Source organism: Ammospiza caudacuta, chromosome 14 (genome assembly GCF_027887145.1).
Source record: "Ammospiza caudacuta isolate bAmmCau1 chromosome 14, bAmmCau1.pri, whole genome shotgun sequence".
NCBI lineage: Eukaryota > Metazoa > Chordata > Aves > Passeriformes > Passerellidae > Ammospiza > Ammospiza caudacuta.
Genome location: NC_080606.1, coordinates 18082982 through 18155070, shown reverse-complemented (window position 1 = coordinate 18155070; position 72089 = coordinate 18082982).

Sequence of the window (72089 nt, the reverse complement as noted above, 5' to 3'; positions counted from 1 at the left end):
TGTAATATCCTGGCCTGGCTTCATCAGTGAATATTTCTATGAATTCTGTAATATTCTGGCCTGGCTTCATCAGTGGGTATTTCTGTAAATTCTGTAATATCCTGGCCTGGCTTCATCAGTGAATATTTCTATGAATTCTGTGCTATCCTGGCCTGGGTTCATTAGTGGGTATTTCTGTAAATTCTGTAATATCCTGGCCTGGCTTCATCAGTGAATATTTCTATGAATTCTGTAATATCTTGGCCTGGGTTCATTAGTGGGTATTTCTATAAATTCTGTGCTATCCTGGCCCGGGTTCATCAGTGAATATTTCTATAAATTCTGTGCTATCCTGGCCCGGGTTCATCAGTGAATATTTCTATAAATTCTGTGCTATCCTGGCCCGGGTTCATCAGTGAATGTGTGCAGGCAGAGGCAGGTGGAGGTGCCCCAGTGCTCCCTCTGCCTGTCCAGCATTTTGGGGATGTATTCTCCTTTCTGGAGAGGTTTCTTTGAGCCTCATCCTGCTGCTGTTCCCAGGTTTCCTCTGCTCTGATGTGGGTGGGTTTGAGGTTTGTGTTTTACCAGTGAATGGGTTACATATTGACCTAAACTTTCACTGAACTGCAAAAAACCCTGTTAATATTACATTGTTATGGGGCAGATATGAAAGCTGCTGTTGGGATTAAAATCCATGGCATTCAATGATTCTGCACGTTGATTAATTCTGTTTATCTGATAATGCCTCTGAATTTCAGAGAGAATTATGTCTTCATTTAAATTTGTCTGAAATACTGAGACTTTATGAATGTTCTAACAGATAATTAATGGCAAGAGTTGCTCATTGTTTTCTTGCTGCTTGCAAGCTTCACTGTACCAATTGCTATTTTACCAGACTTCTACAAATATTAAAAGGTTGTTCTTTTTTTCCCCTGAAAACACATTTTTTTGATTACATTAATTTCTGGGTATATTGTCAAATCCTCTGCTACTTTGGTGGTGATTATTAGCAAATGTGTGACTTTTTAGGTGGCAGACAATGCTTTTCTGGCTGCCTCCTGTTGCTCTGAATTAACTTCAAATTTTTAAATCAAGGACTTTAGGAAGGCTGCCCTTACATAAAGTAATCACTGATGAAACTACCATTGATTAACTGTTGGGCTTTCATTGATTGCACATTTTCAGTTCCACGGGAAGATTTCAAACTTTATTTGTGTAGTATTTCTAAGCCATAAAAGAGCATTTTGTGTATTGTATGCATTATGGCATTATTGTCACATGTAAATCAGGAAGAGGGGAGAAATTTTCTTCCCTTGAAGTGCCAGGAATTTCTATATACTTTGCTCCAGATTTACTGAAGGAAATAAGGAGTAAGAATTTTATGCCATTCTCCTGAAATGGATGCATTCAGCCCAGGTCCCAGCTGGGTGCTGTTGGTCTCTGCATTCTGGAAGGCATCAAAGAAGTTTAAATAAGTGCAGTGGAATATTAAGTATATTGAGTATATTGTGTTTAATTATATTATATTATATTATATTTTTTATTTATATATATATAAATATTTAATTATATTATATATTATAAGTATAATATATTTAATATTGTATATTGTATAATATTATTTTGATTTATTATTAAATATAATACTATTGTAATTGATTATATTAATTAAATTATAATATTATATTTAATAATTGCAAGTTGCTAAATATTTTTATTAAGTATATAATATTAAATAAGTGCAGGGGAATATCTGAACTCGTGTTTCCTTTTCAGGTGAAGGTACAGGTCACATAGAGACCTTCCAGTTCCTCTTGCCCAGCTCCAGCCCATCCCAGAGCCACATCCAGGGTCTCCTCTGCAGCCCCTCCTGGCGGAGCTGCTTCTCTGAACCTCCTCCTGTCCAAAATGACTTCACGTGGATGCCAGCTTGTCCTTTTGGAATCCTCAGCCCTGCTGTGTGGAGAGGAGCGAGCAGCTGACCTTTCCTGCCATCATTTCACAATTACCCAACCAAGGTTAGGGCAAGGAGTCCCCTTCAGCTCACACCTCCCACATCTGGAGTGCACCTGCCGCCTTCTGCACTTTTGGGCATCATTTTCCCCAGCTCTTTGACTCAGATAATTATTTTGCAGCCTCCCAGCCATATCCTTGGCTCTTTGCAGACTCTTGCTCCAACAGAAGGCCAAGATTATTCTTTTCATAGGAGCAAAACAGGTTGTGTCACTAATAAATGCAGAATTCATACTAATGCTGAGAAATGAATGGGGTCTTGTGTTCCACCCGGGACTTGCAGAACTGAGCTTGGTTTGTGCCACCTCATGTTCTTCACTTTGGTTACAGAAATTCTGCTGGCTTTTTTGAGATTATTCTTGTCCTGTGATTTATGGGTGTGAGCAGAGCTCTCAGTGTGCCCATTGCTTGGAATTGGGTCTTGCAGCCAGGCTGCCTCACTAGTACTGGTTGAAATTCCACCTCGTGTACCACCATCTACAAATATTCCAGTATATTTTTTACTGTTTAAAAATATTTATTTATTTTTATTTTCATACATATTTATTTATTTATTTATTTTCCATCTGCTTCACCTTTCTGCTTTTCCTTTTCAGAAGCTGGGCTGCTTTCACAGCAGACCAGGAGCCGTAATGAGGTGCCTGCAGCTGGAGAACATTCCAGCATCTTCTGGAATGCAGTGGGAGGGTTCTGTGACAGTTTGGATGTGCAGGATGCACTGTGTGTGTATTTCTGAAGAAAATTCAGAAAGAGTGGCTTTGACCAGCACTTGATCATGTTTCTGCTTTTTGTGGGGATTTTGTTCCGCTGTGGCTTTCTTTGGACGTGGTTTTTGTTTTTCCTCTCAGGCAGGGACATACCACCAGTTTTCAGAAAGGTAATTAATGCGAATTAACAAATGAAAACTCCAAGTAATTCACACTATTGTCATACTGAGATCACATTTAGGTGGTTTGGCGATCTCAGATGGGTGATTTCAGATAGGTGATTTTTGGTGGTGGTGGCGATAGAGACGTGTTCATTGGGCTGTTATGGGATGCTCACCTGAGCTGACAAAGGGTGACAAAATGGGGTGGCAGAGGTGGATCAGCCCAGGGAACAGTGCCACACACAGCACTGAGAGGGTACAGCTACAGCCTGTTTGGGTTTTGTGCTTTTTCCCCTAAGAAAAGCAAGGAAAACAGTGAAGTTACACGGAAACAAATAGAGGTGTTGGTTTGCAGAAGCTAAATAAATAATGAGCAGCTCCCAGCTGCGCAGATTTTATTATTGAAAGAACAGATTTTGTATTATTGGGTTGGCCTAAACCCTTTTGTTTCATAATTTATGATAGAACTTTATAGTTAACACTTGTATAAGGGAAAGAGTGGCAGAGATTTATGACTTTCAAAACCACTTAACGTATTTTGGCAAATAGTGTGGAACAACTATCATTTCAAATAATGAAGATACTTAAATAAGGTAATAGATTATTCCTGTTATCACGTTACTGCATATATTCTGCCCAGCAAAGTTGACATGAAATGACAATTTTATTGTAATCTTCTTCACAAAATTTTATTGCTGTAATTTGTAGCACGGTTATAAACTTGTGTCTGTGATAGAAAAAAAGATGCTGGGAGAAACTTTTAAAATCAAATAGAACTGAGCCTGTTTGCATATATAAAATTGTGGTCATATTTTACAACTTTTCTTTATTTGAACATATTGGCTTTGGCAGATTGTTAATTTTGCTTTTAGAGTGTGCAATCAAAGTTTAAAAAATGCTTTTATTGAGGCTGTTAGAACCAGAATCTGTTCCATGGGGCCGGTAAGTCACGTTTTCTCTGCTCAAAGTAGTTACAGTCCAGAGCTGAATTGCTAAATAATATGAGAGGTTTCTAAATAGAGTAATGATTTTATTATTCAAAGGTATGTGGGAGAAAGCTTAAAATGGAGAGATTATACCTTGCCAAGTGCACTTACAGAAGAGAGACATTAATTATCTCTCATAAAATGTCTCTGATTTCTCAAATCCAGCAACTTTAAAACAAAGTCTGACATAAGCAGTGATTGTGCAGCATTTAATTGTTAGTTTCATAAAAAATGTGGGAGGCAAAGGAAAAATTGGGCAGAAATACATAGAGAGGACATGGCCTTGAATACCTGAATCCTTTGTTTCACTTATTTCAAAGTATATTTATAGCACAGTCTGCAGTCAGTAACAACAAATGTACTGTGTGAGAGAGCATTTGGAATTAATTGCATTAAATAATTACTGTTATATTCTGAATCATGAATTCTTAACCAAGTAACCTGCTCGTATGCAATGATGCTCAAGGACTTAGCATATATATATTCTTAGTTCTCTCAATCTACAGAATTCTTTAGCGTTCTGCTGTACTTAGCGAAGCCCTTTCAGAGTGATGGCTATTAAAAATAAATGTTAATGTTTCAGGAAAGTGTAGATGTTTAAAGGTGATTCATGGTTTCTTTTATAAAAATGAGAATTGTGTACTGCAGGATGAGTTCAGGAAGTATGAAAGCACTTTACAAAGGAAAGAGATTGAGTTTGGTGTAAAATATTAAAGCTTTCTACTGACAGATCTGTTTTTATTTAAATTTTTATTGAATTTTTTCTTTGAAGTAACAACAAGAGACACATACTGTTGGCAGATAAACGATGCTGTGCTGAATGAGCGGCTACTTAACCCTAGAACTGTCAGGCACCATTATTCTCAATGTCAAGGAGCTGGAAAGCTTTATGCAATGTTTTCTGTTCTTCAGATTAAACTGGTCAAATTTCTGTTCTTTTATACATTTCCATGCCACGGCTACATGTGATATCTAGACTGGCTCAGCAGGGAGTGCTGAGTTTGGCTCTAGACTTGCTTACAACACAAAGCCAAATTATGCTTCAGGTAATCTTGAAAGCTCAAGCAGCAGAGCCTGAAGCACTGATGTTGTTGTTCTCCTTCTGCTCTGGGCTTTAAAATCCCCTGATATCTGAAGCAGCCATGCTGTTGTCCTAATTAGAGAATTTAACAATGGGAACTTGTCTCAGGAGCACAGAGTGTGATTCTGTGAGTCCAAGGCTTTGCAATATGTGAGATTTTACTTCCAGGATTGAGATTTACCCATTAAAATTGGGGACATATCCATGTTTTGAATTAGGGGTGGGCATTATGTACATTTCTGATGATTGCTGTCGCAAAAAGCTGGTGTATTCCTTTATTACTGACAAATATTTCAGTGCTGGCATTCAGGTGTGTATCATGGGGAACCCTCATGAGGATTACCCACTTAAAAATCATTTAGTATATTCTTGGATCATGGTTGTGATAGTTCACTCCAGCAATCATTCTCTTTTCCTTTATTTGCTTTTCCCTCACACTTGGCAGGCATTCCACTCATGTTTTGAGGTCCAAGAACACAGTTCTTTCACCCTGAAGTTCTGTGGTTATCTTCTAATCTGTCCTTAAACAGATCTGATCAAAAGCCCTGCATAAATCCTTGCGACAGATTCTAACGTGTTCTCTTCATTTGCTCACATCCTTCATTTACTTCTCAAGAAGAAAATTATGAAAATAGGTGGAATTATGAAAGAGGGCGAGTTTGAAGACCTCGAGGAATGAAGACAGATGTGGGAACTGCCATTGGAGCAATCCCTGTTGGTTTCATCACCAATTTCCATTCCAGTGGCACTGGGTGATGATGACTGAATTCCTTGGTTGCAAACCAAGTTGGTTGAGTTTAATCTGAGAATTATTTCACAAGGAATCGAGCTCAGGTAACAGGTGTGATGGGATGGTCAGAGCACCAGTGTGTTTATGGCGCGGAAATTGGTGACAATGACCACAAAGACGTTCCAAAACTGATGAGGAGAGGCTCCTGCTCCAAGTCAGTCCCTTCTCATTCTCCATACCTGATTTGCTCTTTTTTTAATATGATTATAAAACTGCTAGGGAAAGAGTAATTAACGACAAGTAATTACTCTAACCATTTTACCACTCTAAGCGGGGACAGAATTTTCCCTGCTCTTTTCGAAAGATCTGATTTACCCTGCAAATGGTGAAATTCTGTGCAAAGGCAGAGTTGTGGTAGTTGAATGTTGTTCCCGAACAGCAGGAAAGGAGAAAACAGGTGCTAAACAGCAACAATTAGCATATGTGTACCGAGTGATGAGGTGTTAAACAGAGCCTCATGCAGAGATGTCAAAACCCCGGCCAAGGGATCTGTTAGAACCAGTTATGTGAAATAATGCAGATGATATAAACCACAATGGAGCATAAAGGGCTTCAAACACCAAATGTCCTGGTCACAATCACAGCAACTCGTTTAGCTGGACATGTGTTTTCAGGAGATTTGCAGCGTGTGTGCATTCAGAACCAGTGCTTTTCTCCTGAAATGAGAAATGAGTGGTAAATTATCAGATAATTTTGTAATTATTTCAAAACAAATGATTGCTTCATTTCTGCTGTGCCAGTGTAGCCTTAAAATTCGATGTCATATTTTCTTTTGTCACTTCTGTCATTTACTTTGTGTTTCTTTTTTTCCTTTGCTTGCAGTGAAAGCTGGAATGTAAGATTTAGTGTTCTTAGTTTAAATTGTTGTCATGGTCTGCTGCTTTCCCCGCTCTGAAATTATCGGGTTCTATTAGAGACTGATCTTCCCTTTCATTTTTATGCCATATATTCTTTATGATCATTTAATGAATGCACTTAACAGCAATACCTGGGAATCTGATAGTCATGCATCTTTCATGATTTTTTCCTTCAACTTTTGCTCTGCATTTCATGCCCCAGGCATGGCTTGAACCTTTTTTCCTTCCTGTTATCAATATAACCTTCATTGCCTCAGTTTTCACGTTGTTGTCTTCAGGGAAACTGAAGGATACAGTCCCCAATGGAAGGGCTTGCTACTTCTGACTGGTAGTATTTATTCTTTGGAATATCCAAGTATTTTCAGTGACAACAGAGTAAAAAAGTATTATTAAAATGAGACACTGCTTTCATTTTTTGCCTCTCTTCCTTTCCCTATTTTTTTTTTTTTTTTTGGTAGTTTTTCGAAAAGTGGAAGAGTTAGGAACTGCCAGTCACCCAGAAGATGACTCTGGGTGTTATTATGAGAACTGTTCTCACAACGAGACACTGCATTAAACCCTTCTTCTTCCCAACCCTTCACTTGACAGTAGCCCCTTGCATGAAAGCCAATCACCCTTAATCACCCAATTTTTTATTAGTTACAAAAACAAACGTTCATAAAAAACTGTTCTGGAATTATTTTGTGAGTTTCTCTTGAAAAATTATTAAATGTCTAAATGTGAAGACCAGTCTCTAAAATGGCCTCATCCCATCTGATCTTGCCTGACCTTGCTTTGTGAAGCCCAAGCGGATTCTGGTGATAATCTCAGTGTTTTCCTGCCCCGTGCTGGTTTTTTCTGCCAGTTTGACCTCTCCGCATTTTGAAGATGTTCCCAAAGTTGGATAGCACAAGGTAGGCTGAGGAATGGAGGATTCCCTGTGAGAACTGTGGGATTCAAGCCAGCATTCTACTTTAGATCATCTATGAATCAAATGCATTATCCAGCACTGCCAGTTACACTCTAATCTCATGATAAAGTATTGCAGTTATGACTGTAGTAAATGAGAGTATAATAAAGTTTAGAAGTAGGAATGCTACACTGCTCAGCATAGTTCTTCTCCACCCTGAATGGCAAGCAAATGTTCTTTATTAACTTCTTAATTTTCATTGTATTTTGTGTGTTTCAATCAGCTCATTGCAGAGATTCTGGTGGTGCTGGTCCCACCTGTATCTCACTGATTTTTACAGTGACTGAGGCAATGAAACCTCTGTTATTTTTCAGTGACTGATTATTCCCAGTAGGCAGAACCAGAAACTTTTCAGCATCACCTTCTGCCCATTTGCTCAGCCGCAGCAAGAAGGGATTTTTCAGATGCAGCTCCTCAGATCTTGCCACCCTTGAGGCTCACGGTGAGTCAGCTTAACCTGCACAGAAAGTGGAATTTTATTGGACTTTACACTGAGCTACACCCTTAATGCAAAACTCATCCCTTAGAAAAAGGGATCTGTATTTACAGGGCAGGATGTGAACTGGTATATATGCAGACTTTTTTTTTTTCTTAGTTTTTTCAATCTTTTTAAGATTTTTGCATTTGATGATGAATAGCTCATTCATTGCCAGAAGTTTGCCATGTTCCTGGCTGATTTTCCAGGTGCTGAAAATTTCAGAACTGAAAGCGTATCAGGTTACAGACCCTTTATATAAATCAATTCTTATAAAATTGTGTCAGAAATCTACTTTCCTGTAGATTCAAAATTAATTAACACTTTCCAATTAATTAGATTTCTGAAAATATGGTTAGGTGGGCAAATTGTATTATCAGTTGTATTATGTGGGCTGCACTGTATTATCTGAAGGCTAAGTGATTTAACTGTTGTCATGTGAAAGAGAAAACTGAAAAGCAGGAAAGTTATATGCTACTTTTCTACAGTAACTTATTTTTTATTAGTTGATTATTGATTCTTATCATCTCTGAAGCATTACAGTGGTTAGTATTTCAAAAAGTAGACAATAATTTTATTCTGTGCTATGTTCCTCTTTTTTGTTGGCATTGTTAGTAAATAATGTTGACACAGATCAGATTTAGCACGTTTCCAACACGGCATTGAAACCTTCCTTTGAGATGGGGCTGGGATTTTGGGAAGGGAATGAGCACCAGATGGTGTTCATTAGTGTCCACTCAGATAATAGCAGAGCCACTCACCGCCAGGAGGCCTTGAGACATTAAATAATAAATCCTCCTTGTTACTGTGTAATTAACTGTTAAGATGTTAACTGAGGTCTCGTTGGATGCTGTACATGGGATTTAGAATAAGGGTAATGGAGTTTGGATGTTTTCCCCCAGTTACTGCGTGAAATCTTGACTAGTGGATGGCTGAAGAGTTGAGGTATTTTACAGAGGGTGGAGAGGATTAAATAAATTAATTGCCCTGCGCTGTGCCATTGGTGTCTTGGGATACTTTCCCTGCAGTTGGGATGGCCTTAAACCCTCATGTGAGGGAATTTCTCAGCAAGGGCTTCTTCAGCACAGCTTCTCTGTATCACTGCAAGGTTTAGTATCTCATTTTCCCAATAATAGGTCACTTTGTTCCCACACATGTTAACCACAAAGTTCATTTTCTCCTCTCTGGTTGCGTTAGAGACGCGAGGCAAACTTCCCAACAAATGGAACTGACTAATGTTCAAAATCTGGTGTGAGGGAGTTGAATTTTCATAGCTTAATTAGTGTCAGCAGGTTGCCAATTAATTAATGGAATTCTTTTGTGCTATCTCCAGCTGTATTTAATTAGACTGGTTAGAGAGGAGAGAAGGCTACTGTATGAATTCAGCGAGGTGATGAAGCTTCCTTCGGAAATTGTGCTTTACACCTTGTTAAAGGCCTTTGGTTTCCTTTCAAATTCTAAATTCTTCACGTTCTGCAAATGAGGACAGTGTGTTCTGTCAGCAAGTAAGTGGCTGGTGAGGTTATTAGCTTTATGATATGACATGGAAGTATTTCTGGATTGCTGTGTTTTAGACAAACTGTTGAAGTTCACAAGGAAAAAAAACCAAAAAAACAGTGTGATTAATTAAAAATGTATTTGTTAAGATCCAAGCTAGATGCTGGTATAATCCAAACTAAAGATATGACATTTTAGAAGAGATCTGTATTAAATTACAGCAAGGAAGACTGGATGTATCTTCTTTTTTTGTTAATTTAAAATACTTAAAAAAATATAATCTAAAAGTGACAGGCTATGAGTTAAAGTTCTGCACAAGTCAAAACTTATTAGAAACATCAGAATATCTATATTGGTGGATTTAAAGAATTAACAGAATTTTTATCTTAGGGTAAAATGAACTTTTAGTATTTCTCCATAGTTCATAGTTGGCTTTCCAATTACTCCCAGTATACCCATATTAAATATAATGATTACTGACAACTTTGTTTAAAATGTAAAATAGATTTAAAAGAAACTACAATTAAAAACCAAAGCACAAAGCAAAACCAAAACCAAAATTACAGATAATTAACTAACCAACCAAAAAATTATAGAAGAAAATTAAATGTAGGAACTATTTCTTTTTGGTAATAAATTAACGATGGTTGTCACAGACATATTTCTTTTAAAATTTTCTAACAAATTTGAGTACCAATTTACTGAATTTTTCTCTTTCATACCTAAGGACACTTCATTGCTATTTCTGTTCACCATAAATGGAAGGGCCCACCCTCGGCTTTGATAACAAACGTGGAAGATTTCAGGATTTCAGTGGACAAAAGATTTCAAACGTTAGCAAAAGGCATCATTTGGTGCAAATTTAGTCCTTGGGAGCCATTTTTAAACACAAGAGTACTTCACTCCATTCTTTCATTGAAGAGTGATAAATCAAATAGGTGTGAGTAAAACTTACACCCCTTTGTTTACAGAAAATTAAATTTAAGGTGTAGCTTTATTTCCTTTTCCAGACTTAACTGTGCATCACCACCCTCTGAACCAGAGGTGGGATATTTATCCAGAGGCAAACCTGAGCCCATCATTTGAGCATCACAGCATGAACAGCCTCAGACCAGGGTTCAGGTGTCACATTTAGGGGGTGTGAGCACACATCTGCCTGAGCCTGCTCACACAGGCATGGAGAGATCCCGAATTAGAATGGGTTTAATGGTTCTGCTGAGCTCTTTCACCTGTATTGAGGAAAAAGAGCCATTCCATTGTAGAAAGATCCTTTCCATATTTATGTACCCATGTTGATCTCTGCAGGATCATGCCAAACCATTATTGTTTAAAGAGCTTGTGCACAGCTGGGAGCAGCTATTCACTTCCTGTGCATTTTGTGATGATCTTGTCACTTCACCACTGAGCTCCTTGGGCAGCTCCATCCAGGTGCACTCAAATTGCAGTCGCTGCAAATCACATCCTTACCTTGGCACAGCCTCCTTCCTTCTGCACCAGCACCAGAGCTCCAGCTAGCTAGAAAATTCACTCCACTGATTTTTTAAAATTAAACAATACAAGCACTGAAGGTATTATTTATATCTCCTAGCAAGGGAGAGGAATGGAAGGAACACCCTGCGTGACTGAACCCAGTCTCCTCCTGGTGCAGCCAGGCATGGGAGGGGGATTGTAAAACAAATTGATCAAGCTACATCTCAAAAGCAGTCAGGATCTGTGTGTTGGCTCTGCCGCTTCAGGATGCTGGGATGCTGCTCCAGAACAACACAGCCTGAGGAACTTTGATTTCACTTCAGTTTATTCATGTTCTCGTTGACCTTCATTTGTCTCGCTGCATTCAAGAGGATCATTGCGTGCAGTGAATCCCACATAGCTGATTCTCCCTTAAAAACTTCAAGTTTTAGGCTCTCTAATATCTCTGTGAAACTCTTTCCTCCTGTGTTGCAAGGTGTGGTGCAGCCATGTGGAAATGGCTGAGCAGAAGGATGTGTTTTTATTCCTCCCCCTTTCATTATTCACCACTACAAATACTGTCAGTATTCCCTCTCAAGTTAATACACAGAGCCTCTAAACCCCATTGTTTTCAATTAGGTGAGAAAATCTTCACTTTTGGACTAAATTCAAAAGTCGTGTGTTTGTAAAGGAAACAAAGCTTTCAGTGCTGTTCCCCAGGATTTCTGTACCTGGCATTATTTTCATTTACAGATGTGTGGTGATCACAGGTAGGCTGATGCATCTCTGCTGACTGCGACCAAATTGATCATGCTTAGGCCAGCATTTAATTTGGCTTTCTGCTGCAAAGGTCTAGGAGCAGAGTGCTAATAATGTACCCACTAAATCTCTTCTTTATAGTTCAGTGGGGAGCTGGCTGACTATTTATTGTGAGAAAGTCTTGTACTTCAAAGTTAAAGAGGCAGTGATAGCTTTTAGGCCTCCCATTTAAACAAAATCCACCTCTTGGCATTTGTTTTATGTTATAACTTTATATGCTCTAGAAATGAAGTCTTATTAATGTATACAAGTTAGAGAGAGAGAGAAGTGACTTATCTAAGCATATATTTTGTTCTCATTTTAAAATGGAGTTGAATCTGAAAAGCTGTGTGGCTTTTTAGAAACCTTGTTGGGTTTTTTGGGAAAGTTTTGGAGCACAATTGCTCAGTGCTGCCTGTGCCTGACGCTGCCTTTATTGGAGTGACTGTGAGGTTGTGTTTTCAGATATGAGTAAAGATTATGGGGGCTGTTTTATCTTTATTACTGAGTCATGGAGTGCCATTTCAGTCCCTCTGGTTGGGAATCATGCAGAAAACTGCAAATCAAGGGGGAGCCAAACTGGAGTTTTCTGTGTAAAACAAAGCTGGGTTTTTTTTGTTTTGTTTTTTTTGGGTTTTTTTCTTTTTTTTTTTTTTTTTTTTTGGTTTTTTTTTTCAAAATGAGCAAAGAGCAAAAAGTCTGTAAAGGGCAAAAATCTGCTCAGGCTCCTATTGTGAAGAGCTACTTGGGTCTATGAACATATTAAATGTCTTTCCAGATGGTCACTGCTTTGCTCTGCTGTTGGCATGTTTAGCTTTGATTGTCCTGCCCACAGCAGTGAAATAAGAGTGTGCAAAGGCCTGAGGCTGAGCATTTCCTCACCAAAGGAACCAGCTGAATAATGCAGCTCACAAAAGCAAAACAGGGGAGGGATTCACTTAAAGGGCTGTGTGTGAGAAGGCTGGGGCTGTTTATTGTGATATTTGCAGATTATTTATTTCATTTGCTGTCCTGGCTGCTGTGGCAGTGTAAAAGCTGAAAGTCCAGTGGCTTTCCCTCACCACTCCTGACCAGGACAGATGGCTCCATATTATCTCTCTATTGCCTATTTCAGTCTCTGAATCAAACATCAATGTTGCTTTTTTAGCTTCTGTGAGATTAAGTGTGCGAATTCAGATTTTTCTTCTCAATTGGGACTTTATTTTTGTGTGTGGTTGTAACAGCAGTGCTGGGTGTCCTTGTATCCTTCCTTACCATTCTAAACATTGTTATTTTAACTTCAACATTACCACTGAATGGCAACGTATACTAACAAAAAGTTGAACAGGTTATCAGTAATGTTCTTAAAGATACTTTATGAGATTTTGTCACTCAGTCAAGTAAAAAAAATGCTAATAGGATTGAAGTTGTGTTTAATAATACAAAACTGCAAATCCAATAACTTGCCTTTAAAACTAAAAAAAAACCCACCAGCCATTCCCTTTACTGTTATAAAATTCTCAGAAGCTGGATTAAACTGACATTTTATGTACATGGTTCTGATTTACAGCTTTTCCACAGGTGGCAGAATTTCAAACCAAAAATGGAAGCAAATGGTCCCTCTCTCTACAGTTTTTATCCATATTGGTGATAAACATGTGATAAATTGGATTTTTTTGTGCTAAACTGCTCTTTCCTCTGCCTGTTCTGGATGCATTCTGTGCAAAACTACAAATAATATATATTTTAAAAATTCCAAGTGCTGCCAAATAACAACTTCTGAATTTTGTGCTTGATTATGAGTGACTTCCTTCTTCCAAAATATAAAATCTCCTTCCCGAATGTCACACAGACTGTTTGGTCTTTTAGCTCCAAACCTGTCACATTTCTATTTTCTTCTACCTGCCAGATTTTGCAAATATGCTTAAACAAATGAAAAAGAAACCAGATAGAAAAGACTGCCTATTGAAGAAAGCAGCTCAGGAGAATCCCACCTCTGAACTGACTGAAAGACCCTCATGAGAGACATTTTACATTAGTGTTGAGGAACTAAACTGCCTCAAAATCCAGGAGGCTGCAGTTGTATCGCGTGCACTGAAATTTAGGTGAAAAAATGACAGTAAAAGTGTTTTCCCTATTCTAAAATGCTGTTTGGCAAACACTGCTAGTCACTGTAAAGCTGTTGAAATGCATAATTTCTTTTTTTTTTTTTTTTTTTTTTTTTTTCTTTTCAGCACAGCTAGTTCACCAGTTTTCAGTTTCCTGCTCAGTTTCTCTCTGGAGGAGAAGTGGGGGATGAATTTCTGTGATTCCCTGCAGGGAGACCTGGACCAGAACGGTGCCTCTGGTTGTTCCAGGCTGCTCCTGGTCAGGCTGTTATCCAAAATTTCATCTTTGTTATGCTCTCCCTGCTCCTCTGGGCTCTTCAGCATCCTCCTCATGTCCTCTCCGTGTTTTTCCTGCTCTTCATCCACCCTTCCTCACTGCTCCGAGCCCTGTGCAGATCAGGATCAGCTTCTCACATGGGGGTTTTTAATGGTACCTTTTCATGTGCAGGTGTTTGAGATGAAAATTCTGCTCTTGCAGTGGCCCTGAACGGAGGCACGGTGCCTTCAGCAAGTTTTGCCCGGTTGCTGTGTGTGGGATGGATGGATTGCTCCTGAGCTTCAGAAAACAGGTGCCTTTGGTTTTCTTTGGCATCTGGTCCTCCAGCTCGGAGCCAAAGTGCTGCAGACTCATCAGTGTGGGGAAAGGGAATATGTGGTGATGTAATAAATGAGGCAGTGCTCAGTCCAGCCTTGAGTTTGATGGGATTTATGCAGATGAGCACTAACCTGTGCTTCATGAGTTGTTAATATCTCAGAGATCTGCTCATGTGACTCAATTATACAAATATATATATATATATAGTCTCAATCTTGTACAGAATATAAAAAATAAGAGGTACTTATGATGTGGATAACTTTGGATCATCTGAAGTGACCCTTTAGGTTCTTGTGCACAGACCCCACCTTGCTAGGCTGGAGTAAGGGGGTGAAAAATTGAAAAATTGAGGGGCTTCACCCCTGGGAGCAGCTGCTTTTGGTGTCATTAATAAGCCCTTTCAACTTGTCTTGCAAGTTGCAATGGTTATTGAAAGAAAATGTTGGTGCTGATTTGTGGCTGCTGACTAAGTAGATTTCTATCTGTGTATTGGAGTTTCCATTAGTGTCAAATTTTTAAGTTTAAATTTTATAGCCTGCATAATTTGTCCCTGAGAGTTACAGTGGGTTCATTGTAACAAATAAAATCACAGGAAAATAGCTGCTTTTTCACAGATCAGAGATTATTCAATTGATGCTTTAACATAAAAATCCAGCATTTAAGATGCATGTTATTACTGTCACTTTGGCTTTAAAGAAGATTCTCAGAAAGTCCTTTCCCTTTCAAACTGCCTAAGTGCTTCATACTACACAGGATAAGGTAAATCTAACTCTGAACTATTGAACAGCAGGACAAAAGCTGCCCATTAATAGACCAAGGAAATGATTGGGAGAAAAATGGAGTGGCTGAGTTTAGAGAAACTTGTACTTTTTTCTTAATGAGCAGTTTAACTGCCAATTGATCGGTCATTCAGCATTACAGTAAATGGTCAATGAAATATATAATGATGCAAGACTGCTCTTTAACAAGACTAAATCTTGCAGCAATCAGGAATGCTTAAGGCAGAAAAATACAGACAGCAAATTTCTCTCAGTGCTTAATTTTAAAAAAAATGTATAAAAGGAGCAATGGCAGCCATTCAGGCAGGTAATCCATGGTATTCCTTATTGTGCTGGTGGCACACTGGCCCGTGACATTTCCATTTTGTGCTTTTGTCTTTTCATTGTTTATTTCATGCCAAGGGATTTTTTACTGTTGGATTTTAGTCAAACCTGACTGCTGGAGAATGGCTGAGTTCTGAAGGTCTTGATCTCACAAATCTCTAGGAGCTTGCTTACCTTCATATATGGGAGCTTGAGGCAGCCATGAAAAGGGATGAAACTCAAAATATTGGTATGAGTTGCAATATTTTTTCCTACATTAACATTTAGGCTAAGACTGAATGCAGGGCAGAATTTCTGTTTTTATAAATGAAAAAAAAATACTAGTTGCTGAAAGGAAAACTTAGATGTTAATCAAGTAAAAATCAGAGCTCATTGCTCTCATGTTATCTCAGCAAAACCACGTTATTGAGCTGGTGACATTTGCCAGTGTGAATGAGAAATAATGGCAGAACAAACAGGGTTTTTTCTTGTTTTTTGTGTGAAAGGTACCGTTATAGGCAGTGAATGGGTTAAAGTTTACCTAATTTATGATGTGTGGAAACAGGCACCATCCAGCTGGGATGGGAAGGGTCTCCAGGAGCAGGGCTGGGGAATGTTGGCCTCTCCTGACTCCTGCCCTGGCACTGAATGTGCTCTTTGGAGGGTTGATAAATATTTGTGTTTGAGGCTGTGACCTCCCCTTCCCAGTGAGGGGGAAACAGAAAGGTCCATCCTCAACACAGCTCTCAGGAGATGGGCTGCAGTGATGGGCACCGCATCCCCTTGGGATCCCCAGGTTACAGAAGAAACCTTTTGTCCCTGATAACCAGCATCGAGTGGAAGTGCTCTGGTCCCCAATGACCCTGGGAGGCTGAGAAAGCCATAACTTGCATTTTGAGTGACTCGGATGCATCTTCCAGTGGTGGTTTTGACTTTCAGGAAGGTTTGGACTTCTGGGCACCATCTCCTGGGTTATTTCTGGGTGTTGGAAGGATAAGTTGTGTCCCTGTTCAGACTCACATGTGGGAGCTGTACATGACCAGCCCACCTGGCTCTTGCAGCAGGTGCAAATAATGGATTTGATATTCCAGTGCTCTGCAAAATGTACAGGGGAGTTTGGAAATTGCAGTATTAAACAAACTAATTATGATGGCATTAAAAACTCCTCTGCATGCACAGCTTTAATTAAATGTGATTTTGTACCTCGCAGAGCTGTCTCTGGGCTTTGTGAAGAGCAGTAGTTCTGGCATTGATTAAGACTGAATGTGATTAACATTAATTATTGATTAAACTTCCCTATATCTTCACATAGTATCAAAGAGAGATTTATTGATGAACTCTGAAAGGTCTCACAACTGCAGTTATTACGCTGTAATTCCTTTTGGCTACGCCTAAAGTGGAGCATTCACAAGTTGTCTCTGTTCCTTAAGAAACTGAGAGTGAAGTTCACTCTCAGCATTGTCAGCTCAGGCAATTTAAATATTCCTGAAATATCCATCTTTGTTGGGGCATAATGTTGTGTTGTGAGGGGATTGGAACTTTTTAGGGGTGAGAGAAGGAGGGAAATGAAGCAATGCAGACACCAGGATCAGGACACAAACCTGAGATACAGGAGAGGCAGTTCTGATTATACTCCTGTAATAGAATTCCACAGCATTTCAGGCAGCCTTGTGGCTCTCTGTTAGTGATTGTCTTCCAATACATTATTTTCTATTTTTAACACCTTGCTGGTGTTAAAAAAAAATAAAATTGGGAAATGCTTTGTCTTTGACAAATCATCATATTGCAGCAAAAAAACAACAACAAAAAAATCAACAATTTAAGATGAATGTATGAATAAATAATGCTTGAGTGAGAAAAATACTATAAAATTGATCTTGTGAACCTTTGGGAATTGGAATGATTGTTACATTGGATTGTTAATTATGAGAGTCTGCTGTAGAATTCCACCTTCAAATAAATTTTCATCAATTGTAATTTTTCAAGGGAAACGAAACAGCAATTTACAACCTTTTCAGATTAATTGATCTGCCTATTTATCAACCACCCCCTGTGCTGGGCAAGCATTCAAGCCATGTCTGCTGGATGGAACAAAGAACAATAGTTCTGCTCAATAAAGGAGGATGCCACGGTGAGATGAAGATGTTGCTTTAGAAGGGTGATGGTGTGACCAGTGCACCAAGCTCCAGGTGGGAATTACAGACCCAACAAGAGGGGATGGATGATGTTGAGGAAAGGGAAGAATCCTCCCTTTCCTGCTGGGTAGGCAATTTTGGAGTGGTATTCATGACCTTCCCTATGCTTTCTGTAGGGAACTCATCATCCAAAATTACTGAAATTCCAGAATAAACGCGTTCTACATGTTCTCCCCAAATGGGAATAAATATAAACCTAAGAATTTTGGACTGTTTTCCAAGGGTGTTAATTTTTCTGCTCTTTAGATGGAAAAAAAGATGTTAAAGATTTTGAAGTCAGCATATTTTTGTTTTCCTAGTGAAAAGCCAGAAAAAAACAAAGAGAAAAGGTGGCTGTAGCTAACATTGTTCAAAGCAGGGTGATAACCATTTATCAATATCTAGATAATGGAATGTTTCTTTGGGAACAAGTGTATCAGCCCTGGCATAACACAATGTACTTGCTGACACCATGGAAGGTCACCAGCACTCTGCTGTAACTGCTGTAACTTGTGGTTATTAATTTAAACTGGGTTTTGCCCACTGATCTGCATGATCAATTCACAGAACATGCCAGAGAACGTGTGGCTTTGACTCTGAACCAGGCTCCCCACCCAGCACAATTAAAGTTTGCCTTAATCCTTAATAGGACACAGGATTTTGTGACAGATCATGGACAGACACAGCTGGACACCTGACCCTGGATCCTTGCAGTCAGTTTTTCTGTATTCATGTTTAAGGTACACAGAAAAGCAGAGCAGGCCTGGGTGGTTTGGCCAGGTTGGGTCATTGAGTTCAGAGCTGAGGCACTGGAAAGGTGAATTATTTGTGGGCTTTATTTTCTCCACTTTTTTGCCCGTCCCATACGAAGTGATTGATGTGCAGAACTCGCATATAAGAAGAAAAATGCTTTCCTTTGCTGTGGATTCATCTTTGGGAATGGAATAGCAGCCCCACACTCCCTTCTCCATGCCCATATCAGCCAGGCTGTTGTCATTTCCTCCTCCTGGATGTGTTTCATTTTTCTGTTGCACAGTGAAATTTCTGTGTTGTGTGCTCCTGTTTTTCTGGGGCTTCTGGTCATGTTGAGTTATTTCAGGAGGAGATGTTCAGCGGAAGTGTTGGAGGGATTGTAGTAATATTGTAGTAACATAGTAGTAATATATAAAGTGGGTTTCTGAATCTGACTTTGTAATATCAAGGGCAAGATTCTTTGCATGAAATCTCTAGAAAATTATTTTATATTTCTATAACTGGTTTTAACTTCTATAAACAGAATTGTAAAAAAAAAAAAAAGAGTGATTTTTTTTTCAGATTTTTTTCTTAAATCTGCAGCAAGCTGGCAGTAAAGAACAATGCTTTGCTTTCCAGCATTTCTGATTTTATTTTCCATGGCAGCCCTGCAGCATTAGCCATGCTTCTGCAGTTGAATCTCACTTATTTTTGAGCATTCTGTAGACTGCAGAAATAGTAATGATAGCAAATGCACCAATGTATGTATATATTAAGGGCTAAAAGTGAGTTATTTTTCTGATACATTTTCCTGTACTTTTTAAAACAAATTTTATGCTCTGGATTGAAGGCGTCTTAACAGGAAAGATGCAGGGAACATTCATCAATTCTGCTTCTGGTTTCTTTGTTTCCTGCAGCTTTCCCTTGTTAATGTGGGATGTAGCATTTTGTTCTCGATGTAATTAATGGATAAATGATGTCAAGATGAGACACTCAAAGGCAGGGTTTCTCAATAACAGGAATTTCTTAAATTATGTGGCTACTATTTATAAGTAGAGATAGAAGTGCAGATGAGAATACAGGAGAGGAATAATTCTTTGTTAGGGAATAGCTACAAATAATGAGATAACACTATCTGATGGCTTAAAGGACTACTGTGCTGATCTGAGTCCCTCTGAGATGGGTTTTTGTGTCTCCCGAGGTAAGCAGGGATCTGATCTGGACACTTTGCAGGAATACCAGGAGCAACACCTCACTCAGGCATGTTCTCAGTTCAAATGTGCAAAAAGCCGAAGCTGTGGCGCCCTGGGCAGCTGGGAAAAGCACGGGGTGAAATGTGGAAATGCCAGGGAAGGTGATGGTGATGGATCAGCTCACTGCTGAGGAGCCTCCCTGTGCTCTGTGAGCAGTTCCATGAGCCCACAGCTATTCCAGCAGGGAATTCTGGCAGTCTGCAAACCCCCCAGCACAATGTGACAGACTTTTACACAGAAATGTAAAGCATTTCCTCTTAAAAAAACCTCTCGTGTGAGGTGGAAAGTATGAAGGAATCAAATATTTTAACTGCTAAAAGCTCTAGGGAGCTGATGTTCCTAGGCAGGCTTTTTGTGTATCAATGAGTGCTTCAGACAAAGGAAAACCAGAATGGACAGGTTTAGCTTGGAGACTTGGAAATAATTGTATTCCAGCCAGTCTTAAGAAGGAACACAGCGAGTGTATTAACAATGGATCATGACATAGATTCTGGCACTTAGATGTAGCTGCTCATGTAAATTACCAGAAGCAGGTTTTGTGATCCTCTAAGTTTTGTATAGTCATTCACAGCTCATTAAACCTTCAGCAGGGCTGTCAGTCACTAAACACAAAGGTAGCTTGGGAACTGCATAATTGAAGTGTTTTAGGCAGACTGCTGTAGCTAAATTTCTAAACAGGAACCGCTTTACCTGTGGTTCTGTGGAATGAGGAGTAGTGCAGATAATGAGCGAGGTCCCAGTGCACCCCAGAAGCTTTGGCCTTTTATTGAGCCTGGTGGACCTTCCCAATGGCTGAGCCTTTGTTGTCAAAGTGTTCTGGGTACTGAAACAAACTGAGGTCCTGCTGATGCTCAGATTAATATCATAAATGCATTATCAGAGTGTGATATTGTGGTGACTTAGCAATGAAGTTAAAGCAGGTGAGTCCTGGGAGCCACTTGGTGACATACTGAAAACATCTCAGCCTGAGCTCAAACACAGTGGGGAATTTATATTAGGGAACACCCTCTCTGTCAGAACAAGAAAACAATATTTAAATTTTTTTTTTTTGTATAAAAATGTTAATTAACCAATAAAATGCTTTATGTGTGGGATTGCCTGCTCCTGTCTACCTCCCTTCATAGCTGCCAAACAGTTTGCACTGGGAGCCTCTCATCCCGAATCAGCATCAGCACCATCACTGCCTCCTTGCCAGCCCTGGTATTCTTGGGAAAGAAGAATAGATGGCAGGACATTGATCCCTAATGAGGTGAGAAGTGGCCACAGACAGCCCCAAACCTCTGGGTGTCTCTCACGTTTTGAGGGGTGTTGGCACTGCACCTTCACACTGACCTGGGAGGGCTCTAACCCACCTACCTTCAGTTTTCTCACGGGTTCTTTTGTGCTTGTCTGACAGAAAATACAGATGTGATGTGTTTAATGAAACCCTCAGAAAATACAGATGTGATGTGTTTAATGAAACCCTCAGAAAATACAGATGTGATGTGTTTAATGAAACCCTCAGAAAATACAGATGTGATGTGTTTGATGAAACCCTCAGAGCAGCTGCTTTGACTTATTCCAGGTTGCCTCACCCTCACTGTTCCCATAGTCCTTCACTACAACTCTGACAAATCCAATATGAGCAACTGTGTTTTCAAGGACTTTCTCTCCCCATCCTGTCCTATTTCCTGGTCCCTCGGTTGCCTGTGTTGCATAAATATTAATTCAGTGATAATCTCTCCTTTGGTTTGAACTAATTAGTTTTCTCTCCAAGTTCTCCTAGCACAGGTGTGTTTCTGGGAATCCCTTGCTGCAGTGGGATTCCTTCAGCATCCCTTTACAGTGGAGGAGACTGTCCCCTCCCTGGGACACCTCTGTGACAAGCTGCTTTCTCCTAGGAAAATCCTGAGCTCTGGAGCTGGCACTGTGGGGCATCAATGCCCTTGTTCAGCTGCAGCACAGCTCTCACATCCTATCAATACCCATTAAAAACCCCACAGGACCCCCCATGAGAGATGGTGTGAAGCCCAGGGACACCGTGGTGTGCAGCCCCAAGGAATCCGGGGCCACTCTGAAGGAGCTGTCTGAAATTTGGGGTTCACTCCTTGGATGGGAACAGAATTAGCACTGCACCAGAACAGGGTGAGGTTGTTACTTGCAAGGTCCCTACTAAAAATACTCTTTCTATATTAGCACTTCCTGGCTGTGACCATTCTCTGGTGGTAGATGGAATAATGGGGATTTTCCTTTTCTCAGGAAAACACACGTTTGTGTTCCTGAGCTTTTTGCCCTGACCTCCTCCCATTCCCCTTGCAGCAGGTTCTGTGTTCAGCTCCTGTTCAGTGAGGTGTCCCCAGGGTGGCTTTGTCTCCAGGTGATGACTTTGCTTGGTTTTGCCTACCGTGGTTGTGGAATTTAATCTCCTAAATTTGTGAGTTCCCTGCCTGCTTCCCTGGATCCAAGGTACTGCTGCTGCTCCAGAGATTTTTCTCTCCCTGGTAGCATCAGCCTGGGGATGATCTGGAGCAGCTTGGCAGGAAACAAACCAGATAAAAATGCTTGTAACCATGAATATTTGAGCAGTCATATCAGAAGCAGCACCAGAGGAAGGGTGGGAGGGTGCAGCAGGAGCATCAGTGCCAAAATCAAGGTTACATTTCTCAGTGACAGCCCATGGCATGGGCAGCTGCAGCTTTCTGCAGCCATGGGGGGAGGCTCTGGAAAAAACAAGTTAGAGGCTCCTGAAACAGAAATTCTTGTCCCTAAAGTGTTCCACATCAATTCAGTATTCCTCCGCTCGTGTTTTTTTGGGATATGTGTATTCCTAAATACTTCATTGTGTTTGCTAACAGCACTTTCAAAAGTTTTTTGGTGTTTGGGCAAAGCAGGGCACGCTCCAGTGGTGCTGCTCTGTGCTTTAATTCTGCATTTAGTGCTAATGATAAAATCTTTCTTTCCTAGCTCAAAGCAGGTTTTTATATGTGTGAATGTTCTTGTTTTCCATTGCTAGTCAATGCGGTGTATTGTTTGCCTAATTAATGTAATCATTGCTAATTATGTAATTACTGTAAATACGTGTAATCAGCGACTCTAATTTGTAATTATAGAATTTTGATGTTTATTTGTGCAAAAGTGCTTACAAAACTTAGAAGAAAAATTGGTCATATACAGCAGGTAATTTTTAAAAAATTTGTAGGAACTAAATTGCACATTTTTTTTTTGCTAACCGCCAAAAAGAAATTAGTTCTCTTTATTTACTAATTGGCCAAGCTTGCTTTTTTTTTATATAAAAGGTAATAATTACATTACAGAAGCCTAAAACTAATTTTCTCTCCTCTTATGTTGTAGCTTAAATGAGTTAGCAAAATATTGGATTAGTAGAGTGTAGGTGCCAAATTTAACCTGTAATTGCAGTAGCCACTTGAAGTGAAATTACAGCACAAAAATTCTAACCAAAAAAAGATGGAAATGCTTTTGCTAAACTCCCTTTCCTCCATCCCACTCCAGGAAGTAGGTTATTTACAGAGAGCTGGCTATTGCTTTCAATGCAGACATAAAGCTTCTGCTAGGGAGAGTGTAATTACCCAGTGGAAAAAAAAAAGTCAGATGGAAATTATCTTCTTACCATCTGCATATCATGAAATACTTGGCCTATTTGCATATTCTCAGTTCTCCTTCTTCCCCGTCCACGGAAAGCAGAGGAATTCCTGCAGCCTTGAAATTCAGCTTGGGTCTCTTTAAGGAGATCAGTAACTTTGGGTTCCAGTCCAAGTTTTGTTTATTTTTATTATAGCTGTTGGTTGCTGATATTTATATCTTCTTATTTTGTCGGAGAGAATCTGTTCTGGTGCTATGCAAGTTGTTTGCTTTTTTTACTTGGTTACCAAACTGGAAGTTAAAGAAACCTCATCGAATCCATCCTCACTGCGTTTTCCATTTCTAAGTAAAAAGCAAGAAAGAATTGCAAATTTCTTTTGGGGAAAATTTATTAAGGTTTGCCAGGTAGAGAAAAACCTCAGAAAGTCAGGAAGGTTTGGGACTTCAAAATGATGGAAGGTGGGAGCATTTTCCATGCAAGTTTTTCCTTCAGCGCCCACATAGAGACAGAGAGGTTGTTTCCACTGAGGGTTCTTTGATCTCACCCATTTGAGATTTTCTTCCTGCTTTTTCAGGCACTTTAGGACTGAATTTTGGGGTTTGTCTGTGGAGTTTCTGGGCCTTGGCACATGGAACCTTGTCTAATCTGCCTTCTGAGTGAGCCATGGTTTGTCATTTTGCTCCCTACCTGATGTACAAGTGGTTTTTATTACAAGGATAAATTTCCCAAGTGCATCTATTTGTGACTTTTAATGATAAAATGCACAATAGTTTAATCATGGTTTAGTGGATTAGAAACCTGAAGTCTTTTTAGTCTTGCTTTTTAAATGATGGCCCTGTTCTTTAGCTTGGAGCAGAACATTTCCTCTGGATTATATGTGAAATTTCCTGTTACCCACACTGAGTAAAACCCTCAGCCCTATAAACATCTTCATTAAATGATGCCTGGAAGCAGTGACTTCCATGTGTTAATTACGTATTATATTAAAAAAATCTGTTTTAATAATTACTTCCCAGTTTCCATTAGCTCTCAGATCATTTATGAGGAGATGGTGAATTTTGATTAACATAATTCATTATCTTATATACCTGTCACATCCTTTCTTGAATCACTGCATGGAACATGATTTTTTTTTACAACTTCTTGTGGAAAAACCGTGTAATTAGTTTGATTGATTAATTTAAAGGACAGTATTATAATCTAAAAAATGCTGCAGGACACAAGGTCTGAACCAGAACACCATTGGTGTGGGATAAGCATGGATGTGATTTCTAAATTCTTAGCATTTCAGTTTTGTGATTTGACCCAAGTGTTGAAATATTTAATATCTCTGAATACCAGAGATCAATCAAATGACCTTGTAATATACTCCAACAGATTTTTATGAGAAAGAAGTGAAGCTGAAAGTGCTGTTCAACATCTTCAGTCGATGTTTTCTGGCCAGCTCTGAGATCACCCTGAGCTGCTCATGAGGCTGAAATTGTGTGACCAAAATAACAACAAACAAAGCTGCTGCTCTGGGCTTCCCTTTCTTCTGCCCTGCTGGGGATGCTTCTACACAGAGTCACTGGCTAGAAAAGGGTTAATATCTGGATTTTTTTTTTTTTGGGCACAGAAACAGAATTGTTTCATTGTTAACAAAATTTATGTAGTGCTGTGCATTTACATAACAGCTTATAAACATTGACATTCTTCCTGCCCTGAAGAAATGAAGGAAGGAAAATAACTTAATTTTTTTGATTTTTTTTTTTTTTTAAAGTGGGTCAGTGCCAGAGGTGCACTAATTACAGAACAGCCATTGGCTAGGAGGCAGATGTATTATTTTGTAGAAATCTTAGTATCTCACATTTCTTATCTCCCATCAATATATTGCAATTGTTTTAGGGAGAATGGTAAGTCAAAAAATATTTTTCTTGAACATTTTGCCTTCATCCAATTTGCCTCTATCACAAGCTACTGTCTCTTACAGTTTTCTTGATGGTTGTGTTTGCATTTCCTCTCTCTATTACCACAGTTGAAAACTGCTCTGGAAACAATACACATTTTTGCAAAGATCAAAGCATGTAATTTTTCTTTCAGTGGTTTTGGATGAAAGCGTGATTGTAGCACAGTCTCAGAATATGGAGTGTAACGTGTTAAAGGATCTGAAGCCAGCGGGCACAGCCAATATTCATCTGTGTTTAAGCCCAAAAGGACAAAATCTGCTGTGTGTTACATTTTTATAGATGTGAGGCTTTTCTCTGCAATCAGCAGAGCAGCATCACTGCAGAGTGGCAGTGGAGGATCCAGGAGGAAATGTCTCCTGAGCTGCCCCACCAAACCCTTCAGCTTTTCCAGCCTTTCAGAGCTGTGCCTGCGACACCCAAAGGGCTGGAAAATGGGAGATGGAGGGGGCAGGGAGTGAGTGTCTGTGCTGTGTTTGTGTTTGTGGAAGTGCCCAGCTGATCTGTTTGCTCCTCTCTGGAAACCCAGGGCACGCAGGGGATATTCCTGTGTCTGCTCCGGGTGCCCTGAGCCCAGGGCAGCACTGACTCTGACCCTCATCCATGGACAAAGTTCCCTAAACTCCAGAATAGACCAGAACCCACAAAAGTGTGAAATATAGAGAGCAGTGTGGGTGTATCACTGGGTGAGAAATTGAGGGTTTGGGATTTTTAGTGTGTTGTGGATGGAGGGAAGATGGAGGGCACAGGGCGTCATCCTGGGTTTCTCCTTCAGCTGCTTCTTCCTCCTTCTCCATGGGTTTGGGTGGCATTTTGTAATTGGGCAGGAAAGTCCCCATTGCAGCTCTTTGGGATCAGTTCTTGGGTTAAAAGGGAAAATAATCCAGGTGTCAGCTCTGAATTGGATAGTTCAGTCTTAAAAGCCCTGGTAACCAGAGATTGATGGCCGTTTTGTGCCTTCTAAAGAAGAGCTGCAGAACTCACAGCAGTGAGGCTGTTTTACTGATCGGAAATAATAAACACCTGAGTCTGAACATGAATTACTGTCTCAAGACCCAGACAAACCCACACCTGGGACCCCTACACTCCTGGAGCCAGGTCTGAGGAGCTCTCAGAGAAACCTGTCACACCTGAGATAGCTCAAATGGCATGAAATTAGCAGGATGGCTTCTGAGTTTTAATAAAGGGCAAAATAACAAAGTTCTCTGTAGACAAAACTTGAGCTAGGGGCAAGAGGTTCTTGCTCTTGCTAAAAACACTTCATAAAAGCGATTATTTCTTTTGTTCTCTTCTTTTTCTAGTGAATTACTTAGGTGTGACTTTTTGGCTTCTGTCTAATTCTGGGTAGCTTTAGGTTTGAGCTGAAGTCTCAAAGATCTTATAACGTGTCTTTTTACTACATTGAGGAGAGAAACTTCTGGGCTTTTTTCACTAACAATTTGCTCACTCTGTGAACAGGGGGCACATCCCTACACCCAACAGCACGGGATGGACTGGACAGCAGTCCAGGGAGGTGCCTCAGTTTCCCTCCAGGAACACCAGGAACCTGCTGGTCCAGGGACATCCACAGCCCAGCTGAAGGGGCGGAGGCATTTACAGAGCTTGTTAACCAACAAAAACATGAAAACCACAATCAAAGGTAAACAGGGATGACAAACAGTGAAACCTTTGCTGATCCTGCTGGAGTCTTTGCCTTCCCACATTCCTCCCAAGGAGTGGGGAGTGCGTTGCTCTCAGCCTGCATATTAATGTGCTCAGAGTGCAAATGCACTCACAGCCTGGGCTAAAAGGCTGTTAACTTGAAAATCTGATGAGCTGAGACCTGCAATTGCTCTCAAATACTTTGAGAGACTGAGATAAATGGTGTATTAGCAATTTATCAGATGGTGTTAAATCCCACAGCCTCCAGGTGGAGGGAAGGAGGAGGTCAAGCCCGGTCTCTGAAGAAAGCAAGAACTTCATGGCTGGTGAGCAAAAGTCATTCTCATAAACTAAAAGTGAAATGTTATTTGCATGGTCAGCAGGGAAAAACTGGGAGGAAATGTTCAGCTTTCAGGAAAACACTCTCTTTGGCCATAGACTGATAAAAACTGCAAACAACAAAGCATGGATGTGGTGCACCATTATATTTATGTTCTAGGAATAGTAAATGTTGGAGTTTTGAATGCTCGGTTGTTAGTGTGAAATTATGCAACTATTAAATGTCTTAATTTGCATAATTTTTCTATCAAACCAGCCCAGTTTTGAGCACTTCCTCATCTGTCCATTTGGAGATAATGTGAGTTTTGATTACCCTTGAGCCTGAAGGGAGGGATGGCACTCACAGCATGCAAACAGCCCTACAGAATCTCCTTTTCCTGCACAAACACAGCAGCAAAACCAGAAATGACTTTGTAGGTGGGGCCACTGCTGCCCAGGTGTCTGTGGAAGGACAAACATCCAAAATCCATGTCAGACCTAAAAGTAAGGGTAAAAGTAAGACTTTGCAGGTCAGGGTGGCATTGGCAAGCTGGTAACTGAAATTTTGATTTTTAGGTAATATATTAAATGGGAACAATAGCAGTGTGAAGAAAACCTAGGAAAAGGAGGAGAGGATTGGACTGTTTGATATTTTTATGAAAGTTCCTATCCTGAAAGTGTTTTAGGTGGGTGGGAGAGTGCATGCTTCCCTCTGAAACAATCCAAGTGCATGCATGTAAACACCTGCTTTTCACTGCAGCCAATTTAATCCGAAGGGGTGTTGTGCTTTGAACAATAACACTTTGAAATAATCCTTTAGAAAGTCAGATCCTGCGCGGACAAGATTAATGGCATTACTCATGGTGTGACAAGCACAGAGCCTTCCCCAGCTTCAGGAAACACCAGAGCAGTTTGATAGATAAAAGATACATATTCATTTCAGTCAGACTTAAACAAGGAATTTCTTTTGTGTGTCTTTCAAGTACAAAAGCACGCGGAGCTGCGCTCAGCATCCTCGCAGGTAGCCTTTGTCTGGTGTTTAACAGTGCCAAAGCGTCTCACACTGAGCCTGCAACTCCAGAACTTGTACAAGTCAACAGCTGTGACCTCAGCCAAGCAGGCAACTGAGTTTTGAGATAGCAAGCTGTGCCTCATTCTTCCCTGGCCAGAGCTATGTATATTTAATTAGTGTCCTCTCACCTTCACGCTACGTGTTTTCCCACTTGATGCTTCCTGGCATCAGAAGAATGTCCTTGAGAAAAAGTCAGGCCTATTGACTCCCGAGCACATTATTTGACTTGCTGTTCAAGTAGTCTGAAGAAAGAGCTGGAAATAATGAAAGGCACTGCAATGTGGAGCTGCCTTAAGTGACAGTGTCAGGTGGGTCGAAGCTATTGAACAGTTCCTATTAAATTAGCTTACCTTCATCTCAGCTAGTTAAAGCTGGCATGCTGACAAATTAGTTGCTTTCTGTATATAAAAGAGGAGAGGCAGGATGAGATTCCCATTTTGTAGCTTGGTGACAGTAGATATGTCACATCACAAGGTCAATAACAATCTGTCCATGGAAGAAATGTAAATGTGTGGCTGGTGTCAATACATCCTGGATTAGATTGTAAAATATTCATTCCTACAGCAGATGAGCTCATTTGCACTAATAAAGACCACTTTATTCCAACCCAGTTAATTACAATGCCTTATATTGTCTGTTTTAAAATCTGATTACAGCTTTTGTTTAGCTTTTCCAATATTAGCTCTTGTGCATTCTCTGTGCTATTTCTGTCCAAGGAGTGTTAATAGAGAAAGTTAATGGACATGCCTGGAATGTGAAAAGGGTTAGGGGATAATTATTTATTTATTTTTGCCCGTCAGAGCAGATGGATTTTACAGTTTTCTTTAGAGGGAGACTCTGAAACTGTCACAGGCTGTGTTTGAGAGTCAAACAGAAAATATTATTTTGGTTGGTTGGTTGCTGTGGCTGTGGAGTTTCTTATATGGCTAAACTCAGATTTTAGGGGTAAAAATGCTTAAGAGGTAAAACTGTTTTTATCACACTGCTAAGTGTTGGGCTGGGGGTGCTTTGTTTCTCCTCTTGGCATACTCCGGACTCCTGCACTGCTGGGTTTTGATCCTAAATTACTTTTTCCATAAAGGGCTGAACTTCTTTTAGGAATAATCTCTGGTAAGGACATCATGACCTGTGTTTAAGCACAGTCAGAGCACACTGCTAATTACTGCAGCACTACCTGCTAATGTCCTCAGTCACATCACTGCTTCTCACATGCCAGCGTGAGCATTTTAGATGTGGTGAAACAAAAGTATTTTGAAATTTAATTACTGAAATCGCCAGTTCAAATGGCTATATCATTTTTGGAGGGCTGGAGAGGTTTCTTCTTTATAGCTGTCCTTTGATAGGGCTGTTCAATTCTGCGAACAATTTCTGTCTCTTCCTCTTCATAGTTTTTTTATTTTTATTTTTTTTAAATGAAAATATGTGAGTGCTGTAATTATGTCCTGGAGTACAATACTAAACTTGCTTCTGCTCTTTCCAGGACGTCTGCAAATCTGTGAAGTTTCACTATCACTGAATTTAGTCTTGTCAAGTCATTTGGGCACAGACCAAAGCTCCAATTGTGCCACTTCACTTCTGAACTGAACAAGTGCTGTACTGCACAGGGTACTGGTTTGGGTAGAGGTGAAGATATTCACCATCTCTGTGGCTGCTGAACCTAAGAGAAAGCTTTAATGCCTAACTTTCAAAGTCACAGCATTCTTTTCTGACAAATTTTAAGAATCATGCAGAATCAAGACATTTGAATCTCACTTTCCTCTGAGGAAGGTTATGCCAGCTGTAAGTGCACCTTCAGATGTGTGCAGTTTTCATTTGTTTTCCTTTATTTTTGCATTCCCTAAACCGATCTAAGTAACGTGACTCACACCTGTGTAAAGCTTCTCAGGTGCTCTCTCAGTGTCTTTCACTTCCAGCAACCTGTGAAAGATCTGCACTCAATTCTCCAAAGAGTTTAGAAGGTGAGGTTTGCTTATTGATAATTTTTGTGGCAGCATCTTGCTGTGGGCAGCCTGAGCTGTTTTCCAGCTTTTTTACATCTATTGCAGGGCCTGGAATCCCACAGGGATTGGTCTGTCCTTGGTGAGGATCGTGGCCATGCAAGAAAGGTTGACACAACCCTCTCATTTCTCCCAGCACAATTCCCAGCGAATCTGCATTTTTTTTGTGCATCCTGGTAAGCCAGAGAACAACTTTATGCTGTGGTTTAAAGTATGGAATAATCAGTCTCTGCATTTCCATCCGCTCAGGTTCCAAACTCAGCCTCAGTGTCCATTCTGCAGGAGCTGAGCCCAGTAAACAGCACCCTCACATGTAGTGAAGCAGATACTCGTGAATGGGCTAATTAATGTGGAAGTAGAAATATATAAATTAAAATATTAAAGCTCCTCTGAAGTTAGACCTTTAGCATTGAGGATTTCCCCCATTGGGCAGAGAAACAGCCGATGTGCAATATATTTCCCAGGATTTATCTTTGAGCACCCTCCCTGTCTGACACTTCTGCTCTTGTGTACGGAATGTTTTATCAATATTTGTATCCATTTAACAATTACACATCTTTATAAACTGAAAGCTCAGTCAAATTGCATCAGCATCTAACAGGGAAAACACATGAACCTCGTTATAAATAAATTATCTGGAGTAATAAGAAGCTGGTGTTCTGTGAGCCAGCCATCAGCCTGATGCCCTGGTGTATACCTGGAGGCAGAAAAGAAATTAAGTCACTGCCATTCCATGCTTCAGATTCTGATGAACATAGAATAGAATGTGGAAATACAAAATATTAAAAGTATAAATTTTTCATCAAGCAAGCTTGTTCTTTTTGCTTCATCCCATCTTTGAAGCCTGTGACTCTCTTTACTGAGGTTACTGAGCTGTCTTAATATCTTACATCATCAGTGGTTGGAATGAACACACATAAATTATCCACAGGTAGGGGGTCTCTAAATGAACAAGCTCTCAGAAGATATTCAGAACAATTGTGATCCCCAGCTTGCAGTTCCTGATATCCTATTTATTGTTTTTTTTTACCTATTTTTATCATAATTTTTAATTTTTTTTGTCTATTGTTGTTTTCTGTACCTATTTTTATCAGACAATATGGAGCACATGTTGGCAAATGCAGCGGAAATTTTTATTTTGTGGAGTTATCTATAGAAGCTGATTTTCATTTGTGCCCCACGGAAATTTATTATTGGCAAGCAGTTTTAATCAGAAGTGATATGACATCTGCTGTAGAGGTATAAAAGTGCATAAATATTTTTGTATTCTCAGTAGAAAAATAAACACTCCTGTAATATCTCATCTGTAACTTTACTTCTAAAACGTCCCCCTACTTTTAGCAACAATTATTATTGACAGATACCACCTATACTGTGTGGCACTCCCTTGAATCCAATTAACTGCACAATCATGCCCTGAGGTATTGAGAATAACAGCCCACACAAACATCACTTTTATTGGGCAGGAAAATTCACTTTCTATTGGAGTTAGCAGAGAGTTGATTCTTTTCCATGGTGTTGCTTGTGTTGTTTTGTTGAATCTCTTTTAGACTTATCCCTGGAGGGAAAGCACAGAACAAATTCCAGTTTCCAGCTGTAAAAATTCACTTTCACTGGAGTGTGTGTGGAAAAGGAGGTAGGCCCTTGAACTCTATTGTGTTTGGTGCTTAGGATCCATTATTCCAACAAATTCCTGCAGATTTTTGTCTCCAGTGTGGATTATCTTCTTTCCTTTCATGCTTCCTAGTCTGTGATATCTTTCTCCTTCTGTGAAAAAGTAATCAGAAAGAACTAAAAGAGTGACTGAATTTTGTATGTCATCAGGAAAATGACTATGCTGTTCTTTTTAAAGGATTTTTTTGCCTTTTTTTTGAGATTTTTATGTAGAAAAAGAGATATCAAAGTCACATGAAAGTCCTGTACAAGAAATTTTCTTCTGCCTCTCTTTTCAGTAGAGCAAGATAAAATAAGAATATGGTTCTATAGTTAACTAACTGAAAAGAAACCATATTTTATTGGGTTATGGAAAGATATTTCTACCTTAGACCAGGCTGAAATTCCCTGTTGTGGAGCATAAAAGAAACTTCAAAGTAACTTTGCTACTCAGGAAAACATTTGATCACATGATCATTGATTTTGGTTTTATTTCTGTACTGTTTGAAAAGTCTTAAGTCTTATTTATGTAAAAAATAAATTTTTCGCTGTGCCAAGCTCTGTGAAAATTTCGCTGGAAACAAATCAAGCTGCTCCCACAGTTACCTGAAATTAAGGAATGACTGTGCCGAGCTCTTGCCTCAGCTGAAAATGAGATGGGAGGGAGTTCAAAGGGCAGGATAAGGACTCTCTGCACAGCCTGGAGTGAAGTTTGTCTGAAATCATCACCAGCACCTCTTGAGGGAATCTGTTGGTTGAGGTAGGGCAGCAGTGGCAGGAGAATGCCATGGGTGACAGTTCTGTATGAGCAACAGTGGCTGGTGGAGTGGATTCCATCTTGCCATCCCATTTCTGCTGGCAGCAGGTGGAGTGCAGTGGGATGGGGAGATGCTGGCCAGCCATCCTTGGTTATCCCCATCTGCTTTCAAAGCATTCAGCGAGATCTGCAGCAATGTGCCCACATCTCCAGCATCTCATCCAAAGTGTGGCACAAAATCCAGAGCAGTGTTAGCTTTGGCCAGGTCCCAAATCCAGAGCAGTGTTAGCTTTGGCCAGGTCCCAAATCCAGAGCAGTGTTAGCTTTGGCCAAGTCCCAAATCCAGAGCAGTGTTAGCTTTGGCCAGGTCCCAAATCCAGAGCAGTGTTAGCTTTGTCAGGTCCCAGATCCAGAGCAGTGTTAGCTTTGGCCAGGTCCCAAATCCAGAGCAGTGTTAGCTTTGGCCAGGTCCCAAATCCAGAGCAGTGTTAGCTTTGGCCAAGTCCCAAATCCAGAGCAGTGTTAGCTTTGGCCAGGTCCCAAATCCAGAGCAGTGTTAGCTTTGTCAGGTCCCAGATCCAGAGCAGTGTTAGCTTTGGCCAGGTCCCAAACCCAGAGCAGTGTTAGCTTTGTCAGGTCCCAGATCCAGAGCAGTGTTAGCTTTGTCAGGTCCCAGATCCAGAGCAGTGTTAGCTTTGTCAGGTCCCAGATCCAGAGCAGTGTTAGCTTTGTCAGGTCCCAGATCCAGAGCAGTGTTAGCTTTGGCCAGGTCCCAAATCCAGAGCAGTGTTAGCTTTGTCAGGTCCCAGATCCAGAGCAGTGTTAGCTTTGTCAGGTCCCAAATCCAGAGCAGTGTTAGCTTTGTCAGGTCCCAAATCCAGAGCAGTGTTAGCTTTGGCCAAGTCCCAAATCCAGAGCAGTGTTAGCTTTGGCCAGGTCCCAGATCCAGAGCAGTGTTAGCTTTGTAAGGTCCCAGATCCAGAGCAGTGTTAGCTTTGTCAGGTCCCAGATCCAGAGCAGTGTTAGCTTTGTCAGGTCCCAGATCCAGAGCAGTGTTAGCTTTGTCAGGTCCCAGATCCAGAGCAGTGTTAGCTTTGTCAGGTCCCAGATCCAGAGCAGTGTTAGCTTTGGCCAAGTCCCAAATCCAGAGCAGTGTTAGCTTTTTCAGGTCCCTAAAGCCCGTCTGGAAACAGAACCTGCTCCTCCTGGCCCAGGAGGGAGGGATGCCAGAGGTCACCTCTGTGCCCCCTGTGCGGTCACCAGTGACAGCAGAACCATTGCTCCCCTCCATGGAACTGCAGATCTGAAGTGAAAAAACCCCACAGGTGAGTGATTCACTCTTCAGAGACACGACTCAGGTTGTAAAAGTTGGCAGCTGTTGGTAAAACATTTAATAACTGTACTGGAGTTTGGGTGGGTGACAGCCAGAATGGAGGGAGATCCAAGTTTGGGAAATTACCTTGAATCAGGCAAACCAAGGAAATAACTCATTCCTGAGGGATCAAACAGTAAATGTTTAAAATTTCTCTTTCACTTATCTCCTGCTCTCAGTTTCATGCAGATTTTCTGGTCACAAGTTTCACTAGGCTGCTTTTATGCATGCAGACAGTGCTGCTGAAGGGCTGCTGCTGAGCTTACCAATTTCCTCAGGAAAGGGAAAAAATACTAATGGGCTGCTCAGACACCACTCCATCAAATATTTAACCTTTCTCATTTCTTCCTCGCACACTGGTTATTCCAGCAGCTCTGCTTTAATTGTTTAGGGCTCAATTCTCACAGAGTGGCACACTTGTGACCCAATTTTGGTGCCATCTCATCCTTAACAGGCAGTGTGGGACTGGCAGAGCCGTGAGCAGCTTCCAGGTTTTCCTCACTGCTCGTTCCTCTGATCCAGCTGAGGAATCCTTCCGGCCACGTGGTGGAGTTTCCATACAGAACTTTCTCATTTTGCCAGAGGTTAAAGGAAAAAGTGTGAGAAGAACTCATCTTTGTTCATTGTTTGACAATAGCCAGAGAAATGTTGTGTACAGACTTCTGTAATGTCCAGAGGCTCAGACTCCTGGTAACTCAGCTCAGCTTCATCCATGATGTCTGCTGTCCTGGTTGTTTATTATTAACTTACTCCTAGTAATAACTTATAATAATTAACACCTACCAATATTAATGCTAATTTAAAATTGTTGACAAGTAGCAGTTCCTGTAAAGAGATTTTTCTGTACCCAATACTTTAAAAAATAAAATCACTGGGAAATGGAGAGATTCTAAGTCCATTGCTGAAGTTAGCAGCAGTATAGGGCTCCTCTAACCTGAATTTTTCCCCAGCCTCCTGGACCATGTGGTTTTTGGCAGTGGGAGGCTGCCATCCCTTCATTCTAATTCTGATGGAAATTGCTTGCCCCATCCCTGCTCTGTGAAGTGCAGCTGGTAATAAACTGCCAGCTTGCTCACATTTCCAAATGGCCTTATAAACTGCATTTCCAAATGCCTTATAAACTGCAGAAATGCTCCATGTGAGGGAACAGTACCACTCTGTGCTTATCTGAATAGAGCTGACAATTATAACGAAATCTGCTGCTCTTTTTCTCTTATATACTCTTGCAAGACAGAGAAGTGCTTATGTCCAGAGTTTTATCTGAGTCTGCTGATAGTACTGAAATCTTTTGGAATCTTGATGGAAATTCAATTGCTTTTCTCAGAGTTCCCTCACCAGCTTTGTACATGTTCTTTCAGTAGTACCCTTGCTACAGCAAAGGCACGGGCAGATTTTCATTCAATGCTCTTTTCAGACTTCCCCCACCTGAAGATTACACAATTATTCTGGGGAAAGAGTGGATTGCAAAGAACTTTTTTTTTTTTCTTTTTTTTTTATGCCAGTTCTGATATTTATTTTACAGTGTGCATTCATCTAGTGATAATTATTCAGTGCTCTCTACTAGGATAAGGCATTCTGCTGAATATAAACAGTGGTGCAGCTTCTAAAGGTATTAAACAGTGGCAGTTTCTTTGAAATGAATAGGAGTTGCAGGTATTCTGTCTCTGCTTACATGATTATGTATGAATTTATATTTTATTCTGCTGTCTGTGTGGTACCATTGTGGTTCAGCAAAACTAAATCTATAGGGAAAAGAACTAATCAGATAGGAAGCTGAAACAGGTTATAAATGAGTTCACTGTGTAGTCAGAGAAGGAATATAAAAATCATATTCATTGCAGGAAGGGAGAGAAGATTAAAAATAGGTGGTGTGAAATGTGTTACCATTGTTCCCATCCAAATTAAAGTTAGAACATGGGCCATTCACGAGCAAAAGTAGAGAACATCATTTCAGTAAAAATTATCCTGGCTAATCATACTTTACAAATTATATAAAGTCTATTCTGCAGATTAATTCTGCAGAATTAATCACACTAAATGTTAGGACTAGAAATAGCAGGTATATCGGCTGGGAGTCCAGGCCCCTCTATCATTAGGAATTAAATTATATAATCCTATTTGCAAATGTTACAAGCTTTATTTTACAATTAATTAGATTTCATCCCTGACTATTGCTGTGAAATAGTTATCTAAACACTCTAAAACCTTACTCCCAGTGTAGGCACGATTAGGTAAAATTACAGAATTACTCAATCATTTAGGTTGGAAAATGAAATCATTGGGTCCAAGCAGTGACCAAGTCCCACCTTGTCCCCAGCCCAGATTACATTTCAGGCCCATTCGAATATTTCATAGCACATTTCCCAATGGCACAGGAGATTTTGATGTTGTTGCTGGAGCAGCATGGACCATGGTCCCACAATCAGTCTCTTGAACACTTCAGGACTTTCCATTTGTATTGTTACATGTGTGGGGTTTGCAATTGCAGATAAACAGATCCTGCTCCGAGCCAGAAGGCACAAGTTGTATTTGTGGAAATGACCCTGTTAGACCTCTTCCAGTCCCAATTAACCCCAACTTTCTGACATTTGAATCAGTGTTTTAAAACCATAACTCTTCTTCCAATTTCATCTTTCTTAATAAGATCTCTGAAAATGTGATTTGGTTCCAGTCTTGGTGCTTTTGAAAAGTTTGGCTTTTTTTTTCACTAGAAGCGAGTTTCGTAAAAGAAGGGAGGTCTTAAGAGTTGAAGCCATAATTAGAGGTAAATTGCTGTCCTAGGGGAAGATTTGTTCCACTTCCTCCCTCATTTTCAGTAACATGTAAGCGTTAGTAAAGTGTTTTAAGTGTACTGCATGTTATGCCAGTTTATATTCATTTGTTTAGGGCCTCCCAAGTAATAAGATGAAGGGTAACCCAATTTAATATGACAAACTCTACAGGTAATTAGAACCATGTTTAGATCAAATCTATTACTACATTAAATCTCCATTTAAAATGAGGAGCAAATGGACTTCATAGTGTTCTCAAATGTACCAGATAGCAGAGCTCAGGATATCAACCTCCCAAAGAAACCTTTTATGGGTCCTCTTTAAAAAAAAATTATATTATATGAAGCAAAGATCTAATACAGCAAGTCTCACAGAACTAAAATTTCATATAAAAACGGTTTCCTAAATAGTTATCTCCATTTTGTCACTTTTTTAGGAATTCATCATTGGAGTCAGGCATAGTTAAGTTGGATTTTTCTGTTTATGGAGATGTAGAAAGAGATTTTCTCCTTTGCCTTTCTGTGTCACAAATCTTATAAGTGAGATAATGAATGCTGTGTAAGCATTTATACACACTTTTAGCTTCACGATTAGGAATTGTTTCCACTACATTTGATACGTGACCAAACCTCAAATGTCCCTTGTATGTTGTTGAAATCTTTCTGCTCTAGAGCTGATGCCACACGGATTCTGCATCCATCTGAACTTCAGCTAATGGCTGCTGGAAATTATTTTAGACACCATGATCAGATGCAATGGAAAATGAAAATATGTTTTAAGTTCTTTTTGATGACCAGGCTCCATTCCCAAAGGACTTTTGCTCCTTGTCAAGGTAGATAAATTCGGAGCCAGCATCTGAATTGTTTCCTAACCTGCTGATCTCTACAGGTTGCCCAAAGTGGTTTTGGGCATTTACATCTAAGGGGAGGCAATAATACCAACCTGCCTTTCCCTCTAGCATCAATAACGAGAGTTCTTCCTTTTTCTGTTTATTAACGTGTTACTGATTTTGACAGCATGTTTATTTCCTTGGCTGTGGACAGAATTCCAGCTCATTTGCAGGTTTGGGGTAAATTGTTTGCCCCCCTGTGGAATTGCTGAGCGCCCAGCACGTTCAGACACGTGGAGCATCGGGGAAGTGACAGAGCAAGGGCAGCTGGAAGACACCACACAAAGCGAGATCTGTGAGGGGCAGGGATGTGTGAGCTCAGATTTACAGGCTCTGCTGAGACGTTCCCAGAATATTGCTCATAATAGCACCATACCCCATCAATCATCTCTCTATGGGCTTGCTCTAACTCACTTCTTTTAAAAGACAAGAAAAAGAGATATTTACAGCTTTCCATTTGTATTCTTAGCATGAATTGAAGCTTCATAGGCACTACTTATGGGGTTTATCTTTTTTATTTTTACTTGATTTATCATTTTGCTGCTTTTTCTATTATTCTTAGCATTGCTTATTGTTGAGACATACAGGTGGAATTAAAACAAAACACAGCATAAACAACTCTAATTCAACAGTAGAAGATTTATTGTATTACTGCTGTCTGTTCATTCTTAATCTACCTGGCATTAATATGAATTTGAATATATTTAATACAGTCATCATGGACTATACATCCTTTAAAACAGGATGCCCACTGCCCACACAATGCACATTTTTGTTCCTCTTCTTTTCCTAAGTTATACACAAGTAAAATCACACTATTAAGATGGAATTAGTTTCTATCTGGCTTTTGTGTGGAATTTGAAAATTCTACTATCAAAGCAATAAGAGGAAAAATCTCCCTGTAACCAGGGAATTATAACTAGGGAATCAGGGCACAAAAGGAAGATACAAATATTCTCTCAATCCAGGGTGCCCAAAGCAAGGAAGCAAATGCTGGTGTTGTCAGCACACCCATAATTATGTGGAACTTTGTATTCTTATACCATAGCTGCATTGACTTGTGAGCTGTAATACCATATCTATAAGCAGGATCAATTTTCAAAGCTGTGTGCTTGGGAATTAATGAAGATACCACATTCCCCAGAAGGAAAATGACCAGCTCTAGAAAATCCTAAATTAAAGGGATTGTACAGCATTACATGTGGTTTGTGCAACAAAGGCAATTCTAATTTGTATTTTGGAACAGCATTCAGCTGTTCTGACTATCAGACAATCCCTTTTTCTTTTTTAACAATCATGCATTTGCATTCCAGCTTCTGCAGGAACTGAAACAACAAACAAGTGCACAAAGGGTTTGTGTATCACCCACTAATCAGTCACTCAGTGTGAGACAAACAATTCTTTTCAGGCAAGGTTTATTCCTATGTTTTAGAATTTGGAAGGCTCCATATATATGGAGTTCATATATCTGGTTTTTGATTGGTAAAATTTCTCCATTGGTTTTTCATCATATTGTTCCATTTCCAGGGTCAGTTTTGGGATTTCCAGTGCAGTGTTCAGACTTTGCTGCCCAGCCCAGCAGAATCCCTTGCTAAAGAACTCACTGTTGGTTCATCAACCAGGATGGGAGGGAACAATTTACTGGTAGATTTCAGTTGTCTCCTGTAAAAAATGTCCAACTGGGTGTCCCATTCTAATGGAATGCTTCCTAGGAGCCATTTCTCCCTTTGCTAATTTTCTTGTCCATTTTCTTCAATAAGCCAGAAGGTTTTTTGCTAGACTCATTTTTAGTTCAGTCCCTCCATATCCATAAACAGTTTCCCCATCCTGGTGTCCTGCCTCAGTCTTTGCTATCTGTGTGATAAGCATAAAAGTGATATTTCATGTCTGTCTATGCTACCAGAGTATTTTTTTTTCCTTTTTTCCCTATTGACTGGCAGCAGCATCCTGAATTCTAGAAGAAAATTAATTTTTCTGCTGAATTTGGTGATTTGGTTGTGTTGAGCCCGCTTCAAGTGCAGCTCTGTTATTGTGTAAGTACAGTCAGCCTTGAATATATAAAATTTCCTATGGCAGCCTAAATGTCCTTTAAAATGGTCTAGAAATGGCTGCACCTCCAGTGAATAAAGGGAAATAAATAGGTGATGTCAAAAGCTTAAAGCCACTCCTTGGCACAGAGTTTATCAAGTTAATTAAGGACCATTTCAGCATGAGGAACAACTGGTGGGGCAGTAGGTTGTGGATGACTCTAGGATGATGAATTTAATATTCCTTTCCCAATTTCATTCACACATTGCAGTGACTCATGGAAATTTTCCTGCCATATATTTTCACTCAGAAATTTCTGGGTTTTGTTTTTGCAGAGGATGTTTTAAGGAGAGCAGAGTTTGGGGGTTTGGCAGCCTGGGCTCACCCCCTGTTCTCTGAGGGTCCAGGGAGCCCAAAGGCATCGGATTCCTCAGGGAGGGATGAGTGTGGGACTGAGTGACCTGTAAGCGCTGAGAGAACACCTTCAGAGGGTTCTCATCTCTGCCCGCTGCTTCTGAAATATAATATAATAAATTTAAAGGGTGTTGAGCCATGGTTTCTATTAAATGCAAAGGAAACAAGGGAAAGCACAATTTCAGTGAAAAATACGTCCATAAGTAATTCCCTGGGGACTTGCTATGGTCTGGGGATTAGGTCTGGGATTACTTACAGAATTTAGCAGTGACTTATTGTGTAATTTTTGGTAAACCGTCTAAGCTTGGAATTTTAAGTTTTCTATTGAGAGCTGAGGTTGATAGTTTTCCATCACATGCATTAGCATTTGTAAAGCATGCTGTGCCTTCTCTTCTCTGCATTAAACCAGCTTCTCCAGGTGCCTGGATTTCTTTTTCTTTATATGTTTTTAGAACTTTATAATTTCTTTTCTGCTCAAACTGTTAATGAGAAATGCCCTCCTATCTTCTAACCATGGAGCAGAATTAACATTTTATATATATATGTATGTATCTATGTATGTGTGGATGTGTGTAGCATTCAAACCAAAAGGATAGCTATATTTTGAGTATATGGGAAATGATCCTGAAAAAAACACAATACAAATAAATAAGTGCCCCACAAAAATGAGGAGAGAAAGAGGGAACAAAAAAAAGGAATTCAGCCAGTTGGTTTTGATTTTAATGATTGCTGATACCTCTTCTGTTTAGCAACATGTGGTGTGTGATCCATCATAGGGGTTTAGTTCATTTTTGTGGTTGCTTCCTATTTCTGTTTCTTGGTCAGACATTTGGTGAGTGAATGGCCTCCGGGTAACCTTGAGCTGTTCTAACTCAGGAGCAGGACATCTGTACAAATCCTGAGCTGTCCTGCCTTCCCAACTGTTCATTTACAGCGTTCTGGGGACATTTCTGCTGTCACCGCTCCCAGTCTAGGATGGCGTGTCACTGGATACCAAATCAAAACTTGGTGCTGTTGAGGGGATACCAGCTGGTGTAGCTGTACAACCTTGTGTAAATCCTCACAGGGTGTTCAGGCTCCTACACACTGAGGTTGGGGTGGGAGGCTGCTGTCCTTACACATTTGCTGGCACCAACTCACCAAGCAGCCCCTGTGTGCAGGAATGAAATTGTTCCTTGTTTACCCAAGGTGAGTGAAGAATTCTTGACCATTTTACACATCTCATGGTTGTAAGCCCACAAACAGCATGGTGGGTGAACTCAAACCCTTCTGTGCTGTTTCTTTATGCTTATCCTGCTAAGTGAACTTCTGTGCAACAGGTTGTTGGTGTTTGCCCGGTGCTTGGGTCCCACCTGAGTGCAGGAACGGCTTTCAGGTATTTCCTGAGGTGAGTGAATAATTTATCAGCATTTTTAAATATCCCATTGCTATCACTGCACAAACTGGAAGGACTTAGCATTTGTCTCATGCTATTTACTCCTACATCTCCCTCCATGTATCAGATGTCAGTGCTCACCTCTCTGTTGAGTATCAGCTGTCTGCCAGGAAAAACTTTCCATTTACCCTAGCAGCATTGCTGAGTAGCTGGAAAATAATTTTTCTAGCATGTGGCAGAACAAATTATTGCACAGGAGGGGGTTAATGGGATTGTCTGCCAGAGGAATAAATAATTGAAAGGACATGGATCTACTTATTAGCTTGAGTAGAGGCTTGATGTCCTAAATTATACCTTGTTAGAGGTAGGGAGCCTATGCTTTGTTTCAGCAGAAGCTGACTTCAGGAAACAGTGTCAGTGTACCTGATATTTTTGTGTGTCACATATATCCTAAGAAGCTGAAAAATTAGAATTTGTAGTAATCCTCACTTCAAATAAATATACCATTAATTTTCTCTATTATTTTTTTCTCTGTTACAGTGACACAACAGAGTCAGAAGGGCGGAAGGTAAAGTGCCATCCTTAGAAACAAATCTACAGATATTTTATTTTGTTCTTTTGTGCTGCTATTAGTGACAGGACTCTCTGCAATGTAAACTCCATGCTGGGTTCTTTTCATAATTTTCTTCATGCAATACTTTTCAAATGATGCTGTTTAGGTGATATAACAAACCTCTCTGCTGTTTTCATATTAAAAGCTTAAAATAAACTGCATCATGCAGTAGTATGAAGTAGTAACAGTTTTTCTGGAGCTGTTTGTCAAAATGACACAGTTACTTAAAATTTTATTCCTACTTGTTTTTTTGCATAGAAACACAACTCAAAGCTGACTGCTTAGACTAATACTTCTTACTCTCTGATTTTTTTTTAATTGTATGCATTTCACGGCAGTACTTGCAAAAATACTGTTCTAATTTTTTGAAAAAGAAGAACAAAGTGTTTTCTTAAAATAAGGGGATTTTTGGTTTGGGTTTTCTTTTTAAGAAAAAGAAAATGGAATATATTATTTTGACGTGTAGCAGAGCAGATAGAAGGCAAGGTATAGAAATTGCTAAACACATTCAGAGATTGATTTGGTTATAAGGTTATTATATGCTAACATTTGGGCAAAAGGGCTGGATATTTAAAAGTAAAACCAATAGCCCCTTGAAAATAAGATTGTATACTTCTACGCATCTTCACGCAGTAAAGAATTCTGACAATCTTCCTGTAAATAAATTAAAATACAGGTTGCAGACTCCCAGAATCAGCTCATATGAACACTGATTCCAGCCCCCGACGATTTTACCGAGGCCTCGCGCTCTTCATTCAATCACCTTGGAGTGCCAGCCCCAAGTTAATCCTGGGCTCCTGATGCAGGACTGCTCCACAGCAGAATTACCCGTAATTGCCTCCATTCCTGCTGACTGGTTATTTTTGCACCAGTGACTCAAATTAGGCACAGCTGGCCCTCGCAAGTCGGAGTTTAATAACAGCCAATTGTCACAAAGTCGCTGACGGTCAATGTTTTTGTCTCAAAAGGGTGAGAGGAGCAGTGACAGCTCTCCCCCTCTCCCTGCACTGAGCAAGGAGGGAATTTTCCTTCTGAAGATGCAGAAAGGATGAGTTGAGTAAGCTCCTTCCTGTGGGGGAGCGTTCTGAGCGCTTGCCATAACATTGAGGTGTCTGGAGAAGCCACATGAATATTTGATGGTCTGAACAACAAAGTGCAGCAAACTCCCCGCTCGTTTTTGTTCACAGGTATTGTACATTGGCCCAGGAAAACTGGAAAATGGAAATTAGATTTAAATTGAGAGGGGTGGACGACCTAGACAGCAACGAAACCTTTACATCTGAAATGAGACTAAGGGTGGCTGTCCAGGCGCCAACACTAGCCCTTTCCTACAGCTGTTGGCTGATTTTACAAAAAAAAAAGAAAGGCATTGAAATCCAGAATAATGAAATGTAGAAGTCCACAAGTCAGCCAGAGCAGAGTCTTACTGCTGAACAGGCAACAGTCTGGGTCTTGCTGTCATTTGTTTGCTGCTTCTAGCATTTTACATAGAGTGCTATCTGATGCTCTTTTTCTCAATAGAGATGGGAATATCTTTTGTGGCAAACTTGGCAGGACCTTTTTAAAGGACTTACTGTGAAGATACAGTTCTGTCAAACACAGACTGAAAATACCTCGAGAAATCATCTGCTGAGTAAATCCACGGATTTGTGATGTCAAGCTTCAAGGCAGTGCTTCAGCTGCATTTGGTTCTGGCAAAGTGCACAAGCCTTTGCAAAATTCCCTGTTTAAATTCTTGCTGGCTTTACTGCAGCAGGGTGTGCACACCTGATCCTGCATCTGAGAAATTCAGATCCATTACTGTGTTTGCCTCAGTGCTCACCTGTCCAATTAATACAAAAGAATCTCTTGAAGTTAGTTAATGTTGCATCAGAAGAGATTTCTGGTGACAAAAGCCACAAATCAGAGTAAGTTAAAGTTGGAAGTGCTGGTTTTCATTCAGTGCCTCAAAGCTCTCCTGGAACACCAGCAGCATGCATTCAAAAGCAATGTGCAATGCAAACAGGCGTACTGAAAATAATGTGAAATATTTGATACCAGAATCCACAGTGAATCCAAAGATATTTGCTGCTTGTGTCTTTCTACATCATTTTTTGAGACCTTTAAGAACCACAAATGCCAATGCAGAGACAGAATGTCAAGACATCCCAAGGGTAAGTTGAATAGAAATTCCCTAGAGCCTATAAATCTATTTGAAGGTGATAACCTAATCACAAGAATGCCTGTCAAATCTCAAGGAAAGTGATAAGTAAAACAGTAATTCTATGGAATATGGACTTTTACTTATCTGGCTTGACCTTTCCTCCTGCTCTTTAACCCTTCTGCCCTTCAAGTCTCAGAAAGTGGTTGAGAAGAATTCTTTGGTGTCACAAAGAAGGCTGTAATACAGATTTGTACTTGGCGAGCTGGAGATGTTGAGCACTTGAATTCCCCATGGAATCCTCCACCCAGTGAGGATCTGCTTGGGAGCCAAGATGAGGAAACCAGCACAATGTGGTTGTGTTCAATTGGCCATTTGTCCTCTTGTGAAAAGGAAGGTTCCATGGGACAACAGGCCCTGGGTGATGCTTTAAAGCTCAATTTTTGGGAGTGATGTGGCCCGAGACATGCTCGCTAAGGGTGTGCTGAGCTCTGTGCTGCCATGCAAAGGGAAATACAGAGAAACCTGGAAAAGTGAGCAATAAACGACTGGATCAAGGTCAGGACATCAGGTTGGTTTGTAGCACCTTCCTTTACTGGGTCCAGAACCTCTGGTGGCCTGGTGGGTGCCAGCTGTCAGTGGAAAGGCTCGACCAGCTCCACTTAATGAGAGCCCTTGTTTTTCACAGACACGCCTAATAAACAGTCCCATTAAATTCATGGACCAGCCAAGGATCCTAAATGATGGAAAGGATGATTAAATCTCAAAATTAACAAAGCGATGGAGAAATTAAAAAATACCTGCAGTCCTTAACAATATGACTCTTTATACAAAACTGGGAATGCAAAGCAAGGAATTGCACACTAAATTCAAGACAACTGTATTAATTTGAAGGAAAAGAACCCAAACTACAATTTTTTTCTTGCATTAATTAATTTCTATTAAATCAATAAAATAGCTAACATGAATGTTTGCATGAGCAGTATTTCACATGCAAGAAAAGATGATATTCACTTGATTTAAGCTCTCTAATCAAAGTTTGAGTAATGGTACCATGAAGTTCTACAGATTCAGTTCACTATATTCATGCTGCTCCCATTAATTCAGCAGATACAGTCGTGTAGAAAACATGCATATAAGGGATTCTATATGAAAACTGGAAAATGGATTAACAATTTTTGCTTTTAGCTACCAGTGAGCCTTGATTACAATAAATCCAATATACCATAAATTGCACTCATGTATGAGTATATAGAGTCTTTCTTGAGTCATAAGTAATTAAAAGTCAGGGGAAAAATTCAGTTACAGACCCATAATAAATACCTTGGTTTATCTGTGGTTTTCTTTTTTTGACAAGGGGAGAGCAAAGAGGGTGTATATATGAAAATGTCTTAAGGAATGATTAATGGCTATACATATTAGAGCAGCACCTGAATTATTTAAAATGTATTTGTGGTGAGCTTCCTGGTTTCTGTCAGCCACTCTAGTAAGGTGTATCTGACAATGATTTGTGCTTATTGGGTTTACAGCTGCATTGGGAAGATGTTGAAGAGATGAAGTTGTTGCAGTGAATTTCTCTTTCTGATGCTTACCTGAACTTGAACTTCCATTCATGTATTTTATGTGTCAGGATTTACTTGCTGGTAATGACAAGAGAGATGAACTCATTAAAATGGGTGATTGAGTGAGATCACTGGGTGAAACATTGGAAAAAGTGTTTTAAGTCTTTTGAATTGCCAGTCTGGATTGCAATAACCACCACATTTAAGGGGAGGAGGATCTTCAGGCCATCAGCTGCTGTTTCCCTGGGCTGGTTCTTGAGGGTCAGCCTTGCTGAGCTTGTCCTGACCAGCTGAGCCCTTACCTTGGAGTCTGCTCAAATCAGGTAAGAAAAACCTCATTTGTAGCTTTTATCTTCCCAGAGTGCTTTGGTAATGGCCAGAGTGTGATGGTTATGGTCCGTCTCTCTCCTTGTTCTGCCCACCTAATTCTGTGTGCTGCCATTTACCTCAGCTGTGGCCCTGCATTACAGTAAGGGGGAAAATTCCATGTATTGTCCATCACAGGTCTTTGTTATAGGATCAGTTTCTGTCTGAATATGGTACTGACTGTATTTTATTTTATTTTTTTTTTTTACTTCAGATGTGTTTAATCAAAAGACAGGAGTTAAGCTTTTGTTAGAATGTATTCCATGTGGCCACGGGAATTCTTGTGTCCCATTTCTTCTGTCCCTCATTGCCAACTGGCTGCTCTACCCCTCACACCCCATGAACTTATAATTACAGGAAATAGGGGCTTATATGCTATATTTATTTCAACTGTTAGTGAAAACATCCCTGGCAGGTTAAACTTGGTTGAGAGGAGACCAATCCCAAAGTACTTTTCATAAGGATCCAGTGTTGACTCAGATATGAGATGGATTTCCCTTTCCCAGAGAAAGAACAATTTCTTTTTTTTTTTTTCCCAACAAAGGGGAAATTATATAGTTGATGTTTTCCCTGAAAAGTACAGCAGGTTAACAGTTCAGCAGTTATGCTAAAAGACCCCATGAGGCAAGCTAATTAAATGTGGTTGGAGCAGGGAGCTCTTTATTTCTGAGGCAGAAGTTGGCTTTTAGTTGACTTCTCTGGAAGATGTGTCTGTGTGCCTTTTTACATGCCTGGAACTTTTGGTAGCCACCAAAAAAATTGCAATGCCATTGTGGAAGCATACCTATTCCAGAAGTGTTTTTAAAATGTTATGTTATTTTGGTTTATTTTGGTTTTCTTCTGCAATCTTATTCAGTGCCATCTGCTCTTTTCTCTATTTTGTTCCTGTTTTTAGGCTGTACTAGAGAGAACATAATTTCTAAATATTTCTGAGATACCAGGTCGACTTCTGATGATGCACACTAAAAACAATTGACATTTGCTTGCTCTCCTATTATTACTGCAAAGAGAAACATCCAGAGAGACTCATAAAGAAATGAAATACTTTTCCAGACACCCTCTTTGGGCAGTTCAGACATTTTAGCTTTTCAGCTAGAGACCCTTTTAAACTAAATTTATATAAAAGTACTATAGCTTAACCCACATATTTCTAAGGAAGTCTCCTGGATTTTATTAAGTTACAGAAAATCCAAATGACACATGATTATTGTGCTCTTTGCAGTTACAGATTGGAAAATGCATTTATTACATTTATCAAGTACTTAAGGCCCTCTCAGCCACGCACCTACCCAGATGGAGGATATTCCTTGTTGTCAGAGGTATAATAAAATAACAGGATTATTGCCATAGCACATTTCACTTTCTTAAGTGCAAACCTCTCCTCTCAGCTTGATTCCTGACTGCCAAAGCTTATTCCATCAGGAGAGACATCTCCTGAACCCTGCACTTTATCTATTTAATTGTGTTTAAGTTGGTGGGGGTAAACGGGGCTGTAATTAACTTCCAGGAATAAAAGCCATTTTGTGATTTCCAGTAGCTGAGGAAGGACAGGCACACTCACAGCATGTGTTGGGAACAGGCAGCTCCGAGTCCTTGAGCCCAGAGTTTGACCTCTCCTCTCCTGCAGTCAGCAACGTCCTGAGGGTTCTCTTTGCCTCCCCCGCTTACAACTGTATGTAAAATTATATTATTTATAAAAGTGCCGCCTTAAAAGGAATATTCTGTGCTCCAGAGTTCTGTTTGTCCTAACTTGAAGTCTGTCTTATAGTACATTTTCAACTAAGTGAAATTAAAATAAGGATACAGTGAAGTAAAATACATCCATTTATTTGACATTGTGGATTATTTCCAGTTACTTACAAAGTATTTGTATCCTATAACTGTGGTAACAACTTTTGAAAGGCTTTAAGACCGTAAAATCACAACCTTTGATCATTTTGGTTTATTTAATTAAGATATAACCTCTAGGATAATTTTGCAGGGTGTATTTACCAGTGATGGGCTGTAAGGGATTCAAGATTTTGCTCAGCATTTTCCATTTAACATTAACTCATTAGCATTAATTTTGAAGCATTTTCAAGGATTTTGAAAGCATATTGTGGTAACCTATTGCCCTGACATTTTTTAGGATTTATCTGTCAGCCAGGATGATGTGGGAGTTGTGTTGAAAGACTTTTTGAATGAGTTTGGGTTTTATCACATCTGAAAGCAAAAATTTGAGTTGTTTCTGAAATTGATTGTGAACTATTTTACTGCTGTAATTTTTAGGACAAGGGAAGACTTTCAAACTGTAATGTCCTTAATAGTGGGCAATTAATAAGTAGATAAATTGGGAAGAAAAAATTTAATTCAGTTTTTAACTGATTTACTTTTAGTCATTCTCTATCAGTGTTCCAGAAAAAGCATTAAAAAGCTGAGACCATTTCCTGTAATGCAGGAAAGGATAGGAATATTCTTAATAAAAAATACAAGCAGCTACCAGTGTTTAATTTTCCAGCAAATGTACAAATATACTGGAAATTTTAAAGTCCTAATCCCAGTATATATATGGTAATATATTTTATCACCTTGTTTGGGGGTAGGATGAGTTGCAGCATCAAGTTGATTTTTGAGTTTTGGGCTCCACATGAGCAGGGGGACATTGAGGGGCTGGAGCAGGTCCAGGGAAGGGAATGGAGCTGGAAAGGGAATGGAGCCCCAGGAGGGGCTGAGGGAGCTGGGAAGGGCTGGACCTGGAGGAAAGGAGGCTCAGGGGGGCCCCTGTGGCTCTGCACAGCTCCCTGAATGAGGTTTGGTGTGTTCAGGTGATGGTCACTCTCCTTTCCCAGGTAACAACTGAGTGGACAAGAGGAAATGGCCTCAAGTTATGTCAAGGGAGGTTTAGATTGGATAAAGGGAAAAAAAAAAATCACAGGGTTGTGAAGCTTTGGAAGAGCTGCCCAGGGAAGTGGTGGAGATGGTGGAGCCACCATCCCTGTGAGCCTTCAACGAGGATGTGGCACCTGAGGACACGGTTTGGCTGTGAGCATGGTGGCGGCACTGGGTTGATTTTCCAGCCCTGTGGTTCCATGAATGGTCCATGGGAACACTGAGATGCTGCTGGGAACGTGTCTGAGCACTTCATTGGAAACCTCTTCCTTCAGGTCTGGCTATCTTCAGCCTCTGCGCCTTCAGCTGTTGTTCAGACTGTCTTGGTGCTTGAGGGGAAATGTTCTTGGCGCTTCTTGAAGGCCTGGCACCATTCATGGGTTCCTCACCCCAGTGCAGGCCAAATACACACTCCTACTCCAACAAACTTTTATTCCATATATTAACCACTCCCTGAAGCCAAATTTTCTCTCCACTTTACTTTGTAAGGGATGATCACCTCTACAAAAGGAGCCTTGCTGGGAGCTGAGACCTCCCTGCTCCAGGTGTGGCTCAGAGCGTGACCTGCTGTGTTCACTCAGGCTTCACCAGGCTGTGAAGCATGGCAGGCGATCATTTACAGGTGAAGTGCACTTGTGCTTGAAATTCAAAGACTTTTTGATGCTTCTGAATCTGTTCTCTCCCTGACTGGTTTTATAAAGCAGGAGCTGCCATGGTTACATTTGTGTAATCAGATGGTGGCACCTTCCCTGTTCAGCCTTGGAGCAGGCTGGGTCAGCTGTGAGTTCTGCTGCGTTCTCTGTGCAAATGGCAACTTGCATATTTTGCTTCTTGCAGCTTCCTCTTTCATTTCAGTTTCTGAATTTCATGAGGTCAAAAAAGGAATTACATAGAGAGAACAAAATATGTTTGTTTATCAGCTAGAAAGACAGTTTATAAAACCAAGAAGTCAATATTTTTGTTCAGGTAGAAGCAGAAACAGTCTGTGTTACCCATCTGCATTTACAGATTCATTATACTTTTGAAGATCATAGAAATTTCCAGAAAAAAATATTATTTTACATTTTAAAAATATACAATATCGAAAATATCCAGCGTTAATGCTTTGATTGAGACATTTCAGGTTAAATGTGGGTCCGGTGATTATATTTTGAACTTTTATTTAGATGTATTTTTAGTACCATTCCTCCTTTCAAAAAGGCATCTTGTGTTTATTACCAGAAATAGAAGTGCATTTGTTGAATTAATATCTTATGTAGTAACTCAGTAGATTGAGAGGCTGTTAAATCTGAGATGTTCAGATATGTCTGTGAATCATCGCAGCCATTGCTGGTTATGATCATCTTGTTAATTCTCAATCCAGCTTTTCCTTCAGCCTTTCATCTCCTGTTTGCCTTGCCAAGCAATTAAGTGCCAACTGAATGCATTCATCAAAAATAATTTAGTTCCCTATTGAAAGCTTTTATAAAATGTCCAATATTGTGTGAGCCCGGCTTTTGGTGAAGTTGCACCAATACGAAATTTTCACTTGGAAAAGCTCTGAAGACTATTTTTGCATCTTTGGTAATTCAAATTATATTGTTCCTGCATCATCATCCTTATGTAGCCATGGAAAACTTAAGACAGAACATGCTTTTTACTTGATTATTGAAAGCAAACATTTTTGTTGAAACTTTCTATCTTTGTAAATATCAGCAAGGTGTGAAAATATGTACTCACTCTTCATAAGTCCTCCTTTGTTAAGCTTTTCTCTTTACCAGCTGCATCACCTTACAGTGTTTTTCACACATTAATATGCATCACATTTTCTCTTTATATACTCTTTTATCAAGGGCTCCTCTTGTCCAGAATCTAAAGGGAGTCTGGAATGAGATAACCTCTTCCTCTTACTCAAGATTAGATCCTCCATGTAGACCTGTTTTACTTTTTTCAGTAGGAGCTGAACACTATATCTCTATTTTTCTTACTATTTGATTATTTTTTACTAGAATTTTTATGTTTTTTAAATGAAAACAAAGGGGACCTGCAGTGCATTAGACGGAAATCTCTCAGCAATGTCTCATTTTGTCACCAAGGAAAATATTTATTGTAAAAATTCTCTGAATTGCTCTTGGTTCATCAAACATGAAAACTTGCTACTTGTACCTTCCCTCTTTGACTTTTATCTGCTTAAGAAATTCATCATCCAAAATTCTGGTACCTGGGAGCACAGCCTGACACTGTTTGTCCTTCTGATCTCAAATTCCCAAACAGTTACTCTTAATAAACAATTTTGCTACATGCCAGGAAACCTTGTTTGTGTTTGCCAAGCCTTGAAGAATAAAACCATTCCTCATCTAAAATTTTGTGACAATAGAGAATTGTTAGGAAAATCTGCTTGGTTCCCACTTCTAGGGGTACCAGCAATTTTGTCAGAGGGGGGAAAGAAATACACAGAAATAATGTAGGTGGTTAATATTTTTATACATCTTTCATTGCTTTTCCAAACATATTTTAAACATAGATGGAGTTATCCAAACATGATCTATTTCTAAAATCATTTTTAATAAAGAAGAGGTTCTATTCTCACATCCAACAATGGAAAATGTGTTTAAAACCTTATGGGTTTGCCCAAGCTTCTGTTCTTTATTCAGAAATGCCCTCTTTCTGTAGAGAAAGCAAACTCCAATATCAGGCCCCAGAAGTTTTTCTTGAGTCCCACAAATACTTTCTTCCAAGTGAAGCTAAAGGTTGTACATCCTTGGATAAGCATCTGGTTTTTGCAGTGCAAACAACGATAAAGAAAGCAGAAGCTGAATAAATCCAACTGCCTAAGGTACAAAATGTCACAGCAGCAAAAAAAAAGGCTCCAAACCTTCAGAAGCCCCAGTGCTAATTTGATGCCTTTGTGAAGAATATTTTAATAGGAAGCTTCAGACTGTGACAAATCAAGTGCCTGTGTAGTAAACTGGTTTCAGGGTTTTTGTTTTGGTGCCTTTTTTTATTTTTAAAGTACTTCATTAGGTGCAACTCTGCATAGGTGTGCATCTTTTGAACTGTCATTTACAAGGAAAAATGAAAACGCTTTGTTATTGTGGAGTTCTGCTCAAAGTGCTGGGGGCTGTTACTGGGTACACGAGATCACAGGGTGTTTGTTTGGGGCAGGGGAGTCAAATCTGAGATTTTGGACACAATAAACTTGTCTCAGATCGCAGAGTGGAGCAAACTGAGGTGCTGCCCTTCCTGCCATGTTGGTGTAGAACAAACAGAGGCCCAATAATGCGCAATCAGCAGATTTTAGTTTGTTGTGTTTTTTCCCAGTATGTTTACAGTATTGTTTTTTCCATTCTACAGTGAAAGTAAAAGAAAGACAGAACCAGAGGAAACCAAAGTGGATGGTTTTTATTTATAATCATAATTTACTGTTTGAAGAGTAAGCTGCTCAAGTGAAAATAACTCTTGACCGATTTTTGACAAAGGAATTGGGAAGTTTTGTTTTTTTTTTTTGATAGAACAGTAATCAAAAAAAGACAATACAAGCTGGGCATGATTGTTTCCAGATTGACTCACAGAAATTAGCAGCTCCTTGTCTCCTGTCTTTAACTCCATGCCCTGGTACTTGTGACATGCTGACCAAAGGTGAAGATTTTATTTTTATATCATGGTTTAGGGTGCTGTTTGCAAATGCTTTGTGGAAAACTTTCTTCTTGATGGAAATTTCAGTCAATATCAGCCAGAATAATAACTGGGAACTAATGAGAAGTAGATACCAAAGACTTTTTTAATGTTTGGTCTTTAGAAGTTACACTTTTGAAGTTGTCCTTTTAACTTGAAACCAAAAAAAGTTAGGACCAGGTAACTGAGGGATGGGATTGCTAATTTTAGATTAGTGAAACTCAATAAACAGATCAGCTGGGCTGGAGATCCAAGAGCAGAAGCAATCTCATGGAGCAGTTAAAAGGTAACAACAGATCCCTGCCCAGATAATTGCTCAGAAATGGAGAATCCGGAATTTCACAGCCCCAAATACAGATGGTTTTTGTTCCTGGGAATTCCTCAGTGTTCTAGTTCAGGGCACTGTCATTGAACCACACCTCCATTGATTTAATGTCTTTGGCTTCAGGCTTGTGACTTTTACAGTCCAGAATACAAGAGAATGATCAGAGCAAATCTGAATTGTGGTGAAAAAAAAGAGGAGGAACTCAAGAGCTGAGAAATGAAAAAAAGAAAAAACCACCAAAAATGTTCCCTGAAATTTCCTGTGGGGAGGAAATGGAGAAAAGGGGAGATATTAAAATTATTACCAAAAAACCTCCAAAAAGACAAGTTTTGTCTTGAAGCACTGGATGAGTTCCATGTGAATTTCAGGAGAGCTGTAAGTGGCTGCTCACTTCCCACTCACACACACGTTCATGGCTGTTATACCCCGTTAGCTCCCTTTCCAAAAGCTCCAGAAAAGCCGCAGCATTTGTCTCTGTGGTGGTGGCAATGTCTGTTAATGTTATCTTTTGTGATTTCATCTTCCCATAACGTCTGAGAGCCCTGCTTTAAACTAGCAGTCTGTGATTGTGACGGGCGAGATAAAATTTTCAGTGAGATAGAGCAAACTCACGCTCCTGTGTGTGACAAATTGCAATGACAAGGCTGTGTTGATAGCAGCTTATGATGTGAAATGAAATCACAACCACAATGCCATAAAGATGTGTGCTCAGGGCATCTTTACAGAGCTCCAAGTGAAAGGAGATGTGGTCACAAAGTCTGCCAGGCACTCTCTGCTCCTTCCCTGCACTTCATTTTATTGCTGGAGCTGGCCAGGGCTGCTCAATAAAAACACTTCATGCATTTCAGGCTTTTTTTCTTTCTTTTCTTTTTTATTTTTTGTGGCTTTGCTGGGTATCTCTATTCCAGCTCCTGTGCAATGGGTACAACCAACATCTGAAAAGTGGCTCTATTCATGATACAAATGCAATAATTGCTGTAATGTTGATTGGATTCATTTGATTGGCCGAGCAATCCAGCTGAAAAATGGACAACAGGAAAGGAGAAATAACAGCAGCTATGGAATGCATTCCATGAAACTTCAGGGGGTTCCATCCATTTATTTATTAATTTTAGCAATTCACAGGACTGAGAGTAGAAGTAACTGTGGTAATCTCTTCTTCCTATCATGGGTAAAATTTAGGTGCCTAAATATCAAAATCTAAAGCCTAAATATAATTTTTTTTTTTTTTATATTAAAGGCAGGTTTTTGGGGCTGGCATGTGTAACGATGGATGGGAGTCCAGCCCTCCTCTGATGCAGCAGCCAGAGGCTACAGATGAAATTGCAAAATGGCACAAGGAACCTGAACTTTCACTACTTAGAGATACTGAGCAGCGACCTTTATGGCAGCCAAAATTTGGGATTCTAGGAGGTAAAAAAATGGGCTCTGGAAATGGCAGGAAACACCTATTGCAAACCTGAAAAGTAATAGGATTCGAAATTTCTGTAATTTTCAATAATCTCAAATGTTGTTAAGACCCTAAGGGGAAAAAAGAGTCTCCAAATCAGGACTTAGACTTGGAGGTGAGGTCCTTCCAGTACAGAGAAATGTGCACTCAGAGGACAGCTGTAGATAGCCTTGAAACTATTTCAGTTTCCCAATATGATCTACTAAATAAATTGCTACTGAAGAACTGAGTTTTCAGCTTTCTGAACAATTAGATCAATAATCAAATGGGGGGAAAAAAGAAAGCTAGAAAATAATTCCTACACAGGACCCATGCAGGAGCAATGTTCATAATTACTTTATTTAATTATTAATTTGGTTTTAGTTTTTTTTTTCTCTAGCATTATTATTTTAGTAAAGTACCATTCAAAGGGTAATTATCATTACCTGCTCTGCAGTTGCTGTAAATGGTGGTTTGCTTCCTCAGTTCCAGGCATGCTCTGCTTCCATCCAAAGTCTGCTTTTGTCATTGATTTCTGTCCATCACACAATTAAAACCATAAATAAATAATACTTTTAATGTAGAAGGAAGGGTGAAAATGAATAATTACCGTAAACAGGTTTTCTGCAGTTGATTACAAACCAATAATTACCACAAAGAGGTTTTCTTCAGTTGATTAAACAACAAGCAGTAACTGATAATGGTGATGCAAACTATGTTTCCTACCAATAGGTGCCAGTATAAGCTAATTAAGCTCAAGTACATAATGACAGGTTTAAAGGAGACATTAAAATATATATATATTTTTAAAACTCCAACAAATTCTCTTCATAATTTATCCTTTTGGGTGAGGCATAACCTTTCTTGGGAGTGCTGATGGCAGAGGTTGTTCTGTCCCTTCCCTGCTTTTCTCTTCTCTCCAGTATGAACATGAGCAACCCTTGCTTCTGTTCCTAGCTCATAGATTTTGTTATCAGTCTCCTTTTTAAAACCAGAAATTCATGGAAGATCTTTATCAGGTAAAATTTAGAGGGAAGGAAAGAGCAGAGAGCGATACCTGCAGCTGAATCCTGCCCATGCAGGTTCCAGCAGCTGGGCCTAATTTATAGGAAATAACTATTGTGGAAGAACAGATTTAACTCCCACTGCAGTTTCTTCAGTCAGATTTTCCATTTTAAGCATTTCAGATGTGCCTCAAACTTGGCCTCACAGACCTTGGTGAGTGTTTTGTGAGCAAAGCCATGGAGCATCCATCACTGTGCATCCTTTGTGTGCAGCCTCCCCTGCTTGGTGCCCTGCTGTAGATATCTGTAGCCAACCATGTAATTTAATCTCATTCCTATTCAGTCTTAATGGAGAGATGACCTTTCAGCAGATTAGAATTGATTTGTTTATAAATCTGCTAGCCTTGTCAAAGCTTTGTTGTTACAGACAATAATTTTGCTATCATCTGCCTGATACTTATCAGTATATCATAGCAGCTGTAATTTTTTTTTTAATTTTCTTTTTTTTTTAGCTCTTTTTCAGCTTTTATTGGAGCCACCTCCTCCAAAGCTTGGACAGTGTCACTGGTGAAGCATCTCTCTGTCTATCACATGAAATGTCACTGTTCCTTCTCTTTAATTTCTCAACTTCACTCTCATTTTAAGTGTGCTGGACAAGGCCAGATCAAACAGGACAATATGAAAAGAATGAACTTGTCAACACCATCAGAGTTTCTCAGCCCAAGTTTTGCTTTCTTTTCAGTTGGCATGGTTGTGTCACAGTTATGTTATCTGTTATCTGTAGAGACTCTGCTGCTCCTGCAGAAATTCACATTGTGCCGTTGCTGCCCTTGGTGGCACTCACCAGACCGAGCCCTTCATCCCCTTTGCAGCCTGTCTTCACTTCCTCAGGGCTGTTTGGGTGGGGATTTTGTCTGGGTTCATTTTTTCAGTAATTGAATAGAGCCTGTGACAATACTCTTGTTCTCTGCACGCTGCTTTTGCAAGGAGGGAATGGAATGCACTTCTTAGATTTAACAGCAAACACGGAATTAATTGCTTTGCAGCTTTTTCAGTGAGTTTCAATCACACCAGCCTCACAAGCATACAGGTGTTTGCACAGAAAGGCAAATTTGGAGAGCTGCTGAGCTGAAATGTGCTGAGGAACATCCTGTTGGTGGCAGCAATAACTTAGATTTCACTTGTTGGGAGCTGTGAAGGTGACAGAGCTCCTTTGCAGCCCTGTGTGCAATAATGGGCTTGCTGTGCATTTGAACACTCTACATTGATTCTTATCTCTTAATAGCTATTTAATCCAGACTTCAAATCACACATCGGGTGTAATGTACAGTAATGCTTTGCATGAGCTTGTGAATCTGGGCTAAAGAGCAGTGATATGCCAGGGATGTTTGGAATTCCACAAAAATTACCCTGGTTCTGGCGTTCAAGGGTTTGGGGTATTTTTTGTTGTTGTTTTTTTTGTTTGGTTTGGTTCTTTGTGTTATTTTTGTTTGTTTGATTTGTTTCTGTTTTAGGATTTGTTTTGTTTTAGGATGTTGTTGTTGTTGGGATTTTTTTAGGGAAAACCATGATCCAGTGCCTGTGTGCTCTTCAGGATGTCAAAACATTTATAGTTTCCCCACTCATAGCACATTTTGGATACTGAGGATACAGCTCTTCTTTCACGGAAAATGACTGGTGGGTGGTTGTTCAAGGTGTGTGCTGCACAAAAACATCCAGCAAATGCAAGGGGCACACATTTTAACTCTGATTTGGGCTGCAGGCAGTAATTGGTGACAGAGGCCAGTTTGGGCTGAATGTGCACTAAACAACTATTTCAAGTAAAAGCAAGATGGTTCTTTTGAGGTTAAATAACTTCTTTAGACCTCATTTCAGTATCTAAAGGGGCTACAAGGAGCTGGAGAGGAGCTTTGGACCAGGATGTGAGGTCAGGACAAGGGGGAATGGCTCTGAGCCGAAGGAGAACAGGTTTGTATTGGATATTAAGGAAAAATTCTTCCCTGTGAGGGTGGGGGGGCCATGGAATGGATCTCCTGGAGAAGCTGTGGCTGGCCCTGCATCCCTGGCAGTGCCCAAGGCCAGGCTGGATGGGGCTGCAGCCACCTGGGACAGTGAAAGATGTCCCTACCCATGGCAGGGGTTTGAAAGGAGATGATCTATAATGTCGTTCCAACACGAACTGCCCCATGATTCTCTCATCTCCATCTGAATCATTCTAAATCACCCCGCAATGCATTACTACCCTGCAGGGCAGCACCAGCTGCTGAAGCTGCCCTGCACAAGGACTTTGACACAGAACTGTAGGAGGTCACAGATATTTGTGTGGTTTTCAGGGGCTGTTTCTGTGCTGCAGCTCCCAGCCTGGGGCAGGGGGGATGTAACTGAGCAATGCCACAGCAAATCCTGGCAGTGACCCCTTGGGAGGGGTTTGCTGGCCTTGGAGAGGGACAGATCCCTGCCAGACAGAAAGGACAGACTGAAAGCAGCCACCCCCAAAATGTGAATGGGCTGCCACAACTATTTTAATTTCCACCATCTGTACTCAGAAGCAAGAGAAGAACTGTCTGCTGGGGGAAATCCAGATCAGCCTGGAGCACCAGGGGGTTGTGGTGCCGGTGGCTTTGTCACGATTGTCCCCCCCTGGTTCCATCCCAAATGTCAGCTCTGCCCTCCCAGCGTTCCTGCTGAGCACAGTTGCGTGCGGAGGTGGAATTCAGCTCAGCACTCTCTGTCCCTTCACTGCTGGGAGGAATGATTCCACTCCTGCTCATCCCTTCTGGGAGCAGAGCAGGCACTCGTGTGTCTTTATCACAGATTGTACCAGGTTACTGCACGCAGGGGATGAAGTTGTGGTTCTGTTGTTCTGTTTGTCTGGCTGGGACTTTTGTCCGCTCATTCACTCCCCCTCCATCACCCTCCAGATCAGCTTAGGCAAAACAGTTTGCAATGATGGGGGTTGTTTTCCTCTCTAGCTGCAAAGAGAAAAACCCATTTACTGACATTAGCATTTCCCAAGACTTTTAAAAATGAAACTTTGTTTAACAGAGTCATTTTGAAGTCAGTAAATTAAACCAGAACTTGTCCCCCAGATTGCATTTCTAAAGCTGCAGGATACAAATAATGTGTATCTTATGGCTGGTAAGTTTTGTACAGCCTCTCCTGTATTGCCACATTTCTACACAAAAGCAGATCTTGCAAGGCTGTGTTGGACACTTGCAGGAGAGATGTCCATGGCCATTAACTTTCATCCAGCCCTTTCAACACACTGTATAATATTATTTTTCAGATTTACTTGGCATCCAGGGGTCCAATACAATCTGATAAATATCATGAATTTGTTGCTTTTTATCTGAAGTCTTCCAAACTTGTAAATATTTTCTTATCTCAAGGTGTCAGTGCCTGTTATTTCCTTGTCCTTGTTTTGCTTTGTCAAAGATGAGTTTGTGTCTCAGAAATTATTTTTTTGTGTTTATGTTCCATATGTCACACTTCACTGAAAACAGGACAATTACAGAATTTCTGCTCATTTGTGTTTGTGCCATTGCACTTTGCAAAGGTTTCTTTGCACAGGAAGTCTTCCAGCGCTTTTTTATTGTGGAACTAGAATTCTTTTTTGTGCTGAATGAATGGTTAAACCATCTCCCCACCCAATTTTTAGTTACTGTTTTTTCCCTCAGTATTTATTTTTGTGCATGAACATTTAGCATATTTGGCTGCAAAGAGAAAGGCAAATACAAAGCACATGAGGGCTGATTTTCTGCATTGTCTCTATTCCCAGCCAGCTATGTCAGCCAAGATCCATGCCCAAAATAAATACAGTTATTTTTATTGTTCTGGATATCTTTTCCAGTGTGTACACTGAATTGTGACAGAATTGTTTGCTTTGTAGTGAACATCAATCCATGGATTCCCAAACCCTCCCAGCAGAGGAGGGAAGGCAGGGATGTTCTCATCTGCTGGGTTAAAAGCATTTGGCATTTGGGGAACCAGCTAAAGCACAGCACTGATGGTGGGCCCCACAGGCTCTGCCATTTTATCTTCCTGAACAGCCAAGAAAATATTCCAGAAGGAAAATGCTCCTTGATATGTGGCCAGTAGTTGTTTTCTGGGGAGAACTTGTGTTGCTCACTGTGCCAGGCTGAAGGGCTGCAGCCAATTCACCCCCAGACCTTGCTGACATCTGGATTATTGACCTTGATTAATTCTCTGTCAGGCTTTTTAAACTATGAACAGGTTAAGGGAGAAGTATTTGTTATCCAGCTGGAGCAGTGAGTTTTATGAGCTTCAAAGAAGCTGCAGGTGCTTCATTCTCCGAGTATTTGGGTTTTTTTATTTAATATGTATTATGTCTTGTGTTGTGTCTCCATCACCTTTTTCATTTTTTCCAGGCTGTGCCGAGCACTGTGTTCCATTCCCCAGCTCTGCTCCCAAACTGACTGATCTGAGCTTGCAGATATGAGTGACAGCCCAAGCTGTCTCTGGGATTTGATGGAAATAAACTCTCTGAAGCACCAAAAGCACATCTGACTCTACAGAAAGAGGAAACTTTGTGGTAAGCTGGATGGTGCAAGGTGGAAAGGGAGGTGTGAGCAGCAATTTTCCTGTTTTTAAGCCAGAGTTTGGCCTAATTAAATTGTTAGAGTATTAAATGTGCTACAGAATGCTGTGACATAGCTCTAAGAATGCGCTGACAATGTTAGAGAATCCAAGTTGGCAACTTGTCAGTGTCAGACCTTTGAACTGATTTGGTTTTGTTCTTCAGTTTACAAAGCACTTTCTTAATTAGATTAACCTGCCACAGGCTCTTGGCAAATCCCAACTTTAGTGGCAATGAGAACAAACACAATTAATTAATCCATACATAAAAAGGAAGGAATAAATGGTCCAGTTACCCTGGCAGGAACAACTCTGCTGTAACCTCAGAGTCTCACTGGCACATGTTGCAGTTCTTCAGTGCAGCCATGGGTTGGGCAAATGTGTCTAGTGGAAAGCATGAAAAACTTTGACATATACTTCAAAATTCACTCTTATTTATAAAATTTGCAAGCTGCCTATTTGTCACATACAAGGCTTAGAAAATTTTCATTTCATAAAGACAAAACTGGCCTTGGGAGCACCTTGTGTCCTTATTACAAACATTTAAAGTTGGCATTAATATTTATTTCAGTAATGTTGCTTCAAAGTGTGGTGTGATGTTTTAATTTTGCATGACATTTGAGAAGCAGCATAGTCTAAGTGATTTTCTGTAAATACGTTGACTTTATAATATTAAAGACTTTCTTCTTTGGTGCAAGTTAATAGCACTGTTACCATGGAACACTTATTCCTTTAATTTCATGTAAATTTAAATTTTATGATGTTTGCTTCTCCAAGATGATATAATCCGTTTTTATTGAAAAGAATCACAATTATGCAAATGGTGATATCCAAGGAGACAAGCAGCAATTAACTGCAAAAGACAGGCTGTTACCAAAAGAGTTTACTCTCAATGAACAGAACAGGACCTCCTTTAAAATAAACCTTTATTTAAAGAAATCAATTTGGCTTAGTTTCTAAAAGAAAGCAATTCATTCAGACAGAAGTTTCTAGTCTTAGCAGCATGTTCAGTAATTTATTTGAGGTTTTTTCTTTGACTCCAAATGCATCATTTCTGTACACAGAACATGGAGAGCAGGAAGCCTCAGCATCACTGTGGACTCTGCTGGCTTTGCTTCCAAGAAAGCTAAAAAAAGATTTGTTTTTCTCCAGGAGGCTTTAATGAAGCAAAATAATTATTTGTGAACATGGAGTTTCTCAGTCTAATGGTTTTTGAGCAGCCTGGACTGTGGAAGGTGTCCCTGTCCATGGCAGGGTTGGGACTGGGTGACCTCCAAGGTCCTTTCAGTCCCAACCATTCCCTGGCAGTCACTGGTCACAGCTCTGGAAATGTAAAATAATGTAAAAATGGAAATGTAAAATAATGCCCCAGAGAGCTGTGGGGGTTAATACCAACCCTCTGGAGAAGGTCTGGGTTTGGATCCAGCCACGTGCGTCTCTCTTACACTCCAAATGATGCCACAGCCACAGTGTGCCTTGGGATGCTCTCTAAAACGTCCACAGATGGCTTGAGATTGTATTTGAGAGCCATTTCTCCTTGGGTATCCTCCCTGTGCTTGGTGGGAGTGGTGCTGCTTCAGACAGGGGCAGAGATTGCACAGTGCATGTGCTGCCATGTATTGGAATTTATTTTGTTTTCCCAGTGTGAAGAGCTGAGCAGTGTTGGAGGAGGGGACAGCAGCTGGTTTCTGGAGAAAAGGGTTTTGTTCCTCAGTAATTTTAGTACTCTGAGCTGTTAAGGAGCCTCAAGGGAGACTGTGAAAGGGAAAATGGGAGGTGAGGGTGGGATTGAATGGGTCCGAGGGTGAGCAAAGGCTGACGGAGATAAAACTGCAGCACAGCCACTCACACATGGGATCCTAAATCCTCTCTGTCCCTGCAAACCAGGCAACACCCATGACACCAGCTGTATTTCTCATCGCCTCTCTCCAGGTAACAGCTGTGACAAACTGGGAGCAGGGCTGCATTGTCCAAGAGGTAACACAGATGTGCTTCTCCTCCTCCACTTTCCCTGCCTGAGAAGCAGCCAAGGGAGCACCTGGGCAGGGCTCCACAGGCTTCAGGGAGGGCTCCTGCTCCAAACAGAGCTGTTGGAGCTGTGCATGAGCTCAGGGAAGCCTCGTGGTGCCAAGAGCCCGAGGAGTGTCCATGGATCCTGTGTGCTTTAAACAGAGCTGCCAGGAAGGTTCATAGCTGCAGATAACTGCAATTACTGCACCTGGGAAAATGGTTTTTTCCGTTAGTGGCTTTCCCTCAATGAAAGTCAAAGATGAAATAAAGGAAAGGAAAACAAGCTTCAGAATTTGTCAGGTTACTGCAAAGAAGAGAGAGCTCATCTTCTGCATTCTGTTTGCACTTCTCAAAACATTTTACAATGTGTTAAATAATAGGTGTGGTAAACTCATAGTGTCACATTTTATAGGTGGGTCAACACTGAAAATAGAGATATCCTGTAAAATCTACATTGAATGCCTTCTTATACACGGATTTATGTGTAATTTTAGTCACAGAGACATGAGGTTGTGTGCTGGACAATTACCTGGCCTGAACATAGAACAGAGACAATATCAACTTGGAATTGTACAGCTCTTTGTTCCTTTTCTTTTAGCTTTTTTTTTTTTTTTTTTTTTTGGGGTGGGTTTTAAAAATCATTTTATCATTTAAGGGGGTTTTCTTTCCCCATTCCTTCGATAAACTCTAAATTGTGAGAGGATTACTGTTCCTTTAGAGCTGAATGTCAGACAAGTGCCAATAACGTGGGTGATGTGCTTTCCTGGGCTGGGGTTAAGGTGCAGCTGTGAGGACCATAGAGAGGAATTCCGGAAAGTTTTTGACACTGCAAAATGGCTGTAATAGACTGTGCAGGAGCAAGGGAAAATTGGCATTTTCAGCGCAGAGTGAACGTTGAGTCACAGAAAGGTGCTGACCTCCCAGCATCAATCTCAGCTCTGTTCCCCCTCGGTGCTCCCGGGTGCTGTGCCCAGAGCTGCCAACAGCTCAGAGCTGGCATTCAAACCAGCCCAGCTCAGGAAACCTCTCTGAAGGGCCCTGGTGAGATTTGCTCCAGTGAATATTGTGTATAAGAGGTGGGCTTGATCATATCTTTTAAAAGTGTTTTGGATATCACATGGAATAACATCTAGAAACATCAGGGTGGAGCAGGTGACCAGAAAAATCCACCTAAGTGTAGTTCAGGTTTGGCTTTCTCAGAAATAGATTTTTTTTTTTTTGTATGAAAAAAAAAATACTTGGTATCTTTTTTGGTGTTTACCAAATACTTGGTATTTACGAAATACTTGGTATTTTTTTTGGTATTTACCAAATACTTGGTATTTATCAAATATTTGGTGAAGTAAGTAAACCTCTAGCAAACCGACTGAAAAGCTGAGTGTCGACAGGTTGGAACTCACTCTGTTTCTGGTTTATTAATGAAAAATCAACCCCCAGGCAGAAAGGGAGTGCTGATGATGATCACTTTGCAATGCCTGTACAGCAAAATGAGAAAATCAGCAACCAGGATACAGCACAGGCTGAAGGAGCAAAAGCCTCTCCTTTTGTTATTGCATTGCCTCAAAGAATATTGTTTTATCTTCTTATTTATTTGTTTGAGACTGAGTGTGGAGGACTGAAACCACTTACAATTAAATAATGAACACTGGAGAAATTAATATAACTCACAGAAAGACACCGAGCAATTTAAACATCATTTGAGTTTTTAACTTAATATATTAAGTTGTGAGGAGTGTCTATGTAAGTTTTGTATGGGGATGTATTTAAGATACAAATTTAATGAAAATATAAAACATAACTATAACACCCCAAAACAAAGCAAACTTTAAAGAAAACCCTCCAACTCTTAGTTAAGTAGAAAGGCATCTTCACCAATCAAGTGGAGCAGGCTGAGGTTTTTCAGAAGGGACACAATTTATGAGAAAAGCTGGGAAAGAAGCCAGATATAAAGATGTAATATTGAATATGTGTAAGGTTTATTTCACAGTCATTGCCTTAATTTCCCCAAATAGGTAAGTTTCTGAAATCCAAGGGATTTTATAAGGGCTTCTTGGAAATTTGAAGCTGAAAACTTTGTATTTTCTTTTGGATGTAAAACATTTGTTCACGAGACCAGCTCTTGCTTTAAGACCAAGCATAGTTTTTACATTTGTTTACAAAGCCTTCAGGAATTTTTTTGTGGTTCTGTTTGTGCCAATCTGGGGAGCATAGTGGGGCAACAGAGAGGATTTGATGGAGAGTTGGTGGTGAACTCACTCCAAAACACCTCCAGGAGATGAAGAGTCCAGGCTTTGCACAGATGAACTGGATGAAATCTTTTCTCTGATCTCTCAGCTATCCTTTCCTGAAGTAAAAAGATTTTTTTCCCTTTAGAGCACGGACACCAAGTGTTATCCCCTAAACCCAGGAAACTGGCACCAAAACCTGCCAGAGTTAGGGAGATCCCTGTATGGGGACATTCTTGATATTTATTAAAATGAATGTTTGAAGAAAAAACTCTGTATAAATAAATAATGAAAAAATAAAATCCTCCCTTCTCCCTCCTGCTACTCCTGCTAGGTGCTGTTAGAGTTGGGAGCAATGAACTACTTTTATTGTGTGGAGAATTTCAGTAATTTATTTACTATTGAGAAAAACTTTACCCTTTATAAAACACTGCAAAGCATATATTTGTGTTTCATTATCTTATCTAGACTGAACGGTTTATTTTTATTTTTATGTTGAAACAAGTCTTTTTCTAAATACTACAACTATTTGCTTTTAAAAATTATTCTAAAATAAGAATATGAGCTACCACACATTCACCATTTTTCCCATTTATCTTATCTTATCTTTATCTCTGTGCAGCTGGGAAGGGAGACCAGGCTCTTTAGGTGTGGCCAAACCCAAAAATGTCAGCATTTGAGAAATAGCCCCTTCAATTTCTCAATTTCTTTCTCAAATCCAGTATTCCTGGGTGCTTGTGCTTCCTTGTTTATAAACCACACCTAATAAATGCAGCAAGGCAAAACCAAGCCAAGTTGGAGGCAATGGTGCAAGAGAAGAACTCTATAAGGCTGGAGGAAAAAAGGCTCAACTTCAGAATTTGTGATGGATACAAAGCTGTGTGAAGTTGGGAGGTAGGAAAGGGAAAGGCAAGGAAAGCTGATGAGACACAGAGTAAATAAATCCTGAGTATAACCTGAAAATGTGTCCAAAAAAAGAAGATGCGACAGTAAAAGTTACAGATGTAATTTAAAATATTGACTAAAAAGAAAATTAGATCTAAAATATGAGAATTTTAGCTTAAATTGATACACTTTACATTGTTTATTTTTTTTTTGCAAGCAAATAGAGAATTCATGATTTTTGTATTAGTGTCTAAGAGAAGAAGTAGGAACTTCTAAACCCAGTGCATTCCCAGTCATTTCTTTTGGGCTTTTGATCATGGTGTGGAAATGTAGCTTGTACTGTCTTTGTAGGATCACTTGTAGATGGCTGGCTGAGTTTCAAGTCCTTTTTCTCTGGGGAAGTCAAGTCTTTTCCAGCTTCCTAGTAATTAAAAAGAAAAAAAGCAGACTCCCACTGTGAAGCTATGACATTTCAGCACAGTTTTTATAATGCTGGAGTAGAATGATTTCATAAGCTTTGGAAGGACAAAAAAAATACTCAAGTGAATGCTTTTGGTTCTGCATTAAATCACATTCTGTAGCACTCCGGTGTGGCTGTCACTCGATAGCTCTGAGTCTGAGCCTTGCTATGGAATGTGTATATTTGTTTGTTATAATCCACCTCTTGGAGAACAGCTTGCTTTCTGTGTCTCAGCTGTGTTTTACTTGGAAAGGTAAATCTGTTTTGATATTTTTAAGCTTCTCACTTTTGTTGTGTGGCTCCGTTTTCCATGCTGTTCGGTGTTGCTTAAAAATATCAAAATTAATAATCCTGAATTCAAAACCAGAGTGTGTGGCTTGAGGTGTGGCTATTTTATCTTTAGCTTGGGAAGGTTTTTTTGTTCTCAGCTCGCTTTGTTCCTGTAGCATTGGTTAATTTTATCTAAACAAGGTGGTTGTGCTTTTCCCCAGGGTATGACTTTCACCTCTCATAGCTACAGGGATAATTAAGACAAGAGACAATCACTTAGGAACCATAGTAATACACTCATTTAAAAATAAACCAAACTAAAATTAAGAGAAGCATTTCTTTTATCTGGGAGGAGAAGGCATAAAAAACCAGGCCAGAATGCCAAAATAAGTGTGTGTGTATATAGATGTATATATATTTATTTATTTATAATACAAAACAGATTTAATAAGAATTCAAAACTATACGGTAGCCATTGTGAATGATGCCAAGAAATTGGAATCTTTGCAATGGCAAACTGATATAAGCTATAATAAAGTGATATAAACTGATATAAACTGCGCTAACCCCATTATGGGAGGTGAAGGGTGCCCTCCATTCCATCTTTTTTCAAGGAGCTGAGCCAGGAGAGGTCCAGTGTTGGCTGGAGGTCAAATGAAGAGTAAAATCAGGATAGGAAAAACACATTCCTCCTTGCTGAATAAAACCTCTGCCTCCTGTGTTGTGCCTGTGTAGCCATGGAGCTCTGGTGGCTGCAGGTATTCAGCACTTTAATATCCTTTTGTCCTTCCAGAAAGCTGAGTTCCCCCAGAGAACAGTTCTAGACCACTGAGATTGTTGACATGTTTACTCAGTGGCTGCAATTAAGTTAAAATAAATGAATGAAAGTGAATCTAATCTTTCTAAAGCCTGACACAGAAGGTCTGGATGTTCCAACTGAGCAGCTCCAGCATTCTGTGCTCTTGCCATGTTTATTCTGCAGCAAACAGCAGTGAAATAAATGCAATTGCTTCACCCACCACCAGGAAATCCAAGTTTAAAAGTTTCAGCAAGGCCAGGTATCCTTCTGCTGTCAGGTAAATTCAATGATTTAATGCTGGTTTTGTTCAGTGTCCTGGTGATCATGCAAGTGCTCCCACAGCAGCCTGAATTCTTATCCTGACAGAGATGCAGGGGCTTCACTGCTCCGTCTGATCCTACCGAAACACTTTGGGTTGTCTGTCACCATCTGAGACACTTCACTGCAATGTCAAGGTAAATAAACACAAAACTTTGCCCTTTGCTCTTCTCTCCAGGTGCAACAGAGGAAACAGGAGGGGTATATGATGGTGTTGATTGACATATATGGGATAAAATTAATTAATTTAATGTAGAGGAGAAAAACACTTAGAATAATGACAGAGGAAAAGTGTATTCTTCATAAGCAGAATATCTTAAAAAGTAAAGTATCTAAAACCAGGATGGGTTTTATGTTTTGTTTTGTTCTTTTTTGTTTTGGTTTTTTTTTTTTTTTTTGAGAAATGATCTTAGCCTCCTGAATGACAGATATAAAATGTCAAAATCTGATACTTCACAAGAGGAGGATGGTGAAGGATAGCAAAGCCAAAGCAATAACAGAAAAGAAGAGAAAGATGTGGATTTTCTTTCCTATCTATTATCTGACAACTTCTGTTCTACTGTCATTCGACATATATCTTCTAATAAAACCAAGTACTTTTCCTTACAAGAGCTGCCATCTTACAGTGTTAGGAAAAGAGGAATTTACAGTTTTACATCACTCAATGAGAGAGAGAACACAGAGGGGGATTTGTGCAGTCGCCTTCTTTCTCTAAAGAGACAATTTATTTGTCATCTCGTAATGACAAACTCACATTCATCTCTTTCTGACCCTTTTTTCTCTCTCTCTCTCTTTCTGCCCTTCCCACTCTGTTTCTGTATCTTCTCCCTTTTGCAAAGCTTTCCCCATCTAATCCAATTACTCTGCAGTGTTTCCATGCCTCAGTTTTCCTCGGGGACCGTTTGGAGGTGTTGGGTTGCACATTCCCCTTTGTGGGCTGCCCAAAATAAATCTGTGCTGTGCCTGCTGGGCACAGCTCTGTGCCAGACACCGCCCGTGAGCAGCACAGCTCTGCCTCTGACAGCAATACACATCCTGACCTTCAATTAAGCTGCAGGTTAAGACAATACTGGGAAATCAATAGCTCATTTTCTGTCTTTTGTGCTCAGATTTTGATGTTTACTAAGATAAAGGATGACAAGGCTGAAGGCAGGAATCTTTGCAGAACATCTATTGATGCTGCCAGAGGCTCAGGGGCCAGGTATGGCCTAATCTGTGCAAAGCTCCCAAACACCAATAAGTCAATAAATATCAACTGTAGCTTTGCACAGCATCCCCTGCCCCTGGACTCTCACCAGGAGCTTTTTCTCCTCTCCTCCTGTCTCCTGACCCAGGGCAGGGTCGTGAGAAATCCAAATTCATTGGTGGCTGCAGTTACTGGGAGGAAAATCTGGAGCTTGAAGTCTTAAGTGTGTATATATATATATATATATATATATATATTTATTTATATATGTATATGTATACCCCAAAGCAGGCAGGTGTGAGGGTCACAAACGCTGTGATGTCCCTCAGGAGCTCCTGTAGGAACCTTTCCCAGGAGGGGAAGCTGTGCTCAGGTGTGCTCAGGTGTGCTCAGGTCTGCACAGGTGTGCCTGTCTGTCTGTGGGAGCACTGACACAGCTGGAACATTTTTGGGTTAAGTTAAGAGAAAGGAGTGGAACAGAGTTGTGTGAGAGGAGTGAAATGTACCCATGTCTGTGGATCTGAATAAGAAATCTCCCTCTAGTTCTCTCTTTTGTGCTGGCTCCCAGAGCACCTTTTATTTCCTTTCCCATTTTCTGCAGGTTAGCATCTCTCCTTTCTTCATGTCTGGGTTTTTGGTGTATTTCTTTTTCAGTGAGCCCTGCACATAGCCCTGTAAAAAGGAATAAAAAAGGGTACAATTCTCCCCAGGCAAGGCTCCTGCCTACCCAATAATCCCTGTGACACGCTGCTTTCTGAGGCCCTGGCTGCTCCTGAGTGCAGGTTTTACAGAGCAGAGCAGCACAGCTCTGCTGCAGGCATTCTCCTAACGAGCTGTCCAGGTGATTTCACATTTCTGTTTTACATGCCTCCCTGGCTCAGGTGCCAGCCTCTCCCTGCCATTGCCTTCCATGCAGATTTTAAAGGCAGGAGAGCCTGGTTCTTCCCTGGGCTTTCCCAGCCTTTGATTTCTGTGCTAAACCAGCAACGTGCCCTCCTACAAGTGTTCATTTATTTAATATTTGGTGTGATGATTCCATCCCAAACAGCAAATCCAAGCTCATTTCTTCCATGACTATTTTATTACCTTTTTATAAAGTAAAAAATAAACTCATCTTTTCCGCTGATCGTGGAAGAGCAAGGAAGCAGAACTTAATGTGTTGTTTTCTTCCTCTCCCACAAATCATGCAGTGATAAGTAAAATAAAAGCATCTTCATGTGGGACCATGGAGCCTGAATAAACCTTGTTTTGAGCTCCTGAGCTCAGTTTTTTTTATTTTTACTTTGCACATTTTCTGACAATTTCCACAGCTGCTAAAACCCAAATATATTTCCGAAGTGAAGATATAAGCAAGAACCTGTTCCCAGTTTCATTTAGTAGCTTAGAAAATAATGGTAAAGTCCTAGAAGGACAAGTCTTGAGGCTTTATTTCTTCCTCAGCTCAATGTGATTTTTATGAGAGGGTTGTCAAAAGGTGATTACAGCACTGTGAGGTGGATTTTGTATAAAACCATCACTGCTGTCCTTAGAAAATGATTGCATAGATTAATACTTTAATTCATCCTTTATGTTGAAAGTAGATGAGCAGCACAACTGGAATGTCTACTTGAAAATGGAGAAAAATGGATATGAATGTGAATTTTCTTACTTAATGACCCAGAGAAGAAGTGGTTCACTCAATAAATCAAACAAGGCTGTATTTTCCATAGTTATCACCTGTTATTTCACTCTTCTGGAGGGGAAAGATTAATCTGGTCCTAAGGGGGCTGATAGGGAAGGAAAGGAAGGATGGAGAGTGTGCAGAACAGCACTGGAGCTAACACTGGATTTATATTGTTCCCATGAAAAGGTAAACAGGAAGAAACCCTGGTCAATAGACTCCTAAAAAACACAATTCTCTGTATCTACTAAAATTACAGCTGTATTTTGATGGAGCTAAGTAGTTAATACATTCACTATGAAATCTTACATCTCTTTTTTGGTTGTTTATATGAACAGATTTAAAAATTTTGTAACAGATATAAATGGTTTAAATAACCCAGTTTTTGGAAACAATTTTGATTTGCAGAGTTCACGAGGAGCTGGGTAGGTATTGACTGCTGGAGGTTGGGATTTTGTGGTAAATCAGATAAGTCCCACAGCAGTAAAGCCCTTCCAGCACAAACACTTATGTGTGTGGATTTTACTTTCCTTCTGCAAATACTGGTGCACGGTGCTTTGAAATTAACTTTGCACAAATGTGCATGGCAATAAGTTAGTCACTCAAACGCTCATGGAAATCAAACACCCCAAAGGATCTGAGCATGGCCTTGAAGAAGTGCTGTAATAAAATCAGCTGAATATTCAGGCAGTGTTTTCCCCAGGAAAATGGCTCTGCCTTGGACAGAGCCCTAGCACTGACAATTTTGATAAGTACCTCTGGAACTCTGCAGTGATGTCTCTGCCTAGGGGCAGTCGTGAATTCAATCATTGCCAGCTTTTGGAGAGGTTTTATTTATTAAAAAAAAGGTGCTGGAGAATGGCATGGTTCACACAAACATCTCAGACTCTCAGAGCCTGAGTGAGCACAATTGCAAACCCTTGGAGTCCCCCAGAGCAGGAGCAGAGGCTGCACATCTCCATGTGGCTGAGACCAGGAGTTTTCCTTTGGATCTGATCATATCCACTTTGAAACCTTCCTTTGGCACAGAACTCCCCTGTGAGGCAGTGCTGCTGCTTTGCATTTAGCAGGGGAAGTGTGGATTGGTGAAATTTGTGCTGCTGCTCCTGCGCTCGCGCCCCTGCTCCAGCTGTGCTCTGCAGCCCCTGCATCTCCTCACCACCAACACCTCCAGAAACTCCTCCTGGAGCCTCTCCCTGAGATGGAAGGAGATCATCACTGCAGAATGCATGTTTTATTCCTGATTCCTCTGCTATTTCTTCATATTGATTTAATTTTTAATCCATTTTTGAAAGTTTTCCTATAGAATTATGAGTTTTGCGATGGTGAAATCTGAGCAAAAGACATTGGTCCTTGATCAGTCCAGGATCCCAAACCTAATTTATTTTGCAGCAATCAGAATTTCCACTAAATAACATTCTGTAATGTGACCAAATGGCAGTAGCACTGACAAAAACATGAGATTTGTCAGGATTACCCTGGGTGTAAAATATAATCCTTAAACTATGAAATGACAGAACATGGAGAGCTGTTATTTATACCACAGCTATGCAGTAGATTTTTATTTTCTTCATAGACGTCCAGCATTTACAAAATGGTTTTTTGAAACCCAAAATAAAGAAATAATCCAGATGACTTTTAGATGCATATTTGGTCTTTAAATATAAGCATAGCTTTGCATTGTGGTTTAATGGGATTTCCAATTGCAGCTGAAGGTGCCTTTCAAATCCCTGTACAATTGGTAAGTTCAAATAAACATGCATTAAAACTTGGAAGTACCATCAAAAACTTTCTCTTTAAGGTCCCAATATTAAATTATGTTTATTTCACTGAAAGTAACCATAAGAGATTTTAGTTCTAGTGGTATAATATTTTATTAGAGTCTACTTTGTCATGCAGCATCTAGAAACTTCTTCCAAAAAATTGCCATATTTTCTGGATAGAGCTGAAAGGAATGACAAAAATCTGGAAGTGTTTATTTATACATTTCCTCTGTCACCTTCCATTTGTCCCAGGCAGTTGTGTGGGAATGTGAGGACAGAGCTGTGACCCCTCTTGCTGAACTTGGCAATTATTTTCACTGCTTCTGTGAGTTTTTAAATAGAAAGCTTGTGGGGAGCTCCTGTTGTTCAGCCCATGTGCTACTGCTTTTTAACACTGCTCTGAAACAGCACTTGCACAGATCAGTGAAAACAGGGTTAAAATTTAATCAAAAACATTTGGGTGCAATTTGTGCACAAAAAC